At 46.1% G+C, this 72,089-nt stretch overlaps 1 pseudogene; it reads right to left on the bottom strand.

The window, feature by feature from the left end:
• Positions 1-42,297: 42,297 nt before the first annotated feature.
• On the bottom strand, positions 42,298-68,544 carry LOC737385 (supervillin-like; annotated as a pseudogene).
• Between the last annotated feature and the right edge of the window lie 3,545 nt (positions 68,545-72,089).

Genomic DNA, 72,089 nt, shown 5'->3' with positions numbered 1-72,089 from the left:
AATACACACATGAGTGCATCAAAATCTCAGAAATCACCACTAAATAACTTTTCTATGTAGCCCCAAACCACCTGTTCCCCAAAAACTATTGAAAACAAATTTTTTAAATGAAATTAACAGAACAGTGTCAGGGTTTGAGATGATTGATGTTGAAAGAAGCTCTACCGTGGGTAAAATGCTATCAGATAGCATCACCTGCTACAGGGAGATCTTTCATGAAAGGAAGAGTCAGTCGATGTGGCAAACTTCATTATTGTCTGATTTTAAGAAATTGCCACAGCCACCCCAAACTTCAGCAGCCACCACCCTGATTACTCAGCAGCCATCAATATCGAGACAAGACACCCCCACCAGAAAGAAGATTACAACTTGCTGAAGGATCAGATGACTGTGAGCATTTTTAGCAATAAAGAAGATCCAGGGTCTGGCACTGCACACTTGGTTATACGGAGATGCTTGTTTTTCTGCAGTTTCATACATGCGAATCTATTTCACTCACTGGATTATTTATACAGCACTTAGAGAGAGGTGTCCCGAGCTACATTTGCATCCATCATAAGGCATACCAAAACTTGGGCCTACAGGAGGTGTGCAATCCAACCTTTGGCCTGATGGAAGCCCTGCCTTGAAACTGAAAGTTGCCCAGAAAGGTTACGGGAAATGCTATAATGTTTTCATTACTCATTCCCTTGCTGCATGCCCTTAAGTCTTTTAGAATGTTTGTAGTATTTTATGGAATATCCAATTTCTGCACCAGTTAGGGATCTAGATTACAAGTGCAGAAACTAACTCTGGTGAGTTTATAAAGAAAAGACATTTAATGGGAAGATGTGAGGTGCCTGACAGCATCTGTGGGAGGTGTTGAGAGCCACACTCTGGAAATAAGCAGCAATGAGGGGCTAGGGGAGCAAGTTCACTCTGCAGGGACTTGGTCCCGTTGTGGGTGTTTATTTCCACAAGCGGGTCCTTGTCGTAGCCATCCTGGAGTCACAAAACTGCCATTTCCACAGCACTCTCTCAACCAGCTCAGTGGTGGGGCTCACCCCTTCAAGATTAAACCTGGGGTTTCAGTCAATGCCTTAAGAAGCAAACTTAGTGGCCAGGCACAGTGGCTCACACGTATAATCCCAGCACTTTGAAAGGCCGAGGCAGGCAGATCACTTGAAGTCAGGAGTTTGAGATCAGCCTGGCCAACATGGTGAAAACGTGTCACTACTAAAAAAAAAAACAAACAAAAAACAAAAAACAAAAAAAATTAGCTGGGCATGGTAGGGGGGCACCTGTAAACCCAGCTATTCAGGAGGCTAAGGCAGGAGAATCGCTTGAACCCAGGAGGCGGAGGTTGTAGTGGGCCAAGATCGTGCCATTGCACTCCAGCCTGGGCCACAAGAGCAAGACTCTGTCTCACACACATGCACACACAAAAAGGAGCAAAGTTAGTGATTTAACTTTGTTTTCCTCTCACATAAACTGTCCAATTCTATTATAGGCAGCCACCTCATCCTAGAATCCCTGAAATCCTTCGTGTCCTGCACATCATTCTATGGCAGACTCAGCCCAGTCCCCCAAGCCCTGCCCTCAATAAGCACTTCAATCAGATGACCTCAGGTCATAATTTAGCTAGCTATTTCTCCACTGGGCTTCAGATTCCCATCTCAGCGTAAGGGAATTTTTCTGTCCTCAGCCAGATAACAGTCCAGCTTTCCCCTGGAGTTGGTTATGGGCAGCCCACTCACAGTTAGCAATGTCTCTTCTGCTAGATTGTAAACTTTGTGGGGGCAGGAGCTTCATCAGTCTTGTTCATTAGTGTGGGTGGTGCCATTGGCTAGAATATTGTGAGACATGCAATAGGTATTTGATCAATGTGTTGAATAAATGATTTGAATAGCATTCTGCATCACAGAACTATACTTAGGAAATTATTTACAGGAATTCTAAAATCCTCTACGTACAGCCAAATCAAAGAGCACATATATAGTTTATATTTTTTCTTCCTTTCTTTTTTTTTTTTTTGAGACAGATTCTCACTCTGTCACCCAGGTTGTAGTGCAGTGGTGCGATCTCAGCTCACTGCAATCTCTGCCTCCTGGGTTCAAGTGATTCTTGTACCTCAGCCTCCTGAGTAGCTTAGACTACAGGTATGTGCCACCATACCCTGCTAATTTTTGTATTTTTAGTAGAGTAGAGACAGAGTTTCACCATGTTGGCCAGGTTGGTCTTGAACTCCTGACTTCAAGTGATCCACTCACCTCAGCATCCCAAAGTTCTGGGATTACAGTCGTGAGCCACTGAGCCCAAACTCAAAGAGCACAGATACAGTTTCTTTTCTTTTATTATTTTTTCTTTCTTTCTTTTTTTTTTTTTTTTTTGAGATGAAGTCTTGCTGTGTCAGCCAGTGTGGGGTGCAGTGGCATGATCTCGGCCCACTGCAACCTCCGCCTCTGGCTCAAGCCTCAGCCTCCTGAGTAGCTAGGACTACAGGTGCTTGCCACCATGCCTGGATAATTTTTATATTTTCAGTAGAGATGGGGTTTCACCATGTTGGCCATGCTGGTCTCAAACTCCTGACCTCAAGTAGTCTGCCTGCCTCGGCCTCCCAAAGTGCTGAGATTACAGACATGAGCCATCGCACCCGGCATAGATATCGTTTCTAAGGGAGCAGTAGCATCATAGGCAAGCAGGACACATGATTCTCTGTTACAGGCCAGAGAGCAGCCATCCCTGGCTGTAATGTCTGGACCCACCACTGCTTCAAATCGGTGATTAAGGAAAAGGTGGGTTTGATTACTTGAGCCCATCCATGCTAACTTGGGCAAAGAGGTCCCAAGATCTGGGTTTCTTGGTCCTCAGTGAAGTGGATTCAGACACGGCCTGGGCCTGTTCACTCAGGTAGAAACTCTTCATGCTGAGTTATGTCCACTGAATGACCAACTGAAATCCCCAAAAGATACAAGTCTGTGAGTATTTGATACAGCAGTTACCTGCATGGCATTGCTTAGAAATTTTTGTAAATAAATGATGGATTGAAGTGTTTTGTTGAGTCTTTGCTGAATGTTTATTTACAAGGCATTTCTTAGAAATTATCCTAACAAAACTCCACCAGTTCTGAAGACACATTTATTTATCTACTACTAAGTACTAACAATACAAATAATGTTCACAGTAGTTTATTTGTTGTTACTCAACTTCTTCATTTCTGGGGAAATAGTGAGTCAAGTACTTCCCAAGGGAAAGTTAGTATATGTTAACGCATCTCCATAGAAAGATGCTTATTGGTCAAATGGATCACAACCAAATTTAGAGAGTCTCAGACAAAATTGGCCTGAAAGGGAATGATATACTTAGGCTTTGTGTCCCCACCCAAATCTTATCTTGAATTATAATCTCCATAATCTTGGTAATCCCCACGTGTCCAGGGAGAGACCGGGTGGAGGTAACTGGATCATGGGGACAGTTTCCCCCATGCTGTTCTCGTGATAGTGAGTGAGTTCCCATGAGGTCTGATAGTTTTATAAGGGGCTCCTCCCCATTTGCTTGGCACTTCTTCTTCCTGCCACCTTGTGAAGAAGGTACCTTGCTTCCCCTTTGCTTTCTGCCATGATTGTAAGTTTCCTGAGGCCTCCCCAGCCATGCTGAACTGTGAGTCAATTAAACCTCTTTCCTTTATAAATTGCTCAGTCTCAAGCAGTTCTTTATAGCAGTATGAAAATGGATTAATACAGGGACCTTAGAGATCATCCACTCCAACGTCTTCATTTAACAGGAAACTGAGTGGCTCACACCCATAATCCTGGCACTTTGGGAGTGCAAAGTGGGAAGACCAGTTGACACCAGGAGTTTGAGAGCAGCCTAGTCAACATAGTGAGACACCATCTCTATAAAAACAAAAAAATTTTAAAAATTAGCCAAGTATGGTGATGTGCACATGTGGTGCCAGCTACTCGGGTGGCTGAAGCAAGACGATCACTTGAGCCCAGGAGGTCAAGGCTGCAGTGAGCTGTGGTCACACCACCGCACTCCAGCTGGGCAATGGAGCAAGACCCTGTCTCAAAAAAAAAAAAAGATAAAAAGAAGAAATTGAGGTAACACTACTTACTGGCCTATGCTGGACTGGAACTTAGATTCATCACTTCTTAGAACTCTGACTGTTGGTGTAGGTTCTGGCCAAGGTAACTGGGAAATTAATAACATGAGCGGCCTCTTTGAAGCTTAGAGCCTGGAGAGTTCTCAAGCCTTTCTGACGGCTCCATCATTTCTTCCCTTTAGACTTGCTGTTTGCTTTACCGATTGCCTTCTTCCATAACACGCTAATGCTGCCTTCATTTTGAGGAGTCCCACAAGGCTCTCTAGACTTGGCTGGGCCCTCTTGGTGTACAGTCAGATTTCTGCATCTGGCTAAAACCCACCTGCTGTCTGTGCCTGGTTCCCAAATGCCCTAGCATTAAGGAGGGAGGAGTTCTTCCCCCAAAGTGGGCTAGAGGCAGTCAGTGGCCAGCCCTGCACAGCTGGGATTCATTCAGCAGGAGCCTGAGGCAGGCGGGCCCCACCCTAAGTGGAAACTTGTTCTCTGTCAAATACAAGCCAATGGCATCTGCCCCACACCTTCTTTACACGAAATGTTCTCTCGGCTTCTTTGGAAAGTAACTTTACACTAGCCCATCCAAGCTGAGGCAAGGAGTTGAAATCTTAGGATAGGCCCATTGGGAAGCAGGAACAAAAATTAAACAGCTCAAGATATTATCCTTTTTGCCCATTCCAACGCTGATTACACGGCCTGCAGCTGGAATGTGGAGCATGAACCGTGTAGCACAGACTCAACAGCTGGAATTTATAAATGGACCCCATATTAACCCATTGATTCCAGGAGCTGGGATTTCCTGAACCCAAAGCAGTAATTTTGCAATTTTTTTCCTTTCCTTTCCATCTTTTAAGGAAGCAGGGAATGTGTGTGGGCAGAGAGGTCAATCTGGGTAGCAACAGATTACCTTTCCATGTGCTTTGTGCAGTGAACTTAGGAGCTCGGAGAGAAAGGAACATGAAATTAGAACAGCCCACTTGTGTATTGTTCCTGGCTCACAGAAGGAGGCCTCTGTGGTCCTAACTTTGCTTCTAGCCTTTGGAAAACAAAACCCTGACTAACATTGACCCTCATCACCCCTCCTTGAAGGGATGAAATAAACAGGGGGATCTTGGCCTGGAGAGGTGGTATTCTCCATCTCCCAGGAGGAGCACAGGGATGGAGGCACCAGGAGAGCGAAGTTCTCCTTTCAGATGGGCCCAGCACAGGCCACCGCAGAGGAACAAGAGTCAGTGGGTACATGGGCTGGGGGTGGGCTGTGGGGCTGGGTGTTAGAATAGTCCGGAACATAGCAGGTGGACTTCTCACCCCCTGTCTCCGTCAGCCTAATGTTCCTCTTGCCCCTTCTTCAGAGAGCTGCGTGGAGCTCACCCCAGGAACTGGCTGATGGTGAAAATATTAAATGAAACTAAACTTCAGCAAGGTGGAAGGTGAATTCCCACCCTCACCAGTTAATCTGCTTCCACATCTGCTAAACAGCTGCATCACCCCTGGCTCACGGGACCCCGGGGAGGGTAGGTGAGGGAACACACCAGACACTCCCAACCCAGGGTGGGCACAGGGTCCAGGCCATGGCAGCACCTAGAGCCAGGAAGGAACATGTGCATCTCCAGCTGAAATTTCCCTACTAAAGCTCCCACCGGGTACATACAGGTTAGTTAAATGGCTGGTGAAAAATCCCACGGGCATTTCTCAGTAAGTTGCGAATGTGGCTCAAAGCTCCGTGGGCAGAGCCCTGTGCGCACAGGCACTTGTATTTTGCCTCCTTTGACTTCCCTGTGGCTTTCCTGGCCACTCTACCTCGCCTCCTGTGGATCCCTGTCCTGGTCCAGGAGGTCTGAGGCCTCTGTTTTCAGCAAGCTCACCAGTTAAAAGGGACTGCCCGTGAGACACTGGTGACTCCCCTCCAAAGCCCAGAAGAGCAGGTGAGGCACCCAGGATTTGAGAGTTTACAGTAGGGGCCACAGTACTGGCCTTGTGGAGTAAGAGGGTCGGGGAGGAGTGGTTCTCTCGCAATGGATGGGGCCTTTCTAGACATTTAACTGGGGTCTTAGGGTTGCCGTACCCACATGTGTGAGAGGTCACAGCTATCTGGAGATAAGGACAAAGGGGAGTGTGGTGAACCCCATCTTCTGGCTGCAAGCCTGGAATAAGGAGGAGGGAGAACTGTAAATTCCCTGGGGAGGGTGTGTGATCAGGGTCAATGATTTTAAAGAACATATCGTCTGAAACAGGAGCCCCGGGGTGCTGATACAGAGAGGAGAAAGAAGAGTGTGCTGCCATATTTTATCTTCTGTACATTATGCCCTTGGCAGCCCAGGGAGCAAATGGGAAACCCATCTTAAAAAAAAATGTGAATAAGAAAAGGAAGGCAGGAAATCTAATGCTCTTTCCCTTAGATCTGTCTTTCATTTGCTTATAAGCACCTTAAAGACAACCCAGATTTATTTAGAAGACCAGGATGATATATAAAGAGGTAGAAAAGCAGGTAGGAAACTAGCAGGCTTGCCAATGACACGGAGGAAATCAGAGGTTGTCGCCGCTGCTGGGGGCTTTGCTTCAGGCCTGCAGGGATGGACTCCATCTCTCTGTGGGGACACGAGACAGCAGAGGAGACTCCCCAGAAGATGGAAGGCCGGCCACAGCATCGACACCCAAATGTCGATAAATTAGACACCGGGGCCCGCACCCTCATCACCAGGCTCAGCACACGGCTGCAGGTAAAGCCCGTGAACTTGACATCGGCACTGTTCGGAGAGCTGCTCTGATCGTGAATACAAAGGAAAGGTAGAGAATATTGAATTTCTGATTAAGCCACTGCTAGATGCTTACCAGGCCCGCTCTGATTTCTCCTGGGCCACGGATCATTTTTATGACTGGTGAAAAAATGATTATTCTCTCCATCACATTGCTTCTGCAAAAAAGGGCTCAGCCTGCAGCGAGTCTAGCCCCATCCTGCAGTAAGCGGGAGGTGGGAGGTGGGCTGGGTGCTGCAGGCGCTTTGTGCTCCGTGGTGGCTCCAGGGCTTCCCAACAAAGCCAGACCAGGGAACGTTGTGGATGCAGGCAGCCAGGGCCTTGGCTTCTCTCTGGCCTGGCTGGGGTGGGCAGGGTCTGGCTGAACAGGTAGAGGGGTGATGACCACTGTGCTGCTCTGTGTGGTCTGTAATTGGCATTGAGCCTGCCCATCAGGGACAGCTCTGCCCACGCCGCCCAGTCCCATAGAGGAAGGCACAGCCACCCAACCTGTTCTGGGAGGAGGAAACAAAAAGCCCTAGTCTGTACCAAGGAATCACCCTTTTTTCCTTAGCAGAAGCCAGGCTCTCTTCCTAGCAAGCGTCCAATCAATCTCTGAGGCTGCCTGCAGGCTAAGAGGCAGGGCCTCATTTGAGCTGTGTTTGGAGTGATAAGGGGCTGCTTGCTGTTTGATAAGTGGATGGGCAGGCACCTTCCTAAATGGGCGTCTGTCAGAGCATATTCCAGTCCTGCTGTCCCTCTGGTGCTGCCACTAGACCCAAGGGCAGTAGAAGCCGCCGGCTGCCCGCTGGGGCCAGATAATGCCGGCACTGTGCTGCAGTCACATTTAATTTTCGTGAGCTGTCACATCTCATGGGTCCTCAGTCTTGGGAAGGCTCTGCTGCCTGGAGAAGATCTCAGCCTGGCCTCCACAGTCCCCCTTCTGGGCAACAAATGGGTCCAGCTCCTGACTCCTTCTTGGAGCCAACAGCTCACTGAGGGAAGTGAGGAGGGACTGCCAGCCCGCAGGCTCACTGCGCCTTCCTCAGTCTACAATTTCATCTGCAGAATGATCAAGGGGCAGCCTGAAACGAAGAAAAGACCTAGGAAGAGGCTTTTAAAAGCCGACACAAGCTCCATGGGCCTTGGCACTGTCTCCCAGAAAGCAGAGCTTCCTGGTCCCTGTTCCCCCTTCCCGCCCTGCAGTTTTCTTCCTCTGGTTTTGTAATCTCTGTTCTTTGCCAAGGCACTTTTTGTTGGATGTGACTTCATCGTGGACATAAGGCTCTGTCAATTCGTCAAGTGGGGTCCAAGCCAAATAGTTTTCTGATCAACTGCATCCTCCAGCGAGCTCTGGCCCAGCTTGACACAAACAGGCGTTTCTTTCCCCTCGCACAGCCCCAGCTCCCTGTCCGAGCCTGCGGCCCCCTCTGCTGGTGGCCTGTCTCTATGGCACGCAGGAAGTGCGTGCCCATTGGGCCATCTGTACCTATAGGAGATGTAATCTCAGAGGTTTTAATGCACATTTTTTTCTTGGCACTCCGAAATAACTGATGATAGAAAATAAATTCAGAGAATTCGTCCAGCTGGTCCTACTTCACTTCCTAACACTTGCTTTCCTAAGCTGAGCTACCAACATTTGAGCAGCCTGGGTCTGCGAGCCACTTCTGCACGCTGGTGGTTTGGAGGCATCCTCAGCAAAGAGGAGCCGCTCGCCTCTGCTTTGCATGGGGCACAACTTCCCAAGATTTGCGAATGTGCTTTGTCCTTTTAGGTCGATTTTCTCTGCTTGTTTCTTTTGCTCAGGGCTCTTCCGGAGATGCTGCCTTGAGCATGGAGCCTGGTACCCAGCAACTGTAAATACTTCTGGAAAAATGTGTTCACAACTCAGCCAATGGTTTGCGGCCACGTGGGAGAAAGATCTAGTCTACTGAAATATTGCAAAAACAAAAAGGACATGCTTCTGTCTTACAGCGCACTGGCAGAATCACCAATTTCTCTCAAAAGTTGTCCAATCTGGGACCTCACACACAGATGGCTTATGACTTTCTGAACTCTGCCAGCATTTCACTGGCATGTCCACGCTGGAAATGCTGAGAACATCTTCCCAAACACACGTTGGGTTGAAATTCTCACAGGTGAACAATGGGACCGGCACATGTGCACCAAGCAACGACATGTAGAATGAAAATAGACCAATGACCTGCACACGGCAAGGGTTTTTTCAGTTTTCTCTCAGGCTGGATTTCCTGAGGAGTAGGAGTGTAAAAGCTGTGGGTATTTGCTGCCTGCCTCAGGAAGTCCTGACTCCCCAAATAGTGGTTACAGCATACATCTCTGCACTCTCATTCTCAGAACCCAGAAGAAGCTTAATCCTGGGCTCATTTGCTTGTTGTCTTTGGAGGGCTTGTGGGAAAAGAACAATGGTTTCTGTGATACTTGGCCAGGCTTAAGGAGAAGTCATTGGCCACAGCTTCTGAGCAGAGCTGGACTCAGAGATGGACCTGGGGCAGGGCTTTGCATGCAACTGCCTCACTGAGCCCTTAATTGCCACCAAGCTTTGCATACATAGCACCTTGCCTTGGTGACTCAGTTTGTTGTCCCACCAGAAGTACTGGTGGAAAGCAGAGAAGGCACCTTCTTCAGGTCACAGGAGAACTGTATTGTTCTAGATGAATTTCTCACACCAGGCTTCCTGCACATCTACCAGGCAGGTCTACAACACCCCCACACCCCCAGGACCCTGTGAGGACCAGCCCTGCCCAGCCCTGCTGAGCCTTCAGAGCCTGACTTTGTCCTGCATAAGATTCAAGCTCCTCTGACGGCTCCCCAAGTTCTGAGTCCCCTGTCCCCACGCCCATCCAGCTTCATTTCCCCTCTTCCACAGCAGACCCCTCTGTCCTCATCGCGCCCCTCTGTCCATCTTCATTGCACCTTGTTCCTTCAGCTGCAACACCTTACATGGTCTTCCCTCTGTTGTATCTCCCCTTCAGCCTGCAGGATCCGGGCCACATTCCATCTCCTTCATTCAACCATCTTGTCTAGCCTGAATTTCATCACAAATGCCCCCTTTTCTGAACTCCTACAGCATTTATGTATCAAATAGAACTTGCTAGTATTTTTGCCTCTGCAACTCTGTAACAACTCCTTTGAGGAGAGGGAGGTACGGTGGTGATAGGGGGTGAGCCATCTGCAGGTGGGAGCTCTGGGGCTCTGGGGGTCCAGCCATGGCCTCCCTGCTCCTCATTAGCTGTTGAACAAATCACCCCCGCCCAGTGATTCTCAACTTGGGGGCAATTTGTTCCCCTAGAAGACTATAGAGACCAGAGACTTTTCTGGTTGTCACAACCGGGATGGCGCTACTGGCCTTGGAGGCCACGGATGCTGTTAAACGTCCTGCAATGCATAGGACAACTCCCTATAACAAAAAGATTTTTCAGCCCCAAATGTCAATAGTGAGAACCCTGCCCTACATTATCTGCTGATCTCCTCACCTGTAAAAAGAAGAAGGGTATGAAAAAATAAACTGAGAAAAAAATGTGTGAAAGCAGAGGAAAACTGAAAACACTGAAAATGCTATATCCACTGAAGCTATTTATATTAGACTTCTTGCTCTCGACACCCCTGTAACAGTATTTCTTCATTTGTGGAGTAGGGTTAGTGGGATGATGGCCGGAACACCGAATGAAGGCTCATTGTGGGTGATCTCATTTGATCCTCAGAGAAGCCCAACTGCATTGGCACCAGCATAGGCCCTGCTTTTCTACAGAGAAGACGGGCGTCAAGCCACACAGAGGCAGCTCAAGGGCACACACTCAGGCAGTGGTGGAGCAGGAGTTTCTTAGTTCCCACTGTGATCAATGGTTGCATCATCTCAAGACAGTGCATGGAAAAGCATTGGAAAACTTTGGAATGCTGTACACGTGTGGTTGCAGTTGCACATCTGTGACCCCGTCCTGATAGCATGATGTCATACGTGCCTTGGAGATTCAGCAAATGCCTGGAGATTAATTAAATGTGAATTACAGCCAGGCACGGTGGCTCATGTCTGTAATCCCAGCACTTTGGGAGGTAGAGGTGGATGGATCACTTGAGGCCTGGAGTTCAAGAACAGCCTGGGCAACAAAGCAAGATGTCATCTCTACAAATAATTTTTAAAATTAGATGGGCATGTTGAGCACCTATAGTCCTAGCTACTTGGGAGGCTGAGATGGGAGGATCACTTGAGTCCAAGAGTTCGAGGTTGCAGTGAGCTGTAATCGCAACATTTCATTCTAGCCTGGGCAAAAGAGTGAGACCCTGTCTTTTAAAAGGCACAGGGGAGGGTGGGAGTGGGGAGTTACTATATTGAGTTAAGAGAGGCTGAAAACTGTGGGGCTACTGTGTGACCTGAGAGCCACATCACGAGAATCTAGTGCTTGGAAAGTACTAGATGTTAGGATAAGTCTCCATAGCCTCAGAGGAGCCTGAGACCTTGTGAGAAGGGTGACTTAGAGCCTAGGTCCTGCCTGACTGCCATTCTCAAAGGATGCTTAGCTCCTGTGCACTTTGCCAGCACACTGTGCACAAGTTCATGTAGCTGTTGAAGAGAACCAGTGAAACCAGGGTCCAGGGATGCTTTCCTTCTGGTTCCAGCTGCAGCAGAGTACACAGGCCACAGTGCTTATACCCCAGGGGTGGGCCCAGAGCCTCCACAGTGGGAGGTTCATGACACGGCTCTGTCTCCTGCAGTGATGTCATGCTCTCCTTTCAGCTAGATTTTAATTTCCAGGGAGAGCTTGCTAAGTTCACTGTCAGGATGCTTGTCCATGGGGCTGGAAGGCCCAGCCTCGATCAGCAGCACAGCATCTACTGAACCACGGTTAACTGTTGTCTTTCTGTATTCAAGGGGGTGGGGAGTGAAATCAGGCCTTGCCTGTCATGACATGGCCAGTGTTGGGAACAAAGCTTATCTTGGTCATTTATCATTTCCTCTTTGTTTTTCCATTTGGGAAGTAAGAAATTAAATTGTATCTAAAGAGAATCTCCTTCCAAGGTCTTCCTCTGAAAATCATTCTGGGACTAGAAAGGGTTTTTCCTATGCTCCGGGCAATGAAGCTTTTAAGACTGATGACATTGACAAAATTCTCTGAGTGACACGCAGGAGGCAACATAATCCTTCTAGTAGGAAAAACATCAGTCCAATAAGCAGATAACATATTGTCTGTTCCTCTGTAAATAAAACAGGACACATCAATTTCTCTTCTGCCTGTGAATGATGACCAATTTATCAAGTGTACACTGAATAATGACTTTCTGTGGGGACAGCAGCTCTTAAGATAAAGTGTTACTGCTCTAGCTACATTATTATAAACAACATCCAATTTATGGAGTTGGGAAGCAGATGCATTTCTCAGTCATATGTCACTATTATCTAGAACGAGCCATAAAATCTAGGCTGTCGCATATTTTCTGGCTGCAAACTTCAAGCAATTAATAGTCCTACAAAGCGGTCTTGATCACAGACCAATTTAGAAATTAGTTGTTCAATATGATGATTAAATTCTAGAGCTGGAACTTGTGATGGCCAACTGTGACAAATCTTATACAACTTTTCAGACGGAAGGAACTGTTTGAGACGCTGGGAGTTTTTGGTGAATTTCAAATGAGGTACCTTCACCTCAAGAGTGTGCTGCGATCTGGCCCAGCCTTCGAGAGGAGGATGAGTCACCGGCATTTTCCTGCATCCAAATGCCGTGTCTGGTCCCCAACCCCTGAGTCAGTGTTAGGGAGGCAGCAGACACACAGCAAACGCACCCTTCGCTCTGATGGATGACAGTGTCCACACTGCTCTCCTGCCAGGTCTTTTTTTTTTTTTTTTTGAGACAGGGTCTCGCCCTGTCACCCAGGCTGGTGTGCAGTGGTCCAGTCACGGCTCACTGCAGCCTCAAACTTCTGGGCTTAAGCCATCCTCCCATCTCAGCCTCCCAAGTAGCTGGGACTATAGGCGTGCACCACCATGCCAGGCTAAGTGTGTGTGTGTGTGTTTGTGTGTACTTTTAGTAGAGACAGAGTTTGGCCATATTGCCCAGGCTGGTCTCAAACTCCTGGGGCTCAAGTGATCCGCCTGCCTTGGCCTCCCAAAGTGCTGAGATTATAGGCATGAGCCACTACGCCCAGCCAAGAACTTTCATTACCACCCTGCCTTTTTCCCCAGCTTAGGGAAGACATAGAAAGCTATAAGTCGGCAGGACCTTAAGTGAGAACTAGGAGATATAAGATGGTGGGAGAACAAACCTTAGAGTAAGATTTGAAAATGTGACCCTGTGCAGTGTGAAGTCTATGCCACCAGAAACAGAGTGGAAAGAGTGATAAGTGCTGGGGACATTGTTGCTCACTAATAGGTTATTTTAAACATAGGGGTAGGACCACGCTTCGCACTGTCATCTGTAATGTGTGAACAAAAATAGTTTTGTGGCCGGGCGCAGTGGCTCACGCCTGTAATCCCAGCACTTTGGGATACCGAAGTGGGTGGATCACCTGAGGTCAGGAGTTTGAGACCAGCCTGGCCAACATGGTGAAACCCCGTCTCCACTAAAAATACAAAAAACTTGCTAGGAGTGGTGCCGCATGCCTGTAATCCCAGCTACTTGGGAAGCTGAGGCAGGAGAATTGCTTGAACCCAGGAGGCAGAGATTGAAGTGAGCCGAGAATGCGCCATTGCACTCCAGCCTCAGCAACAAGAGCGAAACTCCGTCTGGGAAAAAAAAAAAAGTTTTGTTCTAGCCGGATGCAGTGGCTCACACTTGTAATCCCAGCAGTTTTGGAGGCCAAGGTGGGTGGATCACTTGAGCACAGTAGTTCACGACCCACCTGGGTAACATAGCAAAACCCCGTCTCTACAAAAAAATACAAAAATGAACTGAGCGTGGTGGCACATGACTGTAGCTCCAGCTACTTGTAGGGCTGAGGCAGGAAGATCACTTGCTCCTGGGAAGTGAGGCTGCAGTGAGCAGAGATCATGCCACTGCACTGCAGCTTGGGTGACAGAGTTAGACCCTGTCTCAAAAGAAAAAAATAGTTTTGTTCTGTCATTCGGTTGACAAAACCTATTTCAGCACTCCATTTGCCTTGAAATAGGTCTATTTATTTCTGTGGTTATTCAGAAGTGCTGTCTTTTGTGCATCTGTGGGCTGCTCAGGACGGTGATGCAGTCTGAAGATGGATTTCACTATATTGAACGTGTACTATTGCATTTAAAATTAGAGACAAGAGAAAAGAAACCACCACTCACTGATGACAAGTGTCTGGTGAAATGGACACTTGTACAGGCTGCTTGTAAAAGTACATTCTGTTATGAGACATGGGAAAAACAATTCGGCAGTAAGTATCAAAACCTGTGTTGTGGGTGCTCATGTAATCCTAGCACTTTGGGATGCTGAGGCAGGAGTTTGAGACCAGCCTGGGCAACATAGTGAGACACTGTCTCTACAAAAAGTTTAAAAATTAGCTAGATGTTGCCCAGGCGCAGTGGCTCATGCCTGTAATCCCAGCACTTTGGGAGGCTGAGGCGGGCAGATCAGATGGTTTCAGGATGGGGGCTAGTCACAGAAAGACCAAACGTTGTTTAGAAACCTGGAACTTTCAGCCTCGCCCTCCAAGCTCTGGGGAGAGCTGAGGAGCTGGAGATTGAGTTAATAATCCATCTTGCTGCTGGGCGTGGTGGTTCACACCTGTAATCCCAGTACTCTGGGAGGCCAAGGCGGACAGATCACAAGGTCAGGAGATGGATACCATCCTGGCCAACATGGCGACAAAACCCCGTCTCCACTAAAAAAATACAAAAATTAGCTGGGAGTGGTGGCACATGCCTGTAATCTTAGCTACTCGGGAGGCTGAGGCATGAGAATCGCTTGAACCCATGAGGCGGAGATTACAGTGAGCGGAGATTGCGCCACTGCACTCCAGCCTGGCGACAGAGGTAGACTCCGTCTCAAAAAAAAAAAAAAAAAAAACAACTAGATGTCATGGTGTATACCTGTAGTTCCAGCTACTCAGGAGACTGAGGCGGGAGGATCCCTTGAGCCCAGGAGTACGAGGCTGCAGTGAGCTAGGATCGTACCACTGCACTCTAGCCTGGGCGACAGAGTGAGACCTGTTTCTAAAAAACAAACAAAAAATCCTATCTCCTTTGACTCAGCCATTTCCCTTCTAGGATTTATTCTGTTTTTTTTTCTGTTTGTTTGTTTTTTGTTTTTGTTTTTGTTGTTGTTGTTTTGAGATGGAATCTCGTTCTGTCTCCCAGGCTGGAGGGCAGTGGTGCGATCTCGGCTCACTGCAAGCTCCGCCTCCCGGGTTCACGCCATTCTCCTGCGTCAGCCTCCCAAGTAGCTGGAGCTACAGGCGCCTGCCACCACTCCCGGCTAATTTTTTGTATTTTTAGTAGAGATGGGGTTTCACCGTGTTACCAGGATGGTCTCTATCTCCTGACCTCATGATCTGCCCGCCTCGGCCTCCCAAAGTGCTGGGATTACAGGTGTGAGCAGCCGCGCCCAGCCTCCTTCTAGGATTTGTTCTAAGGAAAAAAGTTAGTGGAGAGTTGCTGAGTACAGCACCACTTGCACTGTCAAAATTTGTACAGAAAACACATGTCCAGCATAAGGGGACTGGTTAAGTAAGTATTGAGACATCCATGAAATGTGACAATACACAGTCCCACAAATCATGTTGTGGAATGTGTTTTGGATCCATTGCTCAATGCAAAAAGTCACTTAAAAAACATTGTATCATGTGATCTCAGTTTTACAAGAGAAGGATACACTGTGTATGCTTGGAGGAAAAGAATCACCAAAATATTTACAGTGACTATCTCTGCATGTTGAGAGAGGGCCTGATCTTTAATTTTTCTCCTCTGTGCTTTTCCTAATATTCTACCATAAACACACATTATGTTTGTTATCAGAGAGAAAGAAACAATGGGATTGTTGAAGAACCTCAGCCAGGGAAGTTAGCAGAATTCTTATAAAGACTAGAAGAATATATACAGGATATTGGACTATTATATTATATTATATCATGCTGTAAGGTTCTGCAGTCACAAGGGGATGGGAGGGGAACTTCTTAGCAGTTCTATTTATGATCAGATGATCTTGGGGAAATACAGCGAAGGAAAACCAGGGTCAGCTGAGCCCAGGGAATTTTCTAAAGAGTATCATTTATGATGATCACATCTTGGAAAGATGTAAGAAGTGTACTGGATATGTTTTGGTTTAGAGTTCATCATAAATTGGAGAGAAATAGTAGACTTGGATATCCCATAAAATAGCTCTGAATCCTGGTAGGATTAATTAAATCTCTATCCAGGCAAGACAAAGTGGTGAAGCCAATCCAAACTGTGCCTCTGCTGCCTAGAATGGGTCTTGGGCTTAAAAACAACAACAACATACAAGAAGAAAGGAACCTGGCCTTGGAGCTGGAGTTGGTGATCTACATCCACCCTGGTTGGAGGCTCCATGAGACCCAGCCCTACACCCCCAGGTCTATCTGGAAAGAAGCCACGGCAAGGATGGTAGAGGTCGTCCTCATCAAGGAGGTTCCATTAACACCACCTCCTTTGCCAGCCACACCCATCCACCTGTGTGTGTGCCTGTATGCATGGGTGCCAGCCACAGGCATCACGTGTGTGTGTGCCAGCCACGCCCATCCAAGTGTGTGTGCACATGCCAGCCAGTCTATCTGTGTGCATGCATGTGTGCGGCCATAGTCCAGACTGTGTGGGTTTTGCTTTGGCACCAGACTGGGAATCCCAGAATGGGACAGCTGTGGGACCACTGCCTTGTTCCCTGTACCTTCATAAACAGCTGTTTCCTTATTTCATGCTGTGGCGTGCTCAATACCTTAGAATCGTGAGTGTTGCTTAGGGGGACAAGTAATTGTGTTACTCCTTCCCCACCCAAACTCCTCTTGGTATTTCTCACCAATGTGCAACTAGCATTAGAGCATGGGATTGTTGCATGGGATTGTCCCAACACTGAAGCCCTTTTAGGTTCCCTGGCCCTCCTAGTGAATACAGTAGGACCCTTTCTGATCCTGTGATAACCCCAAATGCCCCTACCACTCTTTCAAAGCCATGTGGGAGCCATGCTGAAATGACAGGTGTGATATCCAAATTGAATTGGATTAGCTCAAAAAGCCTTCGGGCCCGACTCCTCTCCCAATCTGTGACCTCTCCTCCAAGTGCCCGAGAGTGACTGAGTGTCACACATTTGCGTGATGGCTTTGCTATTGGTGACCCGTAGCTTTGAAATACTCCATGCTTCTGACAACATATATCTGTGGGTATTTGGAAAGTGTGGCTTTGACCAATTTTGGGATCCCATAAATCTTAGAATATCAGAAGATGAATCAAGGACCCAATATTTTAACTCACTCATTTATTCATTCATTCATCAGTCAGGATTTGTTAAGGACACACTGTGTTAGGCACTGGAGCTCAACAATGAGCACGGAAATGAGTCAAGCAATCACATTAATAATATGTCATTGCAAACTGGGATGCATGCTCTGAGGAAAGAAAAAAATAAGTTAGAGGGGAGTTTGTTTTAAAGGAACTGCCCAGACTGAGCAGTCAGAGATGGTTTTTCACTAAGTGATGTTTGAGTGAGATCTCAAGGCAAAGCAGGGGCTGGCTAGACGAAGGGGAGGTTGTGGTAGCATTTGATCATTCTAGATGGAAGACAGAGCCTGTGCGATGGCCTGTGTGCAAGGGCTGCCAGGGCGTGGGAGGAACTGAAAGGAGCCAGTGTGGTTGAACACAGAGAACCAGGGGCATTTGAATAAGGGCCTTATGGGCTTCTTACGGAATTGGAGTTTTTAAAAGAGCAATGGGGAGCCCCTGGGGGCCTTTAAACAGAGGTGCTAGGACCAGATATGCATTTTGGAAAGATGATCATAGATGCAGTGTGGGGATTAGATTAGAAGAGAATCTGACTAGATCCAAAGGGAAATCTTCCACCCTTTTCAGAGCAAGAGATGAACACAACCTGGACTAAGGGGGTGGCAGTGGACCAGGCAGTGAACTATGGGTAGACTTATGAGATCTTGAGGAGGTAAAATGATTGGTGCTTGGAGATGCATTGGTTTGAGTGATGAGAATAAAGGAAATGATAAGGATGATTTTCAGTTTTCTTGTTGGGCAACTTCCAGAATGGAGGTTGATGCCACGCATGCCACTGGGACCTCAGAAGGGATCAATCACATGGAGCTGGCCGGGAGGGCTGGGAAGAAATCATAAGTCCACCATTGGACAAGTTGGGCTTCACTTGTCTTTGAGACCATTTAAGGAGAAGTCAAACAGGGAATTACCTTGGTGGAGGGAGGGGCAGGAACAGGGAGGAGACAAGAGAAGATATGGCCATGGTGGACTTGCAGGTCTCTGTGAACCTTGATTTTCTGTCCTGTTTTCCTTTTCTGGATGGTTCTGCTAGATGATGGGGTGGCTGTCCAGTGTGACAAGCAGCAAGGGAGGCTCAAGTATCACGGGCAGGAGGAGAACAAGAACTAAAACTCCTCCTTAAAGATTGTGCGCAAAATAAGATTAAAAGTATAATTGTCCCTCCGTATCCATGGGGGCTGGTTCCAGGACCCCCGCAGGTACCAAATTCCTTAAATGCTCACGTCTCTGATAAAATGGTGTCCTATTTGCACACAACCTGTCCACATGCTCTGTATACTTTAAATCATCTCTAGATTACTTATGATACCTCATACAATGTAAGTGCTTTGTAGATAGTTGCTATACTATATGGTTTAGGGAATAATGACAAGAAAAAAGAAGCCTGTGCATGTTCAGTATGACACAAACATCCATTTTTTTCCCAGAATATTTTCAAACCATGGTCGATTGTAGCCACAGATGTGGAATCCGCAGATACTGAAGGCTGACTGTCATATGTCCTTTGGAAACCTGAAATAATAGCATCACCTGTTGACAGTCTAGGACCTTTCAAAGATCTAGCAATACTGATGAATTAGAGATTTAAATTTTTTTTTAATGTTTACAAGCATTCTGACTCATTAAGACCCTCTGACATGACCTCAATGGCTTGACTTGTTGGGAAAGATAGCCTGGACTTTCCTAATACGAGGTGAAGACCTATATAGCTCCAAAGGAAGGTTCTCGGACATGTCCCTGATCACTTTTTGCCCCTGCCTGAGGCCATTCATTAATGAGATTGTGTTGAGGAAGGAAAAGAATAGATTAAAGGAAATATCACAGATGTTTCCCTCACTCCCTGGGAGTGACTTCCTGGTCACTTTGAAGTTTAGATGGTGGGGTATTTTCCAACACTAATAATCAATTATCTGATTATCTAAACACCAACTGAGTGTTCAAAAATTTAACTCAGTTCCTGCGTTAGTTTGCTAAGGATGATGGCCTCCAGCTCCACACATGTCCCTGCAAAGTGCGTGATCTCATTCTTTTTTATGGCTGCATAGTATTCCATGGTGTATATGTACCACATTTTCTTTATCCAGTCTACCATTGATGGGCATTTGGGTTGATTCCATGTCTTTGCTATTGTGAATAGTGCTGCAATGAACATATTTGTGCATGTGGTAAACTAACACAGGAACAGAAAACCAAATACTGCATGTTCTCACTTATAATTGGGAGCTAATGATGAGAACACACGGACATATAAAAGGGAACAGCATGCAGTGGGGCCTATTGGAGGGTGGAGGATGGGAGGAGGGAGAGAAACAGGAAAAATAACTAATGGATACTAGGCTTAATGCCTGGGTGATAAAATAATCTGTACAACCAACCCCCATAACACACATTTACCCATGTAACAAACCTGCACATCCTGCACACGTACCCCTGAACTTAAAACTTCAAAAAAATTTAATCCAATTCTGACACTAACCATCTGGAGTGAGCACAGACCCCACAGGTTTTAGGGCTCAGTCCCACAAAACTGCACTTGCTCCTGATGGGGTTGCACGTCCTGGGCTTCTAGTACTTCTGAACGACTGGCTATAAATTGAGGGTTCCCATGATGGTGGATGGAGGGTACATAGGATGAGGTCCTTAAGGGTCCTGAGCAAAGCAGCTTCTGTTCCTGCGGAGTTGGGGTGCAAGAGCCTCCTGGCACAAGAATGTGTTCACCAACCCAGAGGCTCTCTGAACTCCATCATTTAGGAGTTTTTATGGGGGTTTTGTTACGTAGGCATGACTGATTTTTTTTTTTTTTTGAGACAGAGTCTCGCTCTATCACCAGGCTGGAGTGCAGTGGCACGATCTTGGTTCACTGCAACCTCCACCTCCCGGGTTCAAGCAATTCTTCTGCCTTAGCCTCCTGAGTAGCTGGGACTACAGGAATGTGCCACCATGCCCAGCTAATTTTTGTATTTTTAGTAGAGACGGAGTTTCACCATGTTGGCCAGGATAGTCTCCATCTCTTGACCTCGTGATCTGCCCACCTCAGCCTCCCAAAGTGCTGGGATTACAGGTGTGAACCACCAGCCCGGCCGCAAGATGGGTTATTAACTCAATCTCCAGCTCCTCACCTCTCCCCAGAGCTTGGAGGGCGGGGCTGAAAGTTCCAGGTTTCTAAGCAACATTTGGTCTTTCTGTGACTAGCCCCCATCCTGAAACAATCTAGGGGCCCAGCAAGAGTCACATAATTAGAACAAAAGTCGCCTCCTCTCACCCCCATCCCTCAGGAAATTCCAAGGCTTTTAGGAGTTCTGTGTCAGGAACTGAGAAAGACCATATATATATTATTTTTTTTTGAGACAGGGTCTTGCTCTGTTGCCCAGGCTGGAGTGCTGTGATACAATCTCAGCTCACTTTAACCTCCGCCTCCCAGGCTCAAGTGATTCTCCCACCTCAGCCTCCCAAGTATCTGGGACCACAGGTGTGTGCCACCACACCCAACTAATTTTGCAATTTTGCTTATTTTTCTTTTCTTTTTCTTTGTTTCTTTCTTTCTTTGTTTGTTTCTTTCTTTCTTTCTCTTTCTTTTTTTTTTTTTTGACAGAGTTTCGCTCTTGTTGCCCAGGTTGGAGTGCAGTGGCACGATCTGGGCTCACTGCAACGTCTGCCTCCCAGGTTCCAACGATTCTCCTGCCTCAGCCTCCCACGAAGCTGGGATTACAGGCACGTGCCATCACACCTGGCTAATTTTGTGTTTTTAGTAGAGACAGGGTTTCTCCATGTTGGTCAGGCTGGTCTCGAACTCCCGACCTCAGGTGATCCACCCGCCTCAGCCTCCCAAAGTGCTGGGATTACAGGCGTGAGCCACCACACCTGGCTAATTTAGCTTATTTTTCACAGAGACATGGTCTCACCATGTTGCGCAGGGTTGTCTTGAAATCCTGGGCTCAAGTGATTTGCCCACCTTGGCCTCCCAGAGTGCTGGGATTACAGGCCTGAGCCACTGTGCCTGGCCTATGCTTCTCATTATGGCACAGGTGGCTGGTCCACTCTGGAGGTGCTCCCTGGGTAGCAGGTGCACCCATGGGAATCCTAGCAGTGATTTGCAGCCAAATTCAGCAGTAGCTCTCTCGTCCCCTAGGAAGCAGCAGCTTCTGGCCAGCATGCTTGCCTGCAGCAGCTGATCCTGTCCCTGTAGAGGGTCTTACCTTCCACAGACTCTGTCCAAAGCCGTTGGCTGGTCAGAAAGTTCTGAATCTGGATGGCTCAGGACTTGCCTAGTGAGAGTGTGTGGAGTAGGCAGGGGCCACATTCATGCCACATGGTTATATCTGTGGCCAACGGCTGTCTAACAGAAGTAGGAATGCTTCCATTCCAAGAATAAGGGCGCTTCTCACCATTCATTGAGTGTCTGCTTGGAGCCAAACATTGGCACACACACTTGCTAATCCTGAAGCCCTGGAGGAAGGCATGGGATCCCCCAGGTTGTAGGTGAGTTACTGGAGCCCCTAGAGGTTAGAAAACCTGCTCAAGGTCACAGAGACGTCAAGAGGCAGAGTCAGGATTCAAACCCATGTCTGTCTGTTGGGATCCAATGTCTGTGTCCTTTCTTGGTGCATCCATATTCATGTGATGGGGACAGAAACCAGACGCAAGACCTGATGATCCCTGGAGGCCGGCCAGACCCACACAGCAGTGGTTGACTTACCCCATAAACTAAACCAGGGAGACAATAGCCTAGAAATCCCCATGAGATTTCGTTCACGGTGTGGGCGATCTGAGGCGCAGTCGGCAGCCTTCACTGGTCAGACAAGATGCAGGGGACTTCCTCTGATTCACTAGTTCTCCTCCTGGTGTCTATGGGACCCTGTGTGGAGACTTACAGGTCTTCAAGGATGCAAAATTTCCAGCCGGGAGAGCACCACATGGGCCTCTGTTCTCCCAAAGACACGGCCAATCAGGATAGCTGCAGAGGCCTCCAGGTGAGAGCCTGGTAGGAAGTCCGCCAGCTGGTGTAGACAAGCCCGACTGTCCAACATACAAACACTTAACCTCAACTCCCTTCAGCCCTAAGGAGAAGGATGGGCTGCCCAGTTCTTTCCTGCGTCTGCTTCTCATGCTGCCTTTAATAGCACCTAACTCATTTCTTCAGCAAAAAAGACTGGTGAAGGGGAGGAACACAAACTGTCCCACTGGGACAACTCTGTCCCTTTTATTCAAATCCACAAATGGGCCAGGCACAGTGGCTCGTGCCTGTAATCCCAGTACTTTGGGAGGTCAAGGCAGGTGGATCACTTGAGGTCAGGAGTTCAAGATCAGCCTGGCCAACCCCGTCTCTACTAAAAATACAAAAATTAGTTGGGTGTGGTGGCGCGTGCCTGTCCTCTTAGCTACTTGGGAAGCTGAGGCAGGAGAATTGCTTGAACCCGGGAGGCAGAGGTTGCAGTGAGCCCAGATTGCACCACTGCACTCCAGCCTGGGCGACAGAGCAAGATTCCCTCTCAAAAAAAAAAAAGAAAATCCACAAGTGGTTCAATATTTGCTTAGACACCGGCACCTTTGCAAAGCCTTCTTCAGCACTCGGATACCCCATACCTCCCTCTCTTCTCTGAACCCTAACACTTTCTAGTTGCACCATTATCTTTTTCAAATACTAGGTGCTTAGGTAACCTTTCAGGAAGAAAAATAAATCAATCACCAGATGAGCGTCCAACTTTAAAGTCCTTCCATCCCTCCAGGTTCTTTTTTGACCTCTCTGGGAGGCTTTACATGTATTTCCACATCTTGGGAAATCGTGTGCACGTGTTGTTATGTGATCTCCTTCTAGAAACCTTTATTTCTGAGGCACATTTCCATGTATGGACATCAGCTCCATGCCTGTTTTCAACTGGCTCTGCAGTGGTCTGCCGTGCAAACGTCTTGGGGTTTGCTTAGTCATTACAGGATTGCTGGGCACTGGGGTTGCTTCCAGCTCATTGCTATTATAAATAGTTGTGCTGCCTCCGGTTGCTTTTGCATTGAATCACCCACTGCTTAACTGTTTAACTGTTTCCTGGGGATAGTCCTAGCTCACCGAAGGTAGGGATGTGGTTTAACCTTTTGTATCCCCCTCACTGCCCACAGGAGTGCAGGGCTCTAAGAAGAGCTTTATAACAAACACAGTTGCCAGGCGTGGTGGCTCATGCCTGTAATCCCAGCACTTTGGGAAGCCAAGGTGGGCGGATCACCTGAGGCCGGGAGTTTGAGACCAGCCTGACCAACATGGAGAAACCCCATCTCTACTAAAATTACAAAATTAGCCGGGCGTGGGGGCACATGCCTGTAATCCTAGCTACTTGGAAGGCTGAGGCAGGAGAATCACTTGAACCCGGGAGGCGGAGGTTGCAGTGAGCTGAGATTGTGCCCTTGTGCTCCAGCCTGGGCAACAAGAGAGAGACTCCGTCTCAAAACAAAAACAAAAAAAACAAAAAGACAAGACAAAACAAATAAAAAAACATGGTTAGCAATGGACTGCACTCTTGCCATGTGCCAGACGCTGGGGTAAGTGCCCTCCACATATCATCTCATTTAATCCGCATAGCCGCCCCACACAGTAGGTGCCACGGTGATTCTCATTTTATCAAGGAGGAAACTAGCGCTTAAGATGATCAGATGCTTTCCCCAAAGCCGTATAGTCAGCAGACGGTGGCTGGTGGAGCTGGCTGAGGCCACTGACTCCACACACCCCTGCTCAGCCTGTCTCATGGAATGTCGCTGGGACCAGCAGATGGCTCCTATAGCCCTTCCAGTGCACTCCTGGCTGGTCCTAGGCGGAGGCTGGGCAGTCTTTTAAATTTATGTATATATTTTAAAATTTATTTATTATATATTTATTTATTTGAGATGGAGTCTCACTCTGTTGCCTAGGCTAGAGTGCAGTGGCGTGATCTCAGCTCACTGTAACCGCCGCCTCCTGGTTCAAGCAATTCTCCTGCCTCAGCCTCCCAAGTAGCTGAGACTACAAGCACGCACCACCATGCCTGGTTAATTTTTGTATTTTTAGTAGAGACGGGGTTTCACTATGTCGACCAGGCTGGTCTCGAACTCCGGACCTCATGATCTGTTTGCCTTGGCCTCCAAATGTGCTGGGATTACAGGGGTGAGCCACCGCACTCAGCTTTATTTATTATTTATTTATATGCAGGATCTCACTCTGTCACTCAGGATAGAGTACAGCGGTGCAATCTCAGCTCCCTGCAGCCTTGACCTCCTGGGCTCAAGCAATCCTCCCTCCCACCTCAGCCTCCTGAGTAGCTGGGACTACCGGTGTGCACCACTACACTTGGCTAATTTTTAAGTAATTTGTCATAGAGATGGGATCTTGCTATATCACCCAGGCTGGTCTTGAACTCCTGGGTTCGAGCGATTCTCCCACCTCAGTCCTCCCAAAGTGTTGGGATTACAGACATGAGCCACCATGCCCAACCCCGGGCAGATTTCTTGGCTTGCAGCTTTCTAAGAATGTTCAAGATTTGCCCCATGCAGAATCACATGATTGAAAGTTACTCGTCTGCCTGTGCTGCTAATCCCATGTAGAAGACCACCTTCGAGTGCCTGCACCTGTTTGCTCCCAAGCTCCGTGTCTGCCATGTGAGACATCTGTCACTGTCACACCAGGCTCCAAGTGGACTCAGCATTTCCATTCCAGCTCCTGGGTCCCAGACAGCGTTTTCTAAACAGAAGAGCCCGTCTTCCTCTCATGCCCACTGAAGGGAGAATGGAGAAGAGGGCGGGGTTCTGCTTGCAGGGACCTTTGCACTTCAAATATTTTACAGGAAGGGGATTGCAGATGCACCCTCTGCCAAGGAAGCTTTCAGGGCCAGCATCACACAGCCCTGTAGTGAATGAGAGCTGGCAGGGTGACAGTCTGCGAGGAAGGAAGGATGGAGCTCCGACCCCTTTGCTTTCTGAAACTCCTGCTGAGAGAGTTGGCTCCACAGCCCTGGTAGGGCTCGGGTAGCTGCTGTGGCTGAATCGGTCCTCTGTTATCACCTGCTCGGTGCCATGAAGTGGAAAAGCGGTCTCTGCTCTCCTCGTTCCTCCAATAAGCCCATCCTAATCACCCTTATCATGCTCCTTCCACACCCTGAGAAAAAAATGGCCTCGCAGCAGACGTTTGAAGGCACCGGGACTGGAAAAGTCTTTCAAATGGCACCTGATTTGGCTACATGCCTGCAGACAGGTGAAAGTTAGTGCCCCCATTTCACAGGTGAGGCCCCAGATGTTTTTTCTTTCTTTCTTTTCTTTTCTTTTTTCTTTTTTTTTTTTTAAGGCAGAGTCTCCCTCTGTTGCCTAGGCTGGAGTACAGTGGCGCGATCTTGGCTCACTGCAACCTCCGCCTCCCAGGTCCAAGGAATTCTCATGCCTCAGCCTCCTGAGTAGCTGGGACTATAGGTGTGCACTAGGACACCTGGCTAATTATTGTAGTTTTAGTAGAGACAGGGTTTCACCATGTTGGCTAGGCTGGTATTGAACTCCTGGCCTCAAGTGATCAGCCCCCCTCAGCCTCCCAAAGTGTTGGGATTACAGGTGTCAGCTACTGTGCCCAGCCCCAAATGTCTTTTTAAAAATAGCATAATTTTTATAATTAGAAAAGTAGTACATTCCCATTTTAGAAACTGTAGAAAGAATACAAAGAAAGGAAAATAAAAACTGTGATAACTATATGTGTTTTGTGGTATATCATGCCAAACTTTTCATAAATATTTCCTTAGCTGGTTAATTCCAATTTTCTGTTATTATAAACAATGCTGGGATTAACATTTTGGGAGTAGAGCTTTTTCTGTATTTTGTGAACTTCCATAATCTAGATTTTCCAGAAGTGGAATTACTGGGGCAAATGACATAAGCATTTCCAGTTCTCATGGCAGATGCTGTCTGATTGCTTTTCAGAGGAGTCAATGCCTTCGACACCCCCACTAACGGTGCCTGTTCACCCCACCTTCTACCATCTGAGTGCAAATTAGTTGAGTGTAGTGGTGCATACCTGTAGTCCCAGCTACTCAAGAGGCTGAGGTGAGAGGATTGCTGGAGCCCAGGAGTCGTCGAGGCTGCAGTGAGCACTCTATCCTGGGTGACAGAGCAAGATCCTGTCTCAAACAACAACAACAAAAAAACAAATAAATAATTTAAAAAGCCTGCCCAGGGTGGTGTTTGGCATAATAGACAAAAAACACATACAGTTATCGAAAGCGTGTTTACAAAGATCTCTTAATTACCAGAGAAAATGCTTATAATGTTAAGTGAGAAAAGTCAGCTACAGAAATTTTTATGTAAAGGAACAAAATTCTGTGAAAATATATGCATGAAGATTATATAATATACTCAAGTGTTGACATTAGGTTCTCTCCAGGTGATGAAATTAATAAACTTAATAAAATGATTGAAGTCCATCAACATCTTCCATTATGGTTTCCTCTATGATGTCTATCTTTGTTAGTCACTTAATTGTTAATAGCTAATTTATCGAGTGTTTCCTCCACACCAGACTCTGCTAAGCACTCCTGTCCCTGGGTTCCCCACCACCAGTCCTGAATGCCAGGGGTAAGTTTGGGGGCAGGCCTGGGCCACTCTTCCTGACATGATCTTCATTCCCAGTTCTGGGCAAGGAACCCCTGAGGAACTTCCCACTTGGCTGCACGACAGTGAAGTCAAGGGGTAAACCTGCCAGGGCCAAACCAGCGAAACCAGCATGCAACCTTCTTTTCTGCCAAAAGCATCCAACTCCACAAAGGGTTGAACTCTGTGGTGGGCCAAGCTCCCAGTGCGAGATTAAGAGAGAATAAAACATCATTCTTTCCCTCAAAAGCTTACCAACTAGTTGAGGGATGGCAGTAAATAGATGACTGTTCTATAAAGTGGAATGCAGGAAGGGCCATAGCAGACGTGAGATTGGAGGACCTTGGGCACTCAGAGTGGGATGTGACAGCTGAAGGGCTCCATGGAGGAGGCACAACTTAACCTCCCCAAAGGGCAAGGAGATGGCAGGAGGGGACCCCAGGCAGAAGGCCTAGGGCAGCCCAAAGGATGGAAGGTGTTGGAGGAGCCATGAGACATTCCAGTGGGAATGAGGAAGGTGGGTCTGAAGGGCAGTGTTTGCCAAGCTCAGGGTCTGCCCTTGGTGTGGGCTGTGGAACCAGAGGTTGTGTCCACTGTTCAGAGGGGGATGATGACAAAAGCCCATGGGGATAGAGGGGGATCTCAACTTCAGGTGAGCAGTGAAGAGGCTTGAACTAGGGAGATGGATGTGAGAGTGGAAGCCAAATGACAGATTTGAGTTAACAGAGATGGAGTTGACATTACTAGATGATGGAGTGATGGAATCGTTCCTGGTAGCTTGACTCCCCACCTCCTCTTTCCTTGGCCCCCGGGTCAGCCAGGCACAGTCCCACTGGTTCCACCTCCGTAACACGTCCTGAGGTCATCGGTTCCCTCCAGCTCCAAGGCCACCACCCCATCACGGCTTGTCCGCTTCACTGCATTCACCTCCAACCGACCTCCCAGCTTCCCTCACGGCCACTCTAACATTTCCTCCTCACGGTGGCCAGGATCAGGGGGTCCTTGTGATTTGTCATCTGAATGAAGACACTTTTGTAAGTGGAAGGGGGCATGGAAGATAATGACAGAAGGCAAAAGACATAAACCAGGACTGTCCTGAGCAAACATGGACACATGGACTCCCTAGCCAGAAGAATCATCCACAAACCGAAGTTATACCACATATCACTCCCCTGCTTAATGGCTTCCCTTTGCGGTTAGAACAAAGCCCTGCATGTGCTCACCCAAAGTCCCTTTCCCAATCTCACCTTCTTCTCCCTCTTGCATCCTTTCCCCTGTGCTCTGGCCACACAGTCCTTCTTTCAGCTCCAAGAACTTCCACTTGCCAATCCTGCTGCCTCTATGCCCTCCCCCGATTCAGGTCTCCTCCACATGGTGTCTCCCCAGACAGGCTTCCATGACCTTGATGATGACTCCCTCCTCTCCCTAGTCCATTCTCTGATACTCATCACTGTCTGAAAGTAAGTTATTTATGGACTTCTGTTTGAAGCTCCAACATGCAAAGAGCTTGGGAGTCATCACTCTTGTCCTTACAACAAGAAAGAGCTGAACAAACAGAAAATCGATGACTTTTTGGAAGGACCCATTGGAGAACTGAGCTTGCAGGGCAAACTACCATCCTGAAAATCTTGAAAGACAGATAAATCCAGAGTCAGAGCCAAGATCTACTGACCTAGAACAGAAACCACTGGACTCATAAACTGGTAGAAACACTTAAGTGATTATCTTAATGAATCTGGAGGCTGAGTGTGGAGTAGTGTGAGAATGACAAACTCCTAGGGACTGCAGTCTTGATGGGGCCCCTCACACTTTTTTGGGCTTTACCTCCAGAAACCCTACCAAATTCTCATGGTGAAGATCCAAGATGGCATCTTGGATGGAAGAGTAATTCTTGTGAAATATACCTAGAGCGTTCTCCAGAACAAAGGCCTACCCTTTGGGGAAAAGGCTTCACCAGAGCCTTGTTCCAAAGCCATGGGGGAAGGACATCCCTCTCACCCCACACCCCTCTGGCTTCCCTGCCTTACCTAAGGTGGGTGGAGGTATATGCAAGAAGAAACACTTGGGTGTCACAGGCCAGGGTCACAGGCCCAATAAAAGCCTGAGATTTAATTGGAAGATTATAGAACTCTTCCCACTCCCCTACATATTACCACCACACCAACAGGGCTGCATATAATTATAGTAAATTACAGCTGAAAGAGCTTTGAGACAGAGACTCTCTTTGAGGAGGAGTATGTAGGGAAGCCTGAGGTTAAAAGGGGAGAGAAAAAACACAAACAAGGACATTGGTGGAATTAAAAGGCTCTGGCACCTTTAGTTTTTACAGAAAACACTAAACAAAAAGACCAACTTCTAGCCAGATTGTCATAAATCCTTACATAAGAGGTCTATTTACCTCAGTTCCCATTACCTAATACAACTTGTCCAGCTTTCAACAAAAACGTACAAGTTCCACCAAAATCAAGAAAGAAGTCACAAGAGACAAAGCAATGATCTAAACCAGACTCAGCTATAACACAGATGTTAAAAATTATCAAGCAGGACACTTCAAGTAACTACGATTAATGTGTTAAGGTCTCTAATGGAAAAAGTAGACAACATGCAAGAATACATGGGTAATGTAAGCAGAGAGATGGAAAACAGAGAGATAAAACCAAAAAGGAAATGCTAGAAATTAAAAAAAAATAATAACAAATGAACAATGCCTGTGATGGGTTCATCAGTGGAATCAACATGGCTGAGGAAAGAATCAGTGAGCTGAGAATGTTGAAAGAAAATTCCCAAACAGAAATATTACAACAACAATAAAAAAACAACAAAAAACACAATGTCCAAGAACTGTGGGGCAATTACAAAAGCTGTAACATGCACAGAGTCGGAATACAAGAAAGAGAAGAGAAAGAGAATGGAGCAGAACAAATATTTGAAGTAATAATGGCAGTGGGCCTTCTAATATTAATGACATATACCAAACCACAGATCCAGAAAGTTCAGTGAAATTAAATTAGCTACCTTTGTGTTTGTTGCCTAATTTCAGTTTTAGTACCCTCCAATCCATTTTCCACCCTTCAACTTGAGTGATCTTTATCAACAAAAATATCGATCTTATTTCTAATTTCAGACACTTCAATGGCTCCTTATTGCCTTAAGGATAAAAATCCAAATTCCCCAGCATGGCAAAAGAGATATAGTTCACTATTTAATCCACTGTCCTGGCCAGTCTCAATGCCTGCTTCAGTCTCAAGACTGGTTCGTCTCTGCCCTCAGCTGTTTGGAATTATTAGCAGTTCTATGGAGGGGCCATCAAAAGCCTTTGGGATCTGTGAGGCACAGTGGCTCAGGCCTGTAATCCCAGTGCTTTGAGAGGCTGAGGAGGGAGGATGGCTTGAGCTCAGGAGTTCAAGACCAACATGGGCAACATAGCAAGCTCTGTATCTACAATAAAAAACAAAAAAATAGACCGGGCATGATGGCTCATACCTGTAATCCCAGCATTTTGGGAGGCTGAGGTGGAAGAATCACTTGAGTCCAGAAGTTTGAGACCAGCCTGGGCAACACAGCAAGATCCCATATCTAAAAACAAACAAACAAACAAACAAACAAAAAAACTTAAAAAAAAAATTTCGGGCATGGTGGTATGTGCATACCTGTGGTCCCAGAACTTGGGAGGTTGAGGTGGGAGAATAGTTTCAGCCTGGGAAGTTGAGACTGCAGTGAGCTGTGATTGCACCACTGCACTCCAGCCTGGGCAACAGAGTGAGACTGTCTTAAAAATAATAATAATAATAATAATAACAATAATAATAATAATAATTTTAAAATTAGCTTGGAATGGTGGTGCATGCCTGTAGTCCCACCTACTCAGAAGGCTGAGGCAGGAAGATCACTTGAGCCTGGGAATTTGAGGCTGCAGTAAGCCATAATTTCGTCACACCTGGGTGACAGAGCAAGACCCTGTCTCAAAAAAGAAAAAAAAAGCACCTTTGTGCTGTTTTCTCCTGCTTTCTTCTGCTCATTCCTCGCCTTTCCTTTGTCACACAATATTTTAACTGGCTATTTATTTATATCCCTCTCCTGACAGAATGTAAGTCCCGAAGAGAAGTGATAATTATTTACAACTTGGAAGTGAGGCATAAAGATGATTACATGCCTATACTTGTGCATTATCCAGCACGCCTGCCTACAGGTACCTGACTCTCTAGGGAATATTGTCTTTTCTGATTTACAGTTTACTATTGATCAGGCGTAGACTCTAAAGTTCCGTGTTAACTTATAGAAAACTGATAAACTATAGATGATTTTTGTCCAGTAGAGGTGTAAAGGATTTCTGGCCAGTAGAAAATCATAACTGTGTGTGTTACAGTTTTATTACCTTGTAGGATGTTAACCAATTTTGAATGTTGTTTTAAAATTGTATTCCATCATCCGTCTACTGTCTCCATCTGTATACATAAGTATCTACGTGTCTGTGTATGTGTATATTTTCCCTGGCTTCTTCAGAACTAATGTTACTATTCTGTCAGCTCCATCATTATCGATTTACTGATTTAAATAAGTCATTGGCACAGGCCAGGGCAGCTGAGGAAGTGGGATTGCTCAGCAAACTTTAAACAAGAGCCTGTCTCAAGGAGTGTGGTCCAGTCAGCAGCTTCTAGGTGCAGTGCCTTCTGGAATCACCACACTGGGGGTCCCCAACTCCCAGGCCCTTGACTGGTACTGATCCATGGCCTTTTAGGAACTAGGCCACACAGCAGGAGGTGAGTGGCTGGCCAACAAGCAAGCAGTACCACCTCAGCTCCACCTCCTGTCAGATCAGCCACAGCATTAGATTCTCATAGGAGCACGAACCCCATTGTGAACTGCGCATGTGAGGGATCTAGGCTGCACAGTGCTTATGAGAATCTAATGCGTGATGATCTGAGATGAAAGTTTCATGAAACCACTCCCGACCCTCTCCCCAACCATGGAAAAATTGTCTTCCACAAAACCTATCCCTGGTGCCAAAAAGGTTGGGGACTGCTGCACTACACCTTTCGTGCCAAGGTCAGGCCCAGCCAGTGACAGAGTCCAGAGGGTCCTGGGCCTGGCCATTTCTGACCACTTCCTCCAAGGGATGACTGCTGGGGCTCCTTGGGGGCTGGTCAGACCTTCTCAGAGTTGTCCCTCACTCAGAGGCTCTTTCCTCCCCATTCTCCTTCCTTCCTCTCTCTTTTGCTGGACACTGCCAGTGAGGCCCTGAGGCTGAGTTACTCCCCAGGCCAGGTGTGGGTGGAGGAGGGCAGTTATGGTCACAAGCTGAGTGGGAAGGGAGCCGGTTTCTTCAGGCCCTTGGAAAATCGGGGAGGAACTGGTATGCTAATTCAGTAATTCTCCCATAGCCTTGACAGGTACAAAATCTCTGAAAACCGGTATTTGAAATTATATTTCTAATCATGCCATTTTCTCTGCTTGGTAATTCAGGAAGTTGAATAGATGATTATGAATCATCCCCAAGTGTGGCTAATTAAATATTTGATCAATAGAATTTAGTGCTTTTCATCTGCAGAGAGTTTTCCTGACATTAACTAATTGAGCCAAAGAAAGGTATCACCTTCATTCTATAGATGGCAAAGCTGGCAAAGGGAAGAGGTTTAAAGAAGCCAGCAAAATAAAAAAATAAAAAATTAATAAGCGAGTGCATGCAGGCGGAGGGAAGGCTGGCTAAGAGGAACTGTGGTCTGCAGACTCCCACTTTGGGCACGTTCATGTCACTGCACAATTTATTACTGCTTGCATCAGGGCAATGCGAACATTCCCAGGTCAGCCCATCGTAGAGTTCAGGTTCCTTGAACTGGAAACAAATGAGCCGGACGGAGCTGGAGTTGGCCCCTGGGGTCTTTAGGGGAAGGTCTTGGCCCAGTTCCGTGCCTAAGAGCAGAGGCTTCCTCTGCAGATCCTAGGACTGTGAAGCTGGAGGCGGCACTGGAGTTGGAGCCTTGGCTTCTGCGGTGAGCAACAGCGCCACCTGCTGGCCACAGCCTTCCCTCAGCGCGGCTGCCCCCCGCCAGATGCAAAGGTTTCTCCTTTGTCGCTTCCGTATTTCCTTCCCTGGCCAGTCCCTGCATTTCCTTTCCTGGCTTCTCCAGCTGGAGGGAGGCAGCTGACAGGTTATATCAAACCTGATAGAAATCTGTTAGAGAGACATTCGGATATTAACAGCAAACACCTCCCCCTAACCCTATCACCCCTGGATAAAATTAGTGTTCATGAGGAAAGGTCTCATTCCCGGGCAGGTCTCGTTCCTCAGCTTCCACTGGAATGGGTCTCTTACCAGCGATGGGAGGATGAGGAAGAACTGAATGTTGGAGACCCTCCTCAGTAAAGGGCACAGCAGGTGCCTCTCGGGGCTGCCTGCGAGGATGTGATGAAATCATGCAGAGAAAGCGGCCGGTTCTGGCGGGGCCTGCGATTCCTCTCCCGCCCTTACCTAAGGCCCTCCCTAAAGCAGGAGGTGACCTTGGGCCTCAGTTTACCTCCATTATTCAACAACAATCAGGTACAGGGGAATGCGGACCGCCACATCTGGGTGCCGTCCTTAAAGAGCCTTGCCCCACCCAGCTCTGTTATCTTAGCCGAGTCCCGTAACTTTCGTATGCCTTGGTCTTTTGTTTATGACATGACCAATCTATCTCCCAGGGCCATTCAAAGATTTTTTAAGAGTCAAAATCTAAAAAAAAATTTAACATAGCAAGATTCCAAAACTTTCCATATTTTCAATGCAGCAGAACAATTTCCTTTTCCTGAGCAGCTTATAAGATCAGAGCAGCATTTGATAGAGCTGCCTCATGGTCACTGATGTCTACCAAAAAATGGCACTACTGGGTAGGAAACCCAAGTCCGCCATTTTCCAAGTGCCATGTTGTTTGCTGGAGATTTCAGAAATATCTTTATATGAAGATCAGATGAGAGGAGGATGTAATAGAGTCAGCACCTGTAATGGTTTCAACATCAAGGTCCAATATGGAAGTGCTAGCGCAGGGCACAGGATACTATGAAACCAGGCAGCCCTGGAAACATCCCGGGTCCCATGAGAAAGGGACACACTAGGCCTGGGGATCCTGCGGACCAGAGGAATCAGTCGCAGGTGCTGTTGCCGGGTCATCCCCACATCTGAAGAGCCCCTTAGCCGGGTTCCCCTGGCCCGTCCATGTCCAAGTCCACTTTCCTTCTGTGCACCCTCACCTCAGCCTCGAGGCTCTACTTGCTATGTCCTTATCCTGCCTGTGCCACACGTGGGAGACTGGGTGTGCCTCTCCTCTCCCTCTCCTTCCAGATCTTCTCTTTGGAGCTGATGGCTGAAGAACTGATGTCCAGTTGCAGTGAGAAATCCTGCCAGTCATTCCAGGCCGACTCAGAGGACACCTCCTCCCAGAAGCCACCCTGATCCCTTCCCCTCCCTCCCACCTCCAGCCAGAAGTCCCTCCTGTGGACACGATTAGTTTCCTTGGGCTGTTATGACAAAGTACCACAAACTGGAGTGCTTAAACAACAGAACCTTTACTGTCTCACAGCTCTGGAGGGCGGAAGTCTGAGATCAAGGTGTGGGCAGGCTGGGTTTCTTCTGAGGCCTCTCTTCTGGGCTTGCAGAGGGCCGTCTTCTCCCTGTGCATCTGCACATGGTCTTCCCTCTGTGCATGCCTGCCGCCACTTCTCAATTTCCCCTTCATATAAAGACACTAGTCAGATTGCCTACCCTGAAAACCTCATTTAACTTAATTACTCAAGGATCTCCAAATAAGGTCACATTCTGTGGTACTAGGGGTTAGGACTCCAATCTTTTTGGGGGAGTAGGTGAAGGGGAAAGAGTGGGGCACAATTCCAGGCAGAACAGGTTCTTGTTGCATTGCTATTATTATTATTTTTAGAGACAAGTTCTCACTGTATCACCCAGGCTGGAGTGCAGTGGTGCAATAATAGTTCACTGCAGTCTTGAACTCCTGGGCTCAAGTGATCCTCCCACCTCAGTCTCCCAAGTAGCTGGGACTACAGGTGCACCCACCATGATTGACTAATTTTTAAATATTTTTATAGAGATGGGGTCTCACTATGTTGCCCAGGCTGGTCTCAAACTTCTGGGCTCAAGCCATCCTCTTGCCTCAGCTTCCCAGTGTGCTGGGAGTACCGTGTGAACCACCATGCCTGGCCCTGCATCATTATTTATGCTTCTTGGTGAATTATCATTATTTTTGCATCCCCAGGAATGCAGATCCCTTGGGGCATCAGAGCCTAGATATAAGATATATTTGTGTTCTGTTGACCCTTAAGCTAAGTACCCACTCAATAAATATTTGAATGAACAAGTAGTAAATACAAGTATTCATGAATGAATGTGGACCACTGCAAATAATGAGAGGTCTGGAATGTGCAACATGGTACTAGAAATAGACTTCAGCAGATGCTGTGGCTGTCGTGATAACCGTATGTGAATCTGTGGAAAGACTCCATCCAACCAAAAAAAAAAAAATCTTTCCCACTGGGACCTCAAATATCGTTGGCAAATGACGCTCCCTGCTGGATCTTTGCAGTTCCTGATTTTAATAATGGAATGGCCTCCTTCAGGAAGGAAGCATGGAGGGTGAGCGGGGAGGAAGAAAGGAAGTCATAAGGAGAGGTAGGGTCCTGCTGCATTGTCGTCTTTTAGGACAGGCTCTGACACTAACCAAGTCCTGCAATCCCAAATGCACTCTTCCCCCGTTTGCTGTCTTCCAGCTGCAGAAACCGCTACTAAACATTAGGCTTGTTTTATTTTTCTTTGCTTCCATACGGGCTCTTGGTCAGTTGTTGCTCAATATTTCTTTCTTTTTTTTTTTTTTTGAGACGCGGTCTCACTTTGTCATCTAGGCTGGAGTGCAGTGGTGCAATCACAGCTCACTGCAGCCTCAATCTCTTGGGCTCAGACAAAGTTCCCACCTCACCCTCCCTAGTAGCTGGGACTACAGGCACGTGCCACCACACCTGGCTAATTTTTTGGTTTTTTGTAGAAACAGGGTCTTACTATGTTGCCCAGGCTTGTCTCAAACTCCTGGGCTCAAGCCATCCTTCCCTGTCAGCCTCCCAAAGCGCTGGAATTACAGGCATGAGCTGCTGCACCCAGCTAATATTTCTTTACCCTTATGGAGCTAACAAATCATGTTCCAGCCATTTCAGGATGAATACTAAAACGGTGTTCAGATGGTAAAGTTGGACTTAATTCAGTGAGATTTAATAATAGACAATTTATGTCGATTTCCAAATAATACAAGTCAGTTCCAATATATCCCTTAAGAGACTTCCAGAACCCCATGGCGTCAGATGTGAAGAACAATCCCCACAGCTCTGCTGAGGCTGGGAGGGCACTGGGGCTGTGGCATCCTCCGCGCTCCCTTTCTTTCTGTTAGCTTGCATTCGCTTCTGCTCCTGAGGCTTCCTTTCCAATCTCAGCTGCGTGACAAAATCTCAGTAGAGGCCAGTTCAGTATTAGAAACAAGGGATGCTGGTCTGTTAATCTTTCTTCTCTATTAGTCCCCAAGGATCAGCTTTAGACACTGTGAAACCAGTGGGGCATTTCCATACAGACTCCACACTCACAGCGCATCCATGGTACTGATGGTAGGAACAGAAGCCTCTGATGCTTTCCCCTGGCAGGTCCATCTTTCTGATCTAATCCTCGGGGTGCATCCGTTGTCAGAGGTCTGGAGCAGCCCAACATCCTTTCTCTGGGGAAAAGAGCAAATGCATGCAATGCAATGTATTTACTTTTCAAAAAGAGGAAGCCTTCTTTGGGCCAAATGCTCTACCAATATAGTTAATTCTCAGTTATTTGCATTTGAATTACCTTGATGTTTTTGCATTTGAATTACCTTGATATTTTTGAAAATAGAGCACTGTACTTTTTTTAAGAGACAGGGTCTTGTTCTGTTGCTCTGGCTGGAGTGCAATGGCAGGATCACAGCTCACTGCAGCCTCTACCTCCTGGGCCCAAGAGATTCTCCCGCCTCAGCCTCCTGAGTAGCTGAGACTAAAGGCACGCCCCCGCCATTCCCAGCTAATTTTTAAATTTTTTGTAAAGACAAGGTCTCACTATGTTGCCCAAACTGATCTTGAACTCCTGGCTCAAGTGATTCTCCCTCCTCAACCTCTCAAAACACTGGGATTATAGGCGTGAGCCACTGCACCTGGACTTGCACTGGTACTCTTTATTGACTTCTTGGTAATTTTCCCCCGTTACTAGTGGCTACATTAGTTCAGAAAGGATTTGCACAAAGGCCTGTTTTGAAACATATGTGCTTTATTCTGGATCTGAGCTCAAGAAAGCCCTGTGAAAATGAATGCCAAGGTCTCTCTCTGGGCCATGGCTTGATTGTGCCTACCCTCAGTGAGGAATGAGGAATGGCTGAGGATGGTGGGGTAGGGGCCCTGGGCCAAAAATCCCCAATCCCTGGGCCACAGACCAGCAGTATTGGTCTGTGGCCTGTTAGGAACCGGGCTGTGTGGCAGGAAGTGAGCGGTGAGCCAGAGAAGGAAGCTTCATCTGTATTCACAGCGGCCGGCTCCTCATCAGTTGCATTACTACCTTAGCTCTGCCTCCTGTCAGATCCACCCCAGCAAAGGAGATTCTCATAGGAACACAAACTGTATTGTAAACTGCGCATGTGAGGGATCTAGGTTGCAGGTTCCTTATGAGAATCCCATGCCTGATGATCTGTCACTGTCTCTCATCATCCCCCAGACGGGACTGTCTGGTTGCAAGAAAACAAGCTCAAGACTCCCACTGATTCTACATTATGGTGAGTTGTATAATTATCTCATTGTATATTACAATGTAGTAATAATAGAAATAAAGTGCACAGTAAATGTAATGCGCTTAAATCATCCTGAAACCATCCCCCACCTGCTGCCCATCCATGACAAGATTGTCTTCCATGAAATCCGTCCTTAGTGCCAAAAAAGTTGGAGACTGCTGCCCTGAGCAATCCTCAGTTTAGGTCTTCACCACGTGCCTCCTGGGATTTCAAAGCCTCACACACACATAAGCAAACATCCAAGGACTAGTGTCTACAGCCCATTGTTAACAGAAAAATTAAGAGGCAGAACACAGTTTTTCTCTTTATTTATTATTTATTTATTTATTTATTTATTTTGAGACAGAATTTTCACTCTGTCACCCAGGCTGGAATGCAGTGGCATGATCTCAGCTCACTGCAACCTCAGCCTCCTGGGTTCAAGCAATTCTCCTGCCTCAGCCTCCAGAGTAGCTGGAACTAGAGGGGCGCGCCACCATGCCCAGCTGATTTCTTTTGTATTTTTAGTAGAGATGGGGTTTTACCATGTTGGCCAAGATGTTCTCGATCTCCTGACCTTGTGATCCACCTGCCTTGGCCTCCCAAAGTGCTGGGATTACAGGCATGAGCCACCACGCCCAGCCTTTCTTTATTTTTTAAGAGACAGAGTCTCGCTCTGTTACCCAGGCTGGAGTGCAATGGCACAATCATAGCTCACTGCAGCCTCAAACTCTTAGGTTCAAGTGATCTTCCCACCCCAGCCTCATGAGTAGCTGGGACTACAGGTGCACAAGTTTTCTTTAAAAAAAGACAAGCATACACATTTATGTTAGTAGATGTAAAGACAACTCTAGAAGAATATAAACCAGATTATTAAAGTACTTGTATTTGGGAAGTGTGATTATCTATGATTTTCAATTTCTAGATTATATATCCTTGTAATGGTTGCATTTTTTACATAGATCAGGTGTTACTACTTTTTAAAATTGCTTTCTTGAGGTATAATATGTATACGCCATAAAATACACTCATGTAATTGAATAAGTTTTTTTATTATTTTTTTTCTTTTTTGGAGATAGGGTCTCACTTTGTTGCCCAGGCTGGAGTGCAGTGACGTGATCATAGCTCACTGCAGCCTAGAGCTCTGGGGCTCAAGTGATCCTCCTGCCTAAGCCTCCTTAGTAGCTGGGACTACAGGTGTGAACCTCCATGCCTGACTAATTAAAAATTTTTTTTGTAGAGATGGGGTCTCTCTGTGTTCCCCAGGCTGGCCTTGAACTCCTGAGCTCAAGGGATCCCCCTGCTGTGGCCTCCTAAAGTGCTGGGATTACAGGAGTGAGCCACCGCACCCAGCATAAGTTTTAATCCTTCATAGAGTTGTGCAACCATCACCACAATCCAGTTTTAAAACATTTCCATCGCCCCAAAAAGATCATTCATGCCGTTTGCAGTCAACCTCCACTCCCATCTCCAACCCCAGCAACCACTGATCTTGCTGTGTGCACAGATTTGACTTTTCAGAAAGCTTCATATAAAAAGAATCAAACAATATGTGGCCTTTTGCATCTGGCTTCTTTCACTTAATGCTTTTGAGGCGTATGCATGTTGTAGTGAGTATCACGTGTACGTCATGTATACGCAGGAATATCTGTCCCTTTGCCGTCGGGGAGGACGCCATCGCATGGAGGTCCTGCATTTTGTTTCTGTTTCTCAGTTGACGGTCATGTGGGTTGTTTACAGGTCTGGGCTATTATGAATAATGCCGCTATGAACATCTGTGTCCAGGTTTCTGAGTGGACACACACGGCTAATTTTATAATAAAAAAGAACAGAACAAAAGGACCAAAATGAATTCTGGAACTGTTTCTGGAATACGTTTCCTTTTACCAAAATGGGAATTCTAAGAATGAGGCAGGAAATGTAAAATAGGAGAGAAAGAAGTGGGCTCGCAGCAGCCTTTCCCCTCCTCGGATTTGGGAACAAAGAGGCAGGATTGTCCCACTCTGGAAGTGGCTCATATTCGCACAGTTCATCCAAAGCTGCGGAACACGCTCAACATCCCGTCTGCCCCGCGGCACCTCTGATATCGATCTCAACCCAAACACCCAGCCCTCTCATGAGTCTCTTAGTTCAAGGACAGCAAATTCAGGACATCGCACTTCCCTGCCCCTGATGCATTTAGTGAGAGCGGGGGTTTGAGTTTGGACGACTGTGGAGAAAACCCCCAAGCACCAGTGTCAATTCATGGGCTGAGACTTTAAGGTTTAGCAATTCAAGTGTTTCAGCTAGGTCCCTTCCCAGTGTGCAAAGGTCAAAAGTTGCAGTTATGGAAGGAAAAGGATCAGAAAAAAACATAGAAAATAGGATCTGGTTCTATAAGCAGGAAAGAGACACAGGAAACAATTCAGAGGAAAAGAGGCAATAAGTAAACTGGCTCTCCAAGCTGGGGTGTCTTATTCAACAAGAGGTGAGAAGCAAACGGACAGCACATTTTGGGGGGACAATGTTTAATACAAGTAGATATTCATGATTTTTAAGCACTTTGGGAAAATCTGGTGTTAATGAATATTAATGAGGACACCTGTCTTATTTATTCATTACAGCGGCTCTCCACTGGAAGTTCCTGTAGCAACTCGAGCTCCTTCCTGGGTATCTAAGGATCCAGGTGGTATCTGGAACCTGCTGCAGAGGTTGCAACCCTGCCTCGCTCTTTCAGACACTCAGGTTGCCCTAGTGACTTTTCTCCACGCCACTTTTCGTGCTATATATGGGACATAGACTTTGAACCTCTCTGTCTCCTTTTTCCTCTCCTTGCTTTGTTTAATCCATGATTTCTAGGTGTGTGACAACATTCCCTAATTTAACCCCCCTGCTTTCCTATTTCAGCTACCAACACAATGATCTTAATACCAGCAGGTATCTAGCACTTCGCAATTTTCAAACAGCTTCTGCTAGATCCTTGCTTGGAATTTTGTGATGTAGGCGAGATAGCTAGGAGTGTCTCCTTTTTAAAGGAAGTCATGGCAGAGAAGTTCAGTGACAGCCCAGTATTACACAATCATAAAGTGGTGAGACCAGGAGCAGGTTACAGGTCCCCACCCTGGTGCAGTGAAAGGGTGGGGCACGTAAGTTCTGAAGTTTCAGGCAAATGTGCTGTGACGGAATGTGTTAAACTTAGGCTAACAGGGAATAGGGAAGGGCTGTAACAACTCATAATAGGTCTACGGAATACCTTCAAACCCATGAATTTGTATTTTAAGAACATATACGCTTGTGAGGAGTTTTCTAACTCATTTTTAAGTTTTCTAGATGTCTTATCTGCATCCTTTTTTTTTTTTTTTTAGGCACTGAGATCTTGAAATTGAAATGTAGACAGAATTGTGGGGTAAAGAACTTCTGTGGAGGCCAGGTGCAGTGGCTCAAGCCTGTAATCCCAGAACTTTGGGAGGCCAAGGAGGGTGGATCACTTGAGGTCGGGAGTTTGAGACCAGCCTGGCCAAGGTGGTGAAACCCCATCTCTACTAAAAATACAAAAAACTAGCCGGGCGTGGTGGCAGGCACCTGTAGTCCCAGCTACTCAGGAAACTGAGGCAGGGGAATTGCTTGAACTCGGGAGGCAGAGGTTGCAGCGAGCCCAGATGGCGCCATTGCACTCCAGCCTGGGCGACAAGAGTGTGACTCCGTCTCAAAAAAAAAGCAAAAGCAAAAGAACTTCTGTTGAGTGATGATTTGCAAAAATATGTCTTCAATATAGTACTGAGTAATAATTTTATGGGGCTAATAGCTCTTTATTTAATCTCATGAACTTGTATAAAATCTTGCCCTAAACGAAATTCAAATATATAGCCATTAATATTTAATGATACAATATTGGTGCTAGGTTAACATTTACCAAAAAAAAAAAAAAAAAAAAAAAAAAAAAAAAAAGATTTCCAGAAAGGAACATGCTTGGAATTTAATTTAATTTGAACCAATAAATTATTGTTATGTTTATTCTGATGCTTTTATTTCCAAAAGCACAAGACAAAAGTCCTGTATCACAAAATGATGTGTAATGTTTACAACAGGTATTAGAAATTGAGATGTTTTTATTTTGGTTATTTGAGAGTAAAATTGTAGATAATGTTCCAAACCATCATGGAAGACGCAGAGCAAACTTTTCTGTATATAAACTGTACATAAAAACAAGGCATTTAGGGGGAGATATTAAGGTAGAAAGGTTGATTCGCATAGATTCTCCAGTGTCCGTGCCATTAAGTACAAATTTGTTGTTCATTTTGGCACCGGAAGCAGTACTTAGAACAAGTCATACCTAATGCTGCAGGAAACATTTCCAAACGTGTATGAAGATACGTCTTGGTGGCAGAGCTAATTCAACAGAAGCAACTCCATCTACCTTTTCATATTATTTTGACACCAAAAAAATCTTGAAAGTGAATGAATACATATTGCTTTGTTAAATACATATTTGACTTATATGGTGTTTATATAAATATATACATATATTTTAGAATCCACAAACTATCAAAATAACATTTTATAAAGAGAACTGCTTCCAAAAAAAAAAAAAAGCATTGTCTAGCTGGAAGAAGAAGGCAGTGCTATCTATAGCAGCTGTGGCTTAAGTGCACATAACATACTCTTATCAATTCTGATAATCTGCTGAATGGTGGAAAGAAGTTTCCAAATAGTTCCCTTGAACATTTAAAAAATACACAACTCCGAGACAAGCAGTATGTTTAACAATGTCAGGTTCTGAAAACTCTGATTGAAAAATACTTTGTGAAAAACACCAGTCCAAAAATATATATCCATTTCCCTGGTGCGGTGGTGTTGGACGTGACCGTGAGGCTCCTCTGGCGTCTCCCCACTCAGGCCTTTTGCTTTCTTCAGGTTCACCTGTTTCCAGGCGGGCAGGGCATTGTATTCGTCCCTCATCATGTCTAGTGCAAACTGGAAACATTGGGAGAAGCGCCCCGCGACTCAGTGAAAGGAGCCGGGCGGTGTGTGTTGTTTTACTCCCATCTCCAATGCCAGTGGAAGAACCGCTTACCTCGAAGTCTTCGTCAGTGAGATAGATCTCAAGCTTCAGAGATTCGACCCCCTCCGGGAGTGGCCTGGCCAGGAGGTCGGCCAGCGGGTAAATGGTTTTACAGAGCTTGGCTAAGACGTCTTCCACGAGGGTGATCTGATTGGAAACTTCCATGTCCTAGAAAAGAGGAGGGGGCAGAGAGGAAAGCTCGTGTCCTATGTTTGAACGCTTTTTTTTGGACTGTAGGAAATAATATTTTTATTTTATTATTTTATTTTATTTTTTATTATACTTTAAGTTCTAGGGTACATGTGCACAACGTGCAGGTTTGTTACATACGTATACATGTGCCATGTTGGTGTGCTGCACCCAGTAACTCATCATTTACATTAGGTATATCTCCTAATGCTATCCTTTCCCCCTCCGCCCACCCCACAACAGGCCCTGGTGTGTGATGTTCCCCTTCCTGTGTCCAAGTGTTCTAACTGTTGAACTCGTTTTATTAAGTGCTTGCAAACACACAGCCCTGTGCCATCTGCACACAGCCTGAGGACACATAGCTCCATGTCACTAAGGAGGAAATGGCTCTGAAAGATAAGGGATTGCCCAAAGCCCTGCAGTTGTCTCGACTTTTAATTTTTTTAATTTTTAAATTTGAAAATTAAAAAAAAAATAGTTTGGAGACAAGGTCTCTGTTATTCAGGCTGGAGTTCAGTGGCACTATCATAGCTCACTGCAGCCTCGAACCCCTGGGCTCAAGCGGTCCTTCTGCCTTAGCCTCCCAAGTAGCTGGGACTACACGTGTGCATCACCATGTCCGGCTAATCCTTCCTTCCTTCCTTCCTTCCTTCCTTCCTTCCTTCCTTCCTTCTCTCCCTCCCTCCTTCCTTCCCTCCTTTCCTTTCTTTTTTTCTTTCTTTCTTTCTTTTTCTTCTTTCTCTCTCTTTCTTGTCTAGCTCTTTCTTTCTTTCTTTCTTTTCTCTCTCTTTCTTGTCTAGCTAATTCTTTCTCCTTCCTTCCTTCTTTCTTTCTTTCTTTCTTTTTTCTTTCTCTTTCTTTCTCTTTCTTTCTTTCTTTCTTCTTTTCTCTCTCTCTCTTTCTTGTCTAGCTCTTTCTTTCTTTCTTTCTTTCTTTCTTTTCTTTTCTTTTCTTTTTCTTATCAGTTCTTGCTCTGTTGCCCCGGCTGGTCTCAAATTCTTGGCCTCAACTGATCCTCCCTCCTCAGCCTGACAATGCACTGGGATTACAGGTGTGAACCACTGCATTTGGCCCCATTTTTATTTTATTTTATTTTTTTAGAGGCAGTGTCTCGTTCTGTCACCAGGCTGGAGTGCAGTGGTGCAATCATAGCCTTGAACTCCTAGGCTCAAGTGATCCTCCCACCTCAGCCTCCTGAGTAGCTGGGCCTGCAGGTGCATGCCGCCTGCCTAATACACTTTTTAAATATTTTGTAGAGATGGAGTCTTGTTTCTCTGACTTTTAGATGATTTCTCACCTTATCACAGAGTTTCAAACAAATCTTGTCTCAGAACCGCCTCTGGAAAAATGTTTAGGGACTTTCCCGTGAGTGAATTACAAACTAAGATTAGTAGATTTTAAGTCTAAACACCAGAGACCTCCAAATAATGGAATTTGTTTAAAAATATTTTTAAAATAATTAAACTGAAAAGAAATCACACCCTCCTCCCCTCCCCGGCCTCATTTCTTTTTTTCTTTTTCTTTTTTTCTTTGTTTTGAGACAGAGTCTCGCTCTGTCACCAGGCTGGAGTGCAGTGGCACGATCTCGGCAATCTCTGTCTCCCAGGTTCAAGCGACTCCCCTGTCTCAGCCTCCCGAGTAGCTGGGACTACAGGTGCCCACCACCATGCCTGGCTAATTTTTTGTATTTAAGTAGAGACAGGGTTTCACCGTGTTAGCCAGGATGGTCTCGATCTCCTGACCTCGTGATCTGCCCGCCTTGGCACCTTCTTAATCCACAGTAGAAAAAGAAGGTCAGAAAGTGCATCCAGAATATTTTGGAGCAGAATCAAGTTTGCTTTTCAACCACTGTGTGCATTTAATCTGAACAAGCTATTCTGGGTAAATTATCTTCCTCCATTAAACTTGGGATCCCAGATTGGCTTCTCTCATTTTGGGTGGATGGATGATGGGAATGCATGACTAAGAGCTGTTGCCCAAATCACAAATATATGGGGGAACTAGTGGTCAACAGGCAGGTTTTGGGCTGGGCATGATGGCTCATGCCTATAATCCCCGTACTTCGGGAGGCCAAGGCAGGAGATTGCTTGAGACCAGGAGTTTGAGACCAGCCTGGGCAACATAGTGAGACCCCCCCTATCTCTACAAAAAATACAAAAATCAGCTGGGCGTGGTGGTGCACACCTATAGTCCCAGCTACTCAGGAGGCTGAGGTGGGAGGATGGTTTGAGCCCAGAAGTTCCAGGCTGCAATGAGCCATGATGGCACCAGTATACTCCAGCCTGGGCAACACAGCAAGACCTCGTCTCAAAAAAAAAAAAAAGAGAGAGAGAGCGAGACAAAGGCAGGTGTTTGAGTGATCCTGCCTGCATCTGAGTACTGACTTCTCCATTCACTGAAAGTCACTTCGTGTTTCTGTGCCTCTGCTCCCGTGCCAGTAAAATGGGAATAATAAGAAGATAGATCTTGATGGACTGTTGTGATAATTAAACGAGAAAATCAGTGTAAAGTGCTTGGAGCTGTGCCTAAGGCAGAATCAGCACTTGGTGAATGTTAATTATTTGTATAACTTGCTGGTGTGGGAAGCCTGACTCTTCTCTGGCTGGAATTCCACAGGCCTGCACAACAGTAAATGGCCCTGCTGCCAACCCCCAGGATCTATAGTGAATACACAGAGAGGATGGTGAGTTACATCCTTCTGAAACTGGCTAAACTGTCCCACAGAACTGATGTTTATGGTTTCTTCGAATAAACATCAAAAATTTGACTCTCCCAGTCTTGAAACTTGAGAAAGTTATATTTGTCTTATCTGAGTTCCTTTCTCAGGAAACCAACCATCAGGCTTCTCTGATAGTATCAGAAAGCCAACAGTGTAATCCTAGCACTTTGGAAAGCCAGCCTGTAATCCTAGCATTTTGGAAGGCTGAGGCCAACAGACGACTTGAGTCCAGGAGTTCAAGACCAGCCTGAGCAACATGGCAAAACGTCACTGAAAATACAAAATTAGCTGGGCATTGTGGTGTGTGCTTGTAGTCCCAGCTACTTGGGAGGCTGATGTGGGAGGACTGATTGAGCCTGGAAGGTGGAGGCTGCAGTGAGCTGTGATTGTGGCACTGCACTTCAGCCTGGGCTGGAAAAGAAAAGAAAAGAAAAGAAAAGAAAAGAAAAGAAAAGAAAAGAAAAGAAAAGAAAAGAAAAGAAAAGAAAAAAGAAATGGAAGCTTACCAGGCCCCTCACCCACCATGATGCCTAACTGACTCCCTGCTTCCTGTTGACCACCTCCTCTTCCTCAACCCTCCTTCATTCCTGTTTTCCCACATATGGTTACATTTATTCCCTGCTATAAAAAACCCTAATTTTAGTCTGTCAGAGACACAAATTTGAGACTATAAAATATACTTGGGTCATTTCCCCAATCAAAGCAGCTCTCTTACATGGTAAAAAAAAATCAAAACAGAAAAACCCCATCTCCCATCAAACCAAAATAAATCCTCGGAACTGCTATTCCTAGCAATGTTAATAGCTCATATATAAGAAATTCAACATCGTTATAGGAAACTTCTTTTCTGTGTGGTTGGAAAACATTCTGGATAACAATATATTTTGGTAGATAGAAGTTATGATAAATGCCTCATGCAGAAATACCAGATGGTCTCATAAAAGACAATATTAATGAGATGTTGAGCGATCCCTTATCATAAGGGAGTCGCGGTACCTCCATTCATTCAGTTTTCTGAACATACTAATTCATCAGATTTCATTTGTGTCTCCTCTACACAAGGTTAACGTCTGAAACATGAGGGTTTGGTTGTGCGTCACATGGACACTGAGAGACAAGCAATGCCAAGCAACAGGTTCTTAGCAAAGAGAATGAAGAGTTCGCAGCTTTTATGTACACATATAGCCCTCAGCATGATTCAACTCACCTTTGCTTTTAAGTTTTTTAAATTTGGGTATACTGTGTAGAAAATTACTAAAATAGTTCAATTGATTTCCCATTAGACTTCTCTTCTTCCTAAGTGAATTCTATGACATGTTATCATGTTGCAAAATAAATATTTTCCCACTTTGAAAGTGCAATTGGATGCTCTCCCCAAAGTAAAGTCAACCCACAATCCAAAAGGCACAGGAGCCACCTTCATAGGGCAGGAAAGCGTGCTCACCATCTCTGTGATCTCAGCGATGTCCTCTCTGTGCTCCCAGCTGGGAAACATATTGGTGAATGTCAGGGGCTCCAGACCAGCATGGATAAGGTAAGACTTGGGGGCTGGCTTCTTGAGATTTTCTCCTGTCGTTACACAGAATGCAATGTCAGTAGACCCAAGGGAGACCCTGTCTTTCTCTGATTTCCCTTGAAATCTTTTCTTCTTTGTCAGAACTCATGACTTCATGCTTAAAATGCAAGTTACAAGTAGTTCATAACAACACATGGATAATGTTTATATAAGATGTTAGTTTCATGCCTGTGACTACAATAGTGACCTATAATCAACCTGAGTCTATACTTCTTGAACCTAACAAACCGCTCTGCATTCCTGGAAGGGAGAGAGAAGGTCTGTCTGCAGCTTCTGGGTGGAGCATTTTCTTCCTCCTGAATTCACCTGTAGAGTCATCTGTCTGCCTTCCTGCCACGGGATTAACTCCAATATGACTGACAGCAAATGATTGCATCTTATACATCCACATTCACTATAACATTGGGTGGAAGGTTTCATATGTTATTTATTGCTAAAGAGTTTTTCAGGAAGATAATCAATTGCACATACTCAGTGATATTAAACTAATTGTATCAATGAAAACATAAAAATGCGATAAGATATTAATTACTGGTATTTTCACTTTACATAAAAGACCAGAAATTTCATGCGGATGGTATACGAAAAACTACAAACTTACTGTGGGTCTTTCTTTTAGGATATAATACTAAAAATAATAATAAATAATAAAAAGGTTGGCAATGGCCATTCACCATTTGGGGGAAACTTCCATTCTCCAACAGCATGGTAGAGCTTGCAGATAATGTACATGGCAGAGGCCAACTTGTCTCTCAGTGTGATCAACCCCGAGTACAACAGGGTTTTAATCTGCCTGGGGCATTCCACAATACAGCCTTTATCTTTGAGGGTAACAAGTTAGATGGCCTCATAATATCAGAGAGAAAAACTAGTTCTTCTTCATGCTGGCAGCTGAGAATGCACTAATCTAAAAATTAATATATCTCAAAAAGTTAAAGGGGAAAAAATGGGTTTCATTATCACCTGCCAGGCTTTATAGACACTGGCTGACCCATGCAGAAAGGGAAAAAGGGTCTAGGGCTCCGGGGAGCTGCTGGCGAGGCCTCATCTTTGCAATACTGGAGCATGGTCTCCATCATGCTCTTTCGGTCGGAGGCATGGCAGATGCGGGCAGAACCAGTGATCTTGTTCTCGATGGGCCACCAGCCTTGCCAGAGGCACACCTCGTGGTGATTGTCAAGGAAAAGCACTGTGAGGGCAGGGACAGAGCCCGACCGTCAGGAGCTCCTTCACGGACACTTCCAGTTCACTCCTCCCCGAACCCAGTGGATGTTGTCCCTCCCCACTGCTGTGTCACGGGGGAAACCCCCTTGGCTGTCAAACCAGGGGCAAAGGGGCAAACGGAAACCCAGGACACTTAGCCCTTTGAAAGTTCAACTGGGTAGAACTTTCAAACTCTCTCTACCTGGAGGTAGAGAGAGGTGGTGTCAAGGAGTTGGTCTCTTTCATTCCTCATCCTCCAGGCCCTCCTCCCTTTGCCCCAGCTCAAGCCCCTGGCCCTTCTGGATACTGGCAGGGCTGTGCTAAGAGTGGAAGGGATAATGCATGTGCCACTCAAGGGACTGTTAGCACCACGTATCTCCAAAGAGCACAATCAACACTGGAGCGCATATCTCACTGCAGACAGGTCAGTGGCGTTCCTGCCCTGCACGTGACTGCTTAGCAGTGAGGTGAGATCATGGCTCTCTTACAGAGAAATGGGCTTTAAACATCAAAACTGTGGCCAGGAGTCGTGGCTCATGCCGGTAATCCCAGTGCTTTGGGAGGCTGAGGAGGAAGGATTGTTTGAGCCCAGGAGTTCAAGACCAGCCGGGGCAACATAGTGAGACCCTATCTCTACAAAAAGAAAAAAAAATTGCTAGGCGTGGTATATGCCTATAGTCCCAGTTACTCAGAGGCTGAGGTGGGAGGATCACTTGAGCCCAGGAGTTTGAGGCTGCAGTGAGCCATGACTGTGTCACTGCACTCCAGCCTGGATGACAGAGTGAGATCCTATCTCTAAAAAATAAAATAAAATGAAATAAATTGAAAATAAAAATTGTTCTACTGCCTTTTCCTCCTCACTTTTTCTCCTCCTCAAATTGTCAGCCTGACTCTTACTCCAGGTGGCAAAACGCCTCTCACTCTTGCTAGTCGGCTCACCGTGTGTCCTTTCCTGGCATGCATTTCAGGATTCTGTGAAAACCACACTTTAAAAGCCCAGTGGAGGTTGATAACCCGCCCTGAGCCCCAGGATGAAGGGCGTGGGCACAGCCTCTCTTTCTGTTGGCTAAGATTTTCCAAGCATGACATGTGCACTGGTCAAACTTTCAGTGCTGCCCTGAGATCCCAGTGCAAGGTGAGGTCCCTGGCTGCAGCTCCAGGCTCTTGTAATGTGAGAAGCAACAAACACAAACTGAGAGGCAGCTGACTTTGGCTTCATTGGAGGGTGGGCAGGAGGAGTTGTCAAGCCCAGTCTCTTGTGACTTTCCCAACCAGAATGAGGGCACAGAGCCCTGACCTTGGGATCAGAAGACCCGGGCTGGAGTCTTGGCTCTGCTGCGGAGACTTGGTATGGCAGACCCTGTTCACTGGCTAACTTAGCCGATACCTCAACACCCTTCTCCCTGGCCATTTGCTTTCCCAGGCTCCCTTGCAGCTGGGGTTGGCCATGTGACAAGCTCTGGCCAATGAGACATAAGCAGAAGTCTGCTGGGGGCTTCTGGGAAAACGTCTTTTTTATCTGATTAAAGAGAGAGATGTGGCTATTAAGTTCCCTTTTTTCCTCCACCCTTCTTTCTCTTTCTGTCTTAAATGCAAACATGATGGCTGGAGCAATGGCAGTCGACGGGTGACCATGCAGCAACAAGACTGAGAGGAAGGCTGGGAGAAGAGTGGAGACGCCAGGCCTGCCACTGTGGTGCTCAACCTGTTCTTAGCTGACGTTTTTGGGTGGGTTAAGTAACTGAGTCTTGTTGCTTATGCTGTAATGTGTGGCTGATTTCACCCTCCCTCCTTTGGGTTTAGGGGTGAGGATGAAATGAGCTAACATAAGCACATGTTCTGGGTGTGCAGAAGCACATAGAAGGTGTGTCTTCTGCTGCTCAGCATAGCTGCCCCCTGCAGGCCTTACCTGGCTGGGGCATGCTGTATAGATCTTCCTGCATGAAGGGCATGGAACTGACCACAGAGGGGGCTCGGGTAGGGTACACGAACTCCCTGGCTGTGAAATCCCCAGAGGAGCTGCTGAGGACGAACAGGCGGGGTGCAAAGTTAAAACTTCCGGGATCTTTGAAAGAAAAGAGTACGAAGCTAAAGATACCATATGCATTAAAGTAAATTCCAGATGAAGAATGAATGTAAAATATGAAATAATTCAAAGCATTGTGGAAACATAGGTAGAATTAATCTGAGCTTCGAGGTGGAGAAGACCTGCTAAATTGTAATAGTAAAAGAACTGGCCAGGCGTGGTGGCTCACGCCTGTAATCCCAGCACTTTGGGAGGCCGAGGAAGGCTGATCATTTGAGGCCAGGAGTTTGAGACCAGACTGGCCAACACAGTGAAACCCGTCTCTACTAAAAATACAAAAATTAGCTGGGCATGGTGGCACATGCCTGTAATCCCAGCTACTCAAGAAGCTGAGGCAGGAGAATCACTTGAATCCGGGAGATGGAGGTTGCAGTGAGCCGAGATTGTGCCACTGCACTCCAGCCTGGGCAACAGAATGAGACTCCGTAACAAAACAAACAAACAAACAAACAAACAAGCAAGCAAACAAACAAAAAAACTGGAGTCTCTGGTTCTATATCACCGCAATTTTTCCTAGCTCCAAACCCATTTCCAACATTACAACTGTATTGAGGTTTGAAGGGAAGAAGAAAACTCATTTAAGTTTCTAAAAGTTCAGGGGTCATTTTTATTTGATTTTTTTGGCCATTTGTTTGGTAAAGTATCTGTAACGTAGGTTCCATAAATGATTCTAATAATTTCTTAAAGCATTTTCACTAAAAACAGCCTTTCGTACCATCCACTGTGGATCTGAACTGGCTAAGTTTGTATGTTTTTGAGAGGGCAAAATAAAATAGGAACCATCAATGACTACATTAGAAATACCTATAATTATTTTGGAAGCCACTCAACTGAAATTTCTGCTAACTTAGCAAAAAAATTTTGCCTTTGATTAGCAATCCTATTCCTCAAAGTAGTGAAAATCTGTTGCACCAACTAGATTACTGGGGAAAGGCATGTTTCAAATAGCTCATAACAGTCTATAAAGACCTAGACATTTTTAGCACTCAAATACATTGTGTAAATACACATTTACACTTAAATAACCAATATTACGTCCTAACATTCTAAACAGACTTGACCGTATATACCCAAAATACAACTGTATCTCTTTTTAAAAGTATTTTTATTTTAGAGACAGGGTCTTGCTCTGCTGCTCGGGCTGGAGTGTAGTGGTATAACCATAGCTCACTGCAGCCTTGAACTCCTGGGCTCAAGTGATCCTCCTGGCTCAGACTCCCAAAGCTCTGGGACTACAGGCAGATGCCACTATAATGGGCTGATTTTTTAATTTTTTGTACAGATGGGGTTTTACTGTGCTGCCCAGGGTAGTCTTGAACACCTGGCCTTAAGTGATCCTCCCACCTCAGCTTCCCAAAACTCAGGGATTACAGGTGTAAGCCTAGACTTTTATTTCTTTAAAGATATTTTACAAAATGGGCATTTCACTAATTTTCCTTACAGTTTTCCTGCATGTATTGAAATGTAGTCCTATATACAAATTAATTTTTCTTATGTGTATTCATTTTTAATTTTATCAATGTAAATATTCAATTTTCAGTGGGAAGAACTTATGGGGTCATTCTTTTCACAGCCTTGATCAGTTGCCTAATTTAAAGTGTAATACAAAAATTAATGGGGTGTGGTGGCAGGGGCCTGTAATCCCAGCTACTTGGGAGGCCAAGGCAGGGAGAATTGCTTGAACCCAGGAGACAGAGGTTGCAGTGAGCCGAGGTTGTGCCACTGCACTCCAGCCTGGGCAACAGAGTGAGACCCTGTCTCAAAATAAATAAATAGAGCCGGGCGCGGTGACTTATGCCGGTAATCCCAGCACTTTGGGAGGCCGAGGCAGGCGGATCACCAGGTCAGGAGAGCGAGACCATCCTGGCTAACACAGTGAAACCTCACTTCTCTAAAAATACAAAAAATTAGCCGGGCATGGTGGTGGGCGCCTGTAGTCTCAGCTACTCGGGAGGCTGAGGCAGGAGAATGATGTGAACCCGGTAGGTGGAGCTTGCAGTGAGCCGAGATCATGCCACTGCACTCCAGCCTGGGCAACAGAGCGAGACTCTGTCTCAAAATAAATAAATAAATAAAATAATAAAATAAATAAATAAATAAAGTGTGGATATGTTATGCCATCAAAACAGTTTCAAGAATAAGTTTGGTACCAGTAATGCTATTTAGGAATAACAGAAAACAGAGATATGAAGACTACTCATGGTTAAGTATTCTTGCCCCAGAGCCACCTATTTATAGAAATTAAACCCCTATCACGCCCTGGAGGAGCCTGGCTCAGCATCCCTGAGCACCTCAAGCAGCTGTCTCCTGACCCTGGTGGGGCGCGAGCAACCCTACCCTGCAGGCACTGGGCCAGGACGCTAACCCTAGCAGGCCGGCCAGCATCGGCCAAGCGGAGGCTGTACCACCTGAGCAGCTGCTGCTTTTGCTGACCCTCTCCCAGAAGTGCACCCTGAGCTCTGACTCAGTCCTGTTTGCAGGTGTGGCCCTTGTAGGCACAAGTGATAGAGGAGCCGGACTAGTGTCACCAAGGGGCCAGAGCTTCCGCGTTGGCTACGGAGTGACTGCAAGTGCCATCAGGCTGTGCTTCCCCCTTGCTGGAGGGATGGTCTGGAATCTGAACGCTCCCTGCTCTATCTTAATTCTCCAAAGCTGGACTTTTTCAAAGTTATAAGTCTGCTGGAAAGAAAGAAAGAGAGAGAGAGAGAGAAAAGAAAAGAAAAGAAAGAAAGAAAGAGAAAAAAAGAAAGAGAGAGGAGGGAGGGAGAGAGAGGGAGGGAGAGAGGGAGGGAGGGAAGAAAGGAAGGAAAGAAGAAAGAAAGAAAAGAAGGAAAGAAAGAAGTGAAAGAAAGTAAGTGCCTGGGCAACATAGTGAGACCCTGTCAAGGAAGGGAAGGGAAGGGGAGGGGAGGGGAGGGGAGGGGAAGAGGGAGGAAAGGGAGTTCCTCCCACTGGGGGTCCTTGTCTGACACCCCACTACTCCCTGGAAGGAGAGGCTGGAGCTGCCTGGGCTCTGGAAGATCCCCTTCCTGCTGTTTAAGAAGCCCCTGAAGTTTGATGTGTTCAGCGGACCAACCTCAAGTTGCCTTGCTGCTGGTTCAACCCTGACCTGCTCCACAGTCTGGTGACTGGGATCTTCGGCCCTCCTTGTAGCCAAACTCACGGCTGCCCACATCCTGTGCTGGAGCCCCACCCTGACTCCCTGCATGCAGGGTGGGTTAGCAGCACAGTTGGGTATGAAAAGAGGCAGGCCTGGATGTGAGTGTCCCGCTCCACTCCCTGCTAGCTTGTGGCTTCAGGCAGGTTCCTTGATCTTAAGGTCCTGTTCCTCATCTGAGAAATTAGCATCACAACAGAACAAGTCTCAGGAAGCCCAGGAGGCACTCAGCTAGAGGCAGGGTAAAGCCCCCAGCATCGTGCCCTGAGTGGGCAGGGGGACCTCTGGGTCACAGCCCGGCTCTGCACAGCACACAGCCCCACTGGCCGTGTGCTCAGTGAGACCCGCCTGCTGGGTGTTCCTGCATTTGTTTTACATCATGGATAACTGTCTTGGAGACAGGGTCTGAAATCTTTACTTGGTCCCTACAAAAAGTGTCTCCCATAGAGTAGATGCTCAGGAAATGGTGTCAGTTGATGAACAGATGCATTTTGTATAAATCAGGAAAGAAATCACGTGGTTCCGAGCCTGCAGTTTTCTGATCAGCAAACAGCTGCCTGTGCTTCCTGTGGCCCCGGGGGCAGGTGCACCTGCACAGCAAGGAGGCTGTAAAGAGGCGAAAAAACTCTCTTCTGAATTGAAATCACAGACCTGTGACTTGCATGCTCTCCTAAATGGGAAGGGGTGAGGAGCGCTGTGGGAAAGGCTCCTCCTTGGCAAGGAAAGGGATGATTTCTCCAGAGTTCACCGGACTCCCCCTTTCCCCAGCGCCAAGCATCCGGGTGAGTGTTTTGCAATGGGGTCTGTCACCATCAGGAACCAAGGAGAGTTTAGACTCTGCATTTACTACACCAGACCCACAAAGCACCACCCATGCTCTCAGTCTCAGGAGAAACAGCTTCTTTCACTTTTCAAATCAATCTTCTGTGCATGTATTTACTATGTTACAGCACCATTTGGTTCCAGCTTTAAATCACGAAGATATGCTGTACTTAACGACTTTAATTGAAGCAGCACACAGCCACATGGGAAATATCATTTAGAGGCCAATCATCTCTTTCCCAGAAAAGCTCTGGGGACAGGGGCAGGGGAAGGAGAGAGGGAGCTGAGAAGACTTGAGGTGCAAGTTCAATTTCTACAGGTGAACACAAGTGGCCTCGGCAATGCTAGGTTGTTAGGAATCCGGCCTTACTTCTTTTCATCTCTGTGATTTACTAACTGGCTCTCAAAGGCGAATGACTGCGGTGCCCCACCGCACGCACGCAGCAGAGGGCACGACAGGGTTCATTGGAGAAGCTGGCTCCTGCAGGGCTGCTGGGCCAACCTCTTTCAGCTGGAAAAAGCCACAAGCGCTCACTAACCTGCCGTGCTCACCATGAACTTCCACTTGACCACATAGGCATCCCCCTCGTGGAACTGCCTGATGCTCTATTTGGGGAGCCTGCTATAGTCGAATTCTAGGATGTGCCAGATATCCACGGAGACGCTGGTGATCTCAAACTGCCTCCTGTGGTGTCCTTCCACCAGGCCATAGCCACAGCCAATGTTCACCCGGTCCAGGATGGCACCTGCTGTCGTCTGGGGCACGGACACCATCCGTGTCACGTTGTTCCGCTTGACATCGGCCCTGGAGTCTTCCTATGGGGAACATGAAGACATCGGTTCAGTTGCCTGTTTCTGCAGCTATTCCTTGTCACACTCAATGCTGCTTCAGCTGTTCATGGGACAGCATAAAAATACAGCTTCCACACTCTGTCTCAGGATGTTTAACTGCAGTCAGGGAAAGGCTGCATTTTCAGAAAGACTCTGGCAGGTCTGAACACCCATTGGCCACATTGGTGCATGGGGTGCCTGAAAACAGGTGCAAACCCGACTCTTCACCTCCCAGAGTCAGATTAGAATTAGAGGCCAGTCTGCTGTTCTATTAGTGAATCCTGGGAAGGCTTCCTAGCTTTAAGGGTGTGTGTGTGTGTGTGTGTGTGTGTGTGTGTGTGTCCATTTTTTTTTAATTAAAAAAGTATTTTAGTTGACACATTATTATGGATATGATTTGATGTGTTGATACATGCATCTGTTTCATGGGGAAGGGGGTGTGGGAAGGAGACGGGACAGGGAGGATAGGGAGATGTTGGCCAACAGGTACAAAATGACAATCAGAGAGGACGAATGAGCTCTGGTTTTCTCCTGCACAGTGGGGTGACTGTTTTCCAATACTGTATTGCATATTTCAAAATAGCTAGAAGAGAAGATTTGAATGTTCTCACCACAAAGAAATGATACATCTGGGGTGACAGCCATGTGAACTATCCTGATTTGATCATTTTACATCAAGGCCACTTTTGTTGGGACCTGAACCAAGCCCTGAGGTTTGAGACTTGGTCACTGGAATACCTTGTGCTGGGCAAGTTCCCCGGGTTCTTCTCATTTGGTCTTTTCAGTTCCGTCCAATCCAGAAACTTTTCTTTGAACAAAATCGTCTCATTGTGTTCATTAAGTCTCCCAAATATCGCCCAGTCGGGCCGCCCGTGTCCTTTTCTGTAGGGTGGGATTGGGGGCTGGGAGAACAGACAGGAAAAGAACCAAGATTAAGCCAAGCTTAAACAAAGGAATCTGAAACACATGCGGCTACTGGAAAAAACCTCAAAGTACGTAAGTGGTATATAGAACAAATGGTTTATTTTCCTGCATCTTACCAAATACTGACATTTTGTTATTTTAGTCTGAAGTCTTGCAAAGCTTTGTGTCCATGGAGTTTTTGATGTGCCTTAATGTGACATGAACCATGTCAGGACTAGACTTTTCTTACATTCTAGCAAGTTTTTTTTTGTTTTTGTTTTTTGTTTTTTTTGAGATAAGGTCTTGTTCTGTTGCCCAGGCTGAAGTGCATTTGCACAATCATAGCTCCCTGCAGCCTCGAACTCCTGGGCTGCAGTGATCCTCCTGCCTCAGCCTTGCAAATCACTGGAACTGCAGATGTGTGCCACCATGCCTAGCTAATTTTTTAATAGAGACCAGGTCTCGTTACGTTGCCCAGGCTGTCTTGCACTTCTGGCTTCAAGCGATCCTCCCACCTCAGCCTCCCAAAGTGCTGGGACTACAGGTGTGGGCCACTGTGCCTGGCCACATTCTAGCAAATTCTTGTCTTTGGGATACCCTGGGAGTGGCACGCTGGGTGGAGATTTCGGCAATAGCAGGAGCCGCGGGCAAACCTCACGTCATCTACTCTGTGCCACCCAGTCACCTGCAAATGCTCACCAAGTTTCCTCCAATTAATTAATAGACATAGGGAAGAGGTAGCTCCCTCCTCAATTCTCTATTATTTTATTTCATATTACAACAAAGCTCTCCAGAGTACAGAGATTCTCCCATCGCTAAAATGAACACACTTTCATAGATCTTGAAGTGCCTTTTTGTGCACTTATTTCTAGGCCACTGACCAAGACAGCAGATGGGGAGAGCACAGAGAGATAGGAGGTCTTGTGCGGGCTTGGGATTTCAGAATTTGTGCTGTCCCCAAGAACACAGGTAATTTAGAAAAAGGTAGAGCTGAGGGCTGGGTGTGGTAGCTTATGCCTGTAATCCCAGCAGTTTGGGAGGCCGAGGCAGGCGAATCACCTGAGGTCAGGAGTTCAAGACCAGCCTGGCCAACATAGTGAAACCCCGTCTCTACTAAAAATACAAAAATTAGCCAGATGTGGTGGCGGGCACCTGTAATCCCAGCTACTCGGGTGGCTAAGGCAGGAGAATCGCTTAAACCCAGGAGGTGGAGGTTGCAGTGAGCCAAGATACCACCATTGCATTCCAGCCTGGGTGACAAGAGTGAGACTCTGTCTCAAAAAAATAAGTTAATTAATTAAAAATTTAAAAAAAGAAAGAAAAAGAAATAAAACAAAAGGTAGAGAAGATACGCATGCTGTGGAGGGAGTAGCCCTGGAATAATATGCACGATCTTTCATCCCTCCAGACCCATCTTCGGTTGTGAATCCGGCCCGGGATGCAGCCACCCCTTAGAGCAACACCCCCTGCTGCTCGTGCCCTGCTGTGCTACTGCCTCAGTCACTTCCTGCTTGGTCAAGACCACAGCTGCTGATGTCACAGCTGAGGCACATCAAAAAGGCTGCCTGATTCAAAGAAACCTGCCGGATAAATCATAGAGCACAGACACTTCTATCTCATGCTCTTATGGAACTTTAGGAACCAAACATAAGCACCTATGGAAAATGCACGGCGGTCTTGAAAGGCTGTGGTCTTTATCAGAAAATATCTGAATGACTGTCTGTCAGTCCTACTCTGCAGGCTTGCTAAGATGATGATTGAAAGGGCTTTTGGTTTCTGCTTTAGAATCTGTCATTTATGTTTTGAAGCGTTGTGAGCAAGTGATGCAGCAGATTGCAGGGTGAGGGGGATGAACCTGGGCCAGGAGCCAGATGTGTTTCTCCACGCACTGCCCTGACCTACAGCCGGAACTGGGCTCAGTGGTTTCAGCCTCATTTGCTAAGAAGGGCTGGGTGCGTAATCTTGGCTGCACCTTAAAATCCCTGGGAGCTTTTAAGACATATTGACACGTAAGCTCTAACTCACATGAAACGAAAACACATCTCTGGGGCTGGGCTGAGCAAATGCCTGTTTTTAAAGGCCCCTCAGGTGATTCTGTCTCAGAGATGTTGAAAACCAGTGGGTTAGGAGCTCAGTCATCCACTTTCAGATCTGTGATTATGCCACTATTAAATACAGTTGGCCATTACATAGATTTTATGCTTTAGCTTGTTTTTTTTTTCCTCTGCTATACCAAATAAAATCTTTTGAGCTGTAGTTCCAGTCCTTAAAACAACGGTTGTTACCATACTGAGGTTAAACATTAGTGCATTTGCTTAACAAGGACGTTAAAACTTCTTACGACACTGACATAATTTTAATGATTTCTATAATAATTAATAAGAAAATCAATAAGTGGATTTTAAAGCAGGAAACTAGGCAGGAAAGTTGAAATTCATATACCAGTTCAATGGAAAACATTAAAATGTAGTTGTGTGATGCCCAATATTCTATGCTGTTTGTTGGTTCATTGGTTTCTCATCTATTGTAACAGCACCCATAGTTAAAAAGCACTACTTTTTTTGGTCTGATAGTTAAAAAGACAACAACAATCCTTTGCATGTAAGAATTTTTTTCTCATAATCACAATTTTAGAGTTTGCACATATTCTATTCAATTGCAAAAATGACTTTAAAGAGTCTAGTACATGCAGGGAATATTACAATTGCAATCATTGTTTTAATACCATCTCCTCTCCCTCTTCCCTTCCCAAAAGGTATAAAGACATAAACATCATCTGCTGCCAAATAAATCCTGGAATTCGAGGGCGATGCTGGGAAGGTATGAAATTAGAGGGAGGCATGTTGCTTTTGCACTTTCAGATCAATGGCTGAATTCCAGACCCGGGGAAGCCTTTCAGATCCGCATGTAATTTGTTTAAACAATTGCTGTTCATCTGCCACAGCAGCACTTGGAATGCCGCAGGGAGGAACTTGCAGCATTTCTTGCTCACTTCAAGAAATCAACTATAACAAACCTCTTCTGGAAGACGACAGCATCCATATTTCCATAATAGTTAGATAAAAGTTAAAGAACTGTTCCTTTTGTGAATATTCACAGTCCACTGCATATAATCGTTTATGAAAACTGAACCCTATAAAGAGCGAGAGTAGAGGACTGTGGTGAGAACAGAGGGATCGAAGGGAATCAGCTCGCTCAGGGAGCCGTCCCAAGGTGGGGGCAGGAGTACCTGGGGATAAGCGGATTGCATTCTCCAGGATCCAGGGGATTAATGTCACAGTTCTCATAGTCAAAGGTTCCATTCCATAAGTGCTTTGCCAGCTGAAATGCTATTTTTCGTTGTGCTAACGTGACTTCTTTCCCATGCCATACGTAAACTTCACTACCAAAATCAAACACCAGTACCTGGGAGAAATGGCACAAAAGAATTTGTTAACTTCAAGAACATGCAACAGTTGAATCAGGTGCAACAGGGTCTCTGTTGACAGTGAGTCAAACGGAGGAAGACAGAAATCCTAATGGGGTGACCAGCGCAGACACAAAAAGGCCAGAAGATCTCAGCTGGCATTGCCCCACCGAGCCAGCCTCTGCCCTGTGGGCACGATTCCTCCTCCCAGTGTCCTAAGTGGCCAGGATAATGTTCCCTCCTCTGAACTCTCAACCTGCTTACAACTTGCGATTCACAAGAGTTCTTTAGGTACATCTTCCTGTCGACTTCCTGCCTCTCTCCCCTATTCCTCCCCCTCTCATGTGCTCGTTCATTCACTTAATATATACACAGAGGCCACTTCATATACCCCAGGCACTCATGGTCCAATGGTGTCTTCTCTCCAGTACACAATTCCAAGATCCTTAAGGGCAGGGATCAGATCATGGTGATACATACAGGAGGGGTTGATTACTAAGTGTTTGCTGAATGAATACATGAATGTAATGCTATTTCTTATGTTCATAGTTTGTTTTATTCTTTCTCTTAGAATGATTTCTCCCTTCACTTCCAGCAATTCAAATTTTGCTTAACTCTAAACTTGGCTCAATTTCACTTTCTATTGAAAATTATTCCTGATGATTCCTGTATTTATTTTTCTGTGACTTTTCCCCCATGTAAAAGACCATACATATCACACAGTCAACCTTGCTCCAGATTACATTCCTTCTAATACTCTTCCGCCCAATTAAACTTAAGGGCCTTGCGTGTCTTCCACTTTCTCAATACTTAGCATACTTAACGGTACTGGAAATGTATATAATTAATAAATATTTACTGGCATGACAGGACAAAAACAGCACATTAATTGGCAAATCCATAAATTATATATGTGTATATGCATCTATTATTCCTCAAACTTAAGGACTGAAAAATATTCCATTAATATTTATACAAAATGCAACAGATAGGACTAAGTAACATTTACATTTTGCCTACGATGCTCTCAATGATCCATGCCACCTCTGAACAATATTCTGGATTTCATATTAGCATTTAAGATGTCAGTAAAGGGGTGAAATAACAAATACCCTGGCTGGGCACAGTGGCTCATGCCTGTAATCCCAGCACTTTGAAAGGCTGAGGCGGCTGGATCACGAGGTCAGGAGATCGAGACCATCCTGGCCAACATAGTGAAACCCTGTCTGTACCAAAAATACAAAAATTAGCCAGGCATGGTGGCATGTGCCTGTAGTCCCAACTACTCAGGAGGCTGAGGCAGGAGAATCGCTTGAAGTCGGGAGGTGGAGGTTGCAGTGAGCCGAAATCTCGCCACTGCACTCCAGCCTGGCAACAGAACAAGACTCTGTCTCGGAAAAAAAAAAAAAAAAAAGAAAGAAGGAAAATCCTTTTAAAAAGCTGTAAATGTTCTACAATGGATACCGACACTGGCTAACTTTATTGGGAACTTACTCTCTAATTTATTGGGCAGCCTGTGCTGAGTGCTTTCAATGTGCTTTCTCATTGAAGGGCAGAGGCCACAGGCTGTACCTCTTTGGGTTGCAGAAGAGAGCACTTTGGAATTTTCCCCCAGTAGTCGTCATCAGAAACAAGTTTGTCATCCATGAGACAGTAAATGCAGTTAGTTTCTATTATGGCTGCTTCACAGAGTTCATCTTCTTTTGGGTCTCCAGCAGCTTGGGGATAAGAACAACAGGAGAGCATCACATTTTACATAGCAAAGTAGCTGGTTTAGAAGAATGAGCTAAGGGAGAAGAAAGGAGATTCAAGTCTTGTCAGTCTCTGAAGTACAATGAAGTCTGACATTGGTAACTGGTTTGGCCACCCAGAAGCTTGCAGAAGTCTTTGGCTGCAAGAGTGTGTATATTAATTCCTTCTTCAATGATTTAGATATAAGTAGCTCTACAATCAAGCTGCAAGTTCTGAGGCCTAAAAAAGAAACGAACACAATTACCTGGGTAGAAAAGCCCTTGGCTAGACAGAGTGGCACATGTCAAAACCAGAGGGAGAAACAGTGTGCCTGCAAGGAAAGCCTTGTGACCACGGGTGTGGGTGGATGCTGGTTACTGGGTATTTTCAATGACCTCAAGAAAATGTAACTGAAAGACCAGGGAGTATCAATTCTTTAGAGCAATAGTTCTCCATCTTCAATAGGTCACATGTGATGCTTTTAAAAAGCACTATTCTTTGGGCTTTACCCCATGACAGTGTCATTCAATAGGTCTATGGCAGAACTTCAGAGCTACCTGGGATAAAGGACTTTAAAGTGGGGCCGCTTCCTTTTTTACACAGGAGTAGGAAGGAACCCAGGACCTAAACACTGGGGTGTAGGACATAGTCCTAAAGCATCCCATTTAAACATGTAATGAAAGCTTGTTTGAGAGACATTCAGGAAAAGAAATCCTACCTATCCCTTCTCACTTGAATGCAACACCTGGCTTTTGAGAAGCTTTGTGACTGACGCCAGGAAGAACACTCCACCGGTGTGTAAAGGAGATGTTAGCTAAAGCGTTTTTATTTTTCAGGTACCAACCTTCACCTTTTCTATGACGTTTGAGAACTCTCCTACCCACAGGAAGCAGCAGTGGGGAGAGAGCAGGAGGAAGCAGTCCCCACTATTGAGCGCCGAAGCTCGAGGTTCCACCAGCCTGGTCTGCACGTGTCTTCTTCCTGAACACGAGGCAGACAGTCACCGTCTTTCCAGACAGAACGGGGATAGGACGCACCCCACACCGGAAGCATCCCTGCTGCGGACGCTTTCACTTCTAGAGTCTTGTCTGCTAATAAGAGTGCCCATGGCCCAAGGTGGCAGCAGGGGGATTTAGAAAGGGCATGATGATGGCACTAGCGGCTGCTTTCCTGGTTTGTGCTTTCCCAAATGTCACCCACTTATCAGGACCATTATCAGTGTCATGTGCGTGGGTTAATGAAGGCTCCCCCTTCCAGGGAGATGAGCACACAGGCTCCTTTTCCCTCCTTCACTCTTCTCCCGGGGCCTTTCTCTCCCCTGGCCACCTCCTGCACCCAATTACATCTGTGGCCCAGGCAAGGGAAGCCATGCCTTCAGGAAGGGTCCGATCTTCCCCTGGGGAGTTTCCACTATGAACCCTAGGGGCCTCTCAACAGGAAGGATGGAGGCGCCGCCTTCTGTGGCTTTCAACACCTTTTCCTAAATATTTGTTGATTTTGAGCTTTCCACAATTACACTGATCATGTAGTCTCTGGGTTAGGACTCAGGACAGAGGTTGGTTATGTGAGCTTCTCACTAGTCTTTTTAAATACACACAATAGGATAGTGGTTACACAGAAACATGCGGGAAACCCTCCTGGAGGGAGAGGATATTTCCTTCATTCTCATCTCAAGGATTCATCTATACAGTGGCCACCAGGAGGCAGCCGAGTCTCCTCCTCATGGCCCAGAGACCCCTGGTTTGTCTTTGGAATCTCCCTTGCTACGGACAGGAAGGGCACTGGAGCGGAATGCAGGTGGGCTTCATCTTCGTCGACCTTCCCTTGATTCCTTCTCCAAGCTGTGTCTTCCTCCCCAGTTCTGTACTGACTCAGGCAGAACTGGGCAGGGAGCAGAGAGCCCCTCTGATGACGTAGGGCACCTCTCGTAACTGCATGGATGTGTGGCTGCCTCGTGGGGCATGGGGCACCAGGAGCAAAAGATGGGATTCTGGAGCGGGGGGACCTGGGTTCGAATCCAGCTCTGCCACCCAGTAGCTGCTGGGACCCCAGACACATTCCTGCCTCTGGAAGCCCTGGTGGGCAGAATACTTCCTATGTCATGGGATTTGGGGAAGCTTAAGAGACAGGAGGTTGCATAGCAAGGAACACACAGTAGGTTCTCAAAAAGCGTGCGTTCCCTTCCTGGCACATAGGATGAATTACACAGTCAGGACTCCTTATGTGACCAGACAGAAACCACGGGCCCTGAGTCACCATGCCAGGCTGCTCTGAAATACCTTTAATCTGCAACAGCATCAGCCTTTTGTAGGGCACGGCGCTGTTGTTAGAGTTCTGTTCCGTCAGGTTGACGCTCCGCAGGCTGACGTTGCTGAAGTTTTCTTTACTGGCTAAACCCGCCAGGGTGACTTCTGAGAAGCTGGAGTTGGAAGATACTGGGCGGGTTGAATAAGGAAACACAATGCAGGAGGTTCAGTTACAGTGACAATATTTACAGTCAGAAATTATTCATAACTGACACAACACCTTTGTCTTTTCAAGTTAATCCCGAGAGGGAAAACATACTCAAGTTTGATTAAATGTGCAATTCAATGCTTAACCACCGCGTTAAGAATTAAATACAGCATTGAAAATATAAATTGCTTGTTGACAAGTGTCACACCGCGCTGTGCAGAGGGACAAGAACTGAGTAACGATGTGGACCAGCTACTTTAGTACAAAACCAGGAGCTGGATGCACTTGTTGCAATTCCACTGAAAGGTGTTCTAAATCCTAACAACTTTTACATGCCCAAATGTATAGATGCCAGATGACTGTTAGACAGCTTTCACCAAAAGCCTTTATATGTTTTAAAAAAAAAAAAGTAGACACTCTGTAAGGGATTATTAGGTTCTAATCTTTTGCTGAAGCAAAGTGATCAACTAGACATTATCTTGAGGTCTCCTGCTCTCAGAGTTGAGATTGTAATTATAAGATGCCAGGTTTTCAGTGCAAACACCTATGGGTCGGTCAGTTATCACTAATCCAACCCCTGAGCCCCCCAAGAGTGGAAGCACAGGAAACACATGTAAGATTTGTGCTAACAAACCTTTATTTCTCCAACTTATTGTTTTTAAAAATGTATATGCTTGAGAGAAATTCAGAACATTTTTCACTGGGATTATGTTTGAAGAAATATGACAATACTTGTCAATTAATTGTGGTGTCGTGATTTTGAAATATGCCTTTTTTTTTTGAGAAAGGGTCTGACTCTGTCACCCAGCCTGCAGTGCTGTGATTACAGTTCACTGCAGCCTTGACTTCCCGGGCTTAAGTGATCCTCCTGCCTCTGCCTCCTGATGTGCTGGGATTACAGGTGTGAGCCACCACACTCAGCCTGAAATATACCTTCTTAGTAAACTAGTTATAATGAAAAGACTCAACCACTTCATCTAAATACTATATTTCTAAGAAAAACATTAGGAAATAGGTTTATAAGTGTTATGGGAAAATGAAAATTATAGCAAGATTATTCCAAAAATCAAGATTATGCATGCTATCACCTCAAACCAAGAAAAGCACTGTTTCAGAATGATGGAACCCCACATTATTGGGCAGATAAGAGCAGTGTGGCTCAGCCTACAGTGAGACTGAGAGTCTGGAGCCCATCTCCTCGCCTCCATTCATTGCCCCTGCCAGCTCCCTCCAGCCAACATCCCAACTCCAAGAACAGGGTCTTACCAAGAACAATTTGAAAAGCACTGGCGTATGTGTTAATTAATAATATAAAAATCTAGGATTACAGGCTGGGCGTGGTGGCTCATGCCTGTAATCTCGTCACTTTGGGAGGCAAAGGCGGGTGGATCACAAGGTCAAGAGATCGAGACCATCCTGGCCAACATGGTGAAACACCATTTCTACTAAAAATACAAAAATTAGCTGGGCATGGTGGCCTGCGCCTGTAGTCCCAGCGACTCGGGAGGCTGAGGCAGGAGAATTGCTTGAACCTGGGAGGCGGAGGTTGCAGAGAGCCCAGATCGCGCCACTGCGCTCCAGCCTGGGCCAACAGAGCAAGACTCTGTCTCAAAAAAAAAAAAAAAAAAATCTAGGATTAGAAATTCCAGTGATTTGAGCTGTTTTACTATAAGAGATCAAATGACTTGCTTTTGAATAAGATTAAATGAAGAATAATTGTGTTCAGGATCTACAGATCTGAAAATGGCCAAATTACCATACTCAGAAATATCCATCTCTTCTAACTTCCAGAAAGAAAACTCAACAAAACAGGATAATTCGTAACCAGGCACGGTGGCTCGGGCCTGTAATCCCAGCACTTCGGGAGATCAAGGTGGGAGGATTGTTTGAGGCCAGAGAGTTTGAGATGAGCCTGGACAACATGATGAGACCCCAGTCTTTAAAAAAAAAAATAAAACAAAAGCCAAACCCCAGGACAATCTGAATTAACCAATTGAACAGGTGATACACACTTTGAGAATTTCCATGAAAAATATTTAAAGTCTAGGTAAGTGTGCACACGTATGTGCAAACTTACTCCTTTTTACTTCATGAGGGTCTTCTGAGCACCATTATTGGCCTTCACAAGGCAGAAAACCAAGCAACGAGTAAAGCATCGGAAGAAGCCATTCCCAAACACAGAAGCAGGGTGGGGGTTCAAATACTCTTTTCTACTTTTATCCGCTTTGACTCCATGAAGGCAACGTTTAATCTCTGCTCAGTGTATTCCTGAAGGAGATCTTCTCTTGCCGCCAGCATTTTCAGGGGGTTTTTGGAGGCCTAAACCCGGCGCTTGGGCCTAACTGCCCACTTGTCTCGGCCACGGAAGACGTCAATCTGCGGATGGAAGCAGAGCCGCGGTCCCAGTCTGTGACACCACCACCCCTGGATGACCTGGGGGTCTTGGACTCCACAAAGTATTTCCTGATTTTGTTACAAATCTTGCAACTCCTCCTCCCACCACCACTCCCCTGACATGCAGTCGTAGATTCTTGGAGATGGAAGAGGGATGCAAGCCCACTGAGTTCAAATCTCAGCCACACCCGGACGCCCCCACTCACTCCTGCCCCTTGGTCTCCGCCTGGGAGGGTGTGGAGTACTTCCGGGCAGCTCATGGCTCTGCTAGACAGCTCTAGGGTTTAGGGAGCTCTTCCCTCCCCCTACCACGCCCATGCACACCTCCTAATTCTCACTTTGGAATCATACACCCATGTCTACTTCTCTGTCTCCGGCAAGCCCTTCGGGAATTTGCAGACCACGGCTCCTTGAAGTAATCCTTTTCGCTCAGACTAAATTTTCTCCCTATGCAATAGCTTTCGGTCCCCTTACTGACCCTCCATGACTAGCTTCCACTCAACTCACTGCCCCCTCTGAAAAATAACCACTTTTTGGAAGAATATATTGAAATAAAATAGGCCCGCAATCATCTGTGACCACCCCACATTCTCACAACTCTTTGGGGTGGAAAACCAGACTAGGGAAGGTGAGCAGACCGAGCGAAGCGATCTCCCAACAGACTCCTGCTGCCACTCTCCACCTCCAGCTGCGCGGGCCTCTGTGCCCAAAAGGCGTCTTTACGTACCATGGTGTCATATGTGTGTGTCAATATACATATATGTTTAAATTATGATATACAACTATTTAAACAGTGGCATTGGGTGGGCGGAAGATTGCAAAGTGGTTAAATAGCTATGTATGCAAATACCCAAAATACTATTTTGAGGTGGAAAATGGCAAAGGGTTCATTTTTTAAGATAGGAAATGAAAATATGCAAATTGAAACAAATTGAACAAACTGAAACATGCAAAAAATATCTCAAGAGCAGTTTACAGAAAAACATATGATAAGGGAAGAGACTGTCACTCTGACAATTTCGCAGTTAAGACCAGATGGATGTGGTGGATTGCCGTGGGTGGAGCCTGTCTAGCGTGTCTCCCTCTGCTTCTGGTAATAGCATCTGGATTTTCCTTTGGGGAAACCACCTCACTGCGCCCCCACCGTGGCTCTAAAGGAGACCCAGAGCCCCGCCTTTACCCAGTCAGCATCTTCTATCCCATTGGCCACAGTGACTGGTTTGGGGATGGACACGGGCTCAAGTTGAAGCCAAGAAAATCAAACCTGGAACTTCTGCTGGGACTACTGGAAGAGAAGCCACCCGTGCTGGGCTGGCCAGGGAGGCAGCCTTGTGACTCCAGAGCTGGGGTGTCCATCTGCCGCCAGGCCGCTGCCTGACGGAGAGTGAGGCCAAGGAAAACAGCCAAGACAGACTGTGTTCTGAGGGGCTTTTAGAACCCGAGGCCACTTCCGTACTTTTCAGCGAGTGAGCCAGTAAACTCCGCCGCACTTTTCAGCGAATGAGCCGGAAACCTGCCCCCCAGCACTTTTCAGCGAATGAGCCCGGAAACCCCCCCGCACTGTTCGGCAAGTGAGCCAGTAAACCCCTCTCATTTTTCTTTTTGGCTGAAGTCGGTTTGAACTGGGATGTTTTTCTGGCACTTGAAATTGACGGGATCCTAATACCATAATCGCTTTTCCTAGTTGGTTTAGTCATGATCCCGTGGGAAGAGAAACCCTTAGTCATCACTGAGAAAACCCGCAGATCTATTGATTTTGTAAATGATTGGAAGCTAAGTAACATGCCTTACTGATTTTCTAGTGAGCTGTACTAATTTGAGCCCATCTCATCCAAATATTTTGCAAAGTTATGAGTAAGAAATATGTCAAATGAAAGACAGGTGTTGAACTCTCTGCTAAGTGATATAAACATAAAAACTGCAAAACGGTATTCAAATTATGTGAAAAATTCATTGACTCTTTATGGCACAGGACAAGCATCTGTGGCCCACGCGGTCTGCCTGCATGCACATCTGGTCTGCCGTCTGCATGTTTTATCTGCTGCGAGGCTCCGTGCCCCTGGCTCCTGCAACACGGTGCCCTGGCTCTAGAATACTAACGCCGCTGTGATGGAGTTAGAAAGAGAAGGAGGCCACACTGGGGGAAGAGCCTCATGGATGTGCCCTCTGCAGGCGAAGGAAGCCCTTCTCAGTGGAGGAAAGATGGAGACCCAAATAACTCACTTGGGTGCATAAGGATCGAAAATGACATCGAAGTCCTCGTCCAGCTCCACAGGACCTCTCAGCTTATTATAATCCACGTTGCGGTAAAATTTGGCAAAGGTTTCGTCATCATCCGGCTTCATCACTTCCTTCACAGATTTGCGGGTGACAGTGAGCACCGTTTCGTGCATCCCGCCAACTATCAACAAACAAGCAAATGACGTAAGAGTTTTATAAAAACAAGGACTCCAATTATGCTTCACCAATAGTTTAAAAATTCTATTTCCTCCTAAGTTCCAGGAGTGGAAGAAATACGGTTGTGATATACAAGGTCCTGCGGTTGCTTCCCACCTGAACAAATCTGCAGTAAAACGGGAGAGAGGGAGGCTGACCTTACTGCACACAGGAGCCCACTGAACGCTTCTGAACCTGCACTTGCTTCTGTTGAGGGTAGATGAACCAGCCTCAGCCTCATTCTACATGAAGGGTTGGCAAACTTCTTCCAAAAAGGGCCAGCCAGTAAACATTTTAGGCTTTGCATGGGGAGGGGTGACATAGGGCCTGTGTTGCAACAACTCAGTTCTGCTGTCGTAATGCAAAAGCTATTGACAATAGTTCACAAATAGGCATGGATGTGTTTCAGTAAAACTTTATTTACAAAAACAGAGCTGGGCATGGTGGCTCACGCTTATAATCTCACCACTTTGGGAGGCTGAGGCTGGAGGATCTCTTGAGCCCAGGAATTCAAGACCAGCCTAAGCAACATAGTGGGAACCCATCTCTCCAAAAACAGAAAAAGAAAAAAAATTAGCCAGGCTTGGGGGTGAACACCCATAGTTGGAGCTACTCAGGAGGCTGAGGTGGGAGGATTGCTTGAGCCCAGGAGTTCAAGGCTGCAGTGAGCTATGATGGCACCACTGCACTCTAGCCTGGGTGACAGAGAAAGACACTGTCTCTAAAAAACAAACAACAAAAAACCAAAGCAGGTGGGCAGCTGGATTTGGCAGTGGCCATCGCTTGCTAACCCACGGGCTAGATCACTGTTCCACATTTGTAATAAATGCTTTGCTGATTGGCATTCCTTGCTTAGCTAGTTTAGTGATTATATTATACTTTTATATTTCTGTTCAGTGGTGGTTGTATTATTTTTAACCTTTTAGTGGTCACTGTCAATAGCAGGGGCTCCCAGTGCCTAGTATTTGATAAGTTTCCTGGATTGGACATTTTAGTCAAGAGATAAAAGGCAATTTCTGCATATTGCTCTTTTATTTTGTGTATTTCTTTGACTTTTATATTGAAATATTTATTTCAACATTCATTTGCCATAATTTTCTTTTAGAAATCGTTTGTGATTATAAGAAATAATGTCAGCTTTTACCTTATTGGAAACTGATAACATACAATTTAAAGTTCACCTGGCCCAAGATCATGTTGATTTGCTGATGTATAATAATCTGCTTTCAGAGTTATAAGCAAAATCACTTAGTTCACAATTCCAATTGGATGGCATCCCAAGGGCTTAGATTCAAGACCAAGTGTGTTATTGGGAGTCCCCAATTTAGTATGTTATCAAATGAATTAGGGCTTGATAGTCTAATCAGTCTTGACCAAAACTTCATTTTTTGAAGATAACAACAAAGGCAGTGATTACAGTATGAATTAGGAAAGCCATAATAGAAAGAAAACAATTTAGCTGAGGAAGAAAAGCAATCAGAATTAGGATTTAGAGATTCTGAGAGCAAAGCCTTCTGGCTTCCGGTAGGTACGTTTTTGTTATTCAGTCTTCTTAGAAAGGTTTCCAGCCTGTCCAGCTTCAGGTCCCATTCTAACTGCATATCTGGTCTGGCTTTGATATCTAGGCAAGCAGAAACCGTCAGTGAGACAGCATCACTAAGGCCTCTTCTGATCAGAAACTGCTTGGCGTGGCCGGGGCCTTGGTGACTTACCTTCCAGAGGTTTGGAAACGGGTGTGGTGCCTCGTTTTACTGCAAATGGGTGAGGCTACTGGGGTTATGGCAGTAGGTGAAGCCAAACCTGCAGAACACACAGATGAGCTACTGAGCATCTCAGGGTCACTTCTGGAAATCCCTGGGACCCTGACCGATCTCCAGGAGTCCCACGGTAGATGGCACAACATATAATAATTTACACACATGCAGGCACACACACAGACATTTCACAGGTACTGCGACTGTGGGACAACCAACTGCAAATGTAGACGGGATTTTATTATTTCCAAGGACTGTAGCGGCTGACGAGCTGATATTCCAAAATGAACAGTGGAGATGTGGGAAAACATATCCATGACACGTAGACTTGAGCAAATGCAGCTGTGAGTTCTGAGGCCCTTTGGAGATGGTGGGGGCAGCTGAGAGTGCATTAGTGCCATCTGCAGAATGAACTGTGTCACACTTGCCAGCAAGTTTCCCCCCACACTGGAGCTCTCCTCCAAGCTGAGGGGAGGGAGGGACAGTGGCCTTGGGGACATGACACAGACAGTAACCCAAGGAGGGCCAACCTTTCAGAAGAAACCACAGACCAGGGCAGGTCTGTACTGACTATGAGTGTTGGAAGGTCCAGTCCATCTCCCGTGTGGGCAGAAACAGGAAATGCTTTTCCTCGTATATTTACCGAGAAGCAGGGTGGGGAATCTTTAAAAGGGAAAGTGGTAAGAGACGCATGAAAGGGAAAGGGAGGAATTCCTGCATGGAGAAAGTATCCAGCTGGAAGAAGAAAACTTAGTAAAGAGAAGGATGAGTATTGCTTCCCTAACCTAAGTGGAAGGCATTGGAAAGAAAACTAATTAGTGCATTTACAAAAAAACAAAATGAGATGTGAATGTTCTCTGTACTCATTTGCAATAAATGTGAAATCCTTAGATGACATTGCCACTTAGATGACAATGCATCCCTGGACGAACAACATCGAGACGATATGCAAATCACTACCACAAGGAAAACCAAATGAATGAATGATTCTGCTCCTTCCTCCTGTGAACGGGAGAAGTATTATAGCATTAAAAATTTTTTTTAAAAATACCATTAAATGGTTTAAAACTCAAGTTTTAGGTAGTATCCTAGAAGTACTTCTCATTTTATATATATGTTTGATTGATGATGTCATTAAAAGTTTTAAAAGTTGTTTCAATTGCCAGAACTGCAAAGGGTTTATATCCATGAGAAATTAAACTTACTTGAAAGATTTAAAGATAAAATCTGGTATCACAGGGTGGGGAGGGAAATCGTCATTCGCTAGAAGGATGCTTAAGAGACATCAGAGGAGTTCATTAGCACAGAGGCCGTTAACTCCGCAGCTAATAAACAGGACTGGCTCTGAAGGCTGGTTTCCAAAGCAACCGGTGCCGGGCAAATCCGCTGCCATGGCTCCCCCTGCTGGCAGTTCAGGCAGTGGCACTATCCAAAAGAGCTCTTCTCCCAGCTAGAGATAAGGATCTTTAGGCAATGAATGGCTCAGGGCATGGAGATGCAGATTACAAAATGTTAAGACAAAACAAAGATCCCACCATAGCTCTTTTCAATGAATTCTAGGTACAGCAACCAGTCACCTACTGTCTTCGGGAACATTTTCACGTCTCTCTTACTCCAGGTGTGGTTGGAGTACTTGGCTTCCAGGAGAATCCTAGAATACCACGGGAACCTTGTGGAGTGCTAACCGTTACACAGAATCAAGGAATATAAAAAAGGGAGAAAGTCCTAACGTGGCTAGCAGGAGAAGAGAGGTTT

The sequence above is a fragment of the Pan troglodytes genome, chromosome 8 (genome assembly GCF_028858775.2).
Source record: "Pan troglodytes isolate AG18354 chromosome 8, NHGRI_mPanTro3-v2.0_pri, whole genome shotgun sequence".
NCBI classification, from domain to species: domain Eukaryota; kingdom Metazoa; phylum Chordata; class Mammalia; order Primates; family Hominidae; genus Pan; species Pan troglodytes.
Note: the sequence above shows the minus strand (reverse complement) of the source record. Positions and strands in the feature narration are given on the sequence as shown.